The sequence below is a fragment of the Anguilla rostrata genome, chromosome 4 (genome assembly GCF_018555375.3).
Source record: "Anguilla rostrata isolate EN2019 chromosome 4, ASM1855537v3, whole genome shotgun sequence".
In the NCBI taxonomy this organism is placed as follows: Eukaryota; Metazoa; Chordata; class Actinopteri; order Anguilliformes; family Anguillidae; genus Anguilla; species Anguilla rostrata.
Window position 1 is genome coordinate 46,831,390 of NC_057936.1, and position 63,620 is coordinate 46,895,009.

The 63,620-nt window shown below is 38.9% G+C and overlaps 1 protein-coding gene across 1 annotated transcript; it reads right to left on the reverse strand.

Moving 5' to 3' along the window:
- Positions 1 to 34,027: 34,027 nt before the first annotated feature.
- Positions 34,028 to 44,099, reverse strand: htr5ab (5-hydroxytryptamine (serotonin) receptor 5A, genome duplicate b). The gene is made up of 3 exons (XM_064332786.1): positions 43,538 to 44,099; positions 41,549 to 42,324; positions 34,028 to 35,861 (listed from the first exon to the last, which is right to left on the reverse strand). Exons 2-3 carry the CDS (start codon positions 42,245 to 42,247, stop codon positions 35,529 to 35,531), a joined length of 1,032 nt encoding a protein of 343 aa, XP_064188856.1. The 5' UTR covers positions 42,248 to 42,324; positions 43,538 to 44,099; the 3' UTR covers positions 34,028 to 35,528.
- Between the last annotated feature and the right edge of the window lie 19,521 nt (positions 44,100 to 63,620).

The following is a 63,620-nucleotide window of genomic DNA, read 5'->3' on the forward strand; positions in this document are numbered from 1 at the left end:
TCATCCAGGTTCATGAGTGAAATGGTTCAGGTCTAGTCTGAGCTCTCATTGGCCCCCTAGCATTCATTAGGGCATATTACAGCAATACTGTGTGGTGGGAGAGGAACCAGACTTGCGAGATGGCAGATTTGAATCCTAGGCTTGGTGCTCTTGTGCTTTTAGAGTTCAGCTCTTAAACAGAGGTGATCATCTTATTATCACACTGCATGACTTGGGCAATATTTAGAAATAAGCCTTAAGCTTTAGGTCCCTAAAAAAAGCCTCCGAAGCAAATGACTAATGTCGTCACTATGTGATTACACTTCTGTCCAGCGTTAGTGAGTGGATATCTTAGGATAATTCTGGTTCAGTGTGTTGTTTAGCATAGAATAACTCCGTACAGATAACCAGTAAGGTCAGTTACCTGAGTTTGCTCTAAATGATCTGATAAAGCCGTTGTTTTCTGATAGCAGTTTGACTAGCACTTCAGTGGTTTACAGTCTGTAAATCAGACCACCCATTCTACAGTAGCATGTCTGTACATTTTGAGTTAATATTTAACATTTATTGCTAGATTCCGTTCTACTAATCTGTCCTGTTGTGTAACGGAACCAATGGAAAACAAACTTTTCAAAATAAACCTGACCTGGTTTTGAGACCTGGTTTTTCCAGTCTCGACAGGGCTCTTCCTGGTCACCAAAGTACGAGCATTGAGGTATATTAAAACATGAATCTCAGACAATTACCATCGGATTTACACAATGCAGCTCTTTAGCACAACATACAGGAACCCCTTAGAGTCAGGACTGCTGTTAATAAAAGACAATACAAATATCAAGTGAAAAGCTAGGCTAGCACAGGTTAAGAAATGTATCGACATGTTACGCACCTTCATAAGCAGGGGCGTCATAGTGGGAGGAAAAGTGGGACTGACTACCCAGGGCCCGAATGGGGGGAGGGCCCTCGAAAAGCCTGGAATGATGCGTGAGAGACATGGATCAAGAGATGAAGGGGGCCCACAGAGACTGCTTATGTATAGGGCCCAGAATTTTGTGCTACACCCCTGTTCATAAGCATTGAAATAGACAAATGAAAAGCTTTTCATGAGAGATTTTTGTTAGACTGATACACGTTATACATATTTCATAAATAAAATATAAAAACACATAAAACAATGAATGTACACCAGTATACAAATTTAATCGGTCTTCCCCTTCGTCCAACAGTTGAGTGAAGGGCTGCCTATATCTCATTCTTTGGGTTAACAAGGTTTTATTTTGGCACCAACTCAAATTGCCCAGTGAAACGATCCAATCATGCACCCAATCAGATACACTTCAGAGTATGTCAAGGTCTTTTAGCACTGATGCTCATCATTTAAGGTGCCTTTACATGGGAACCCACCGCGAGCCTTTTGAATGTGTTGACATCGTTGAATTAATTGAACGATTAGTCTAATTAACAAAGAGCGGGGAGCCTCTTTGGTAGATTTTGCATGTCCAGAACGAAATAATTCTGGGAAAAATGACATGCCATTTGAGCGTCAAATGAAAGGTGGTGTCTTACATCGCTATAGCGATGAACAGAAGAGTGGCACATAACTTGCATATTTACAGGAAGGAACTGTGCTTCATTGTCACTTGTTAACAGGGCTGCCCAACCCTGTTCCTGGAGATCTACCATCATATAGGGATTCATATCAACTCTAATATAGCATATCTGATTCGAATAATTAGCAGCTCAATGAGATCGCTAGCTGTTGAATGAGGTGTACTTTGTTAAGAACTGGAATGAAAACCTATATGACTGTAGATCTTCAGGAACAGTCTTGCGTAGTCCTGGTATATAACTTCAATTTAAATTATTGAAAATGAATCATATGTCAGGTGAAACAGTAAGTTTGCAATCCCCTTCTATTAGAGATGGACAGAATCACACCACTGCTGGTAAGATGCGATTTATGGCCTGTTTACATTTTCACTATCACACAGAGTGGTTATGACCAAACAGACACTCACGATAATGGAACGGGAAGGAAACGCCTCAGTTCAAAGTTACATTGTCCGTTAATATCTCATATCTCAACTGAAATATATTTTTTGTACTGTAAACCGGTTTTGATGAATTTGCAGAACATTAGGTTAAATTCCTTGCCATGGTCCATCACATACTGCGTGTCATGTCTTGACCATGTGAAGCTCATGATAGATCTATTGCATATTAAACAAGAACAACTTTTTTATGTAAGAAGCAATATGATATCCAAACCTGCAGTGGGCGGGAGAGGATTTTTCAAATTTGAATACATTTTTGAATTTGAATAAATGAAATCTGAACATTAGAAGTTCACGACTCAGTGCTTTGGTAAAACCTTTAAGTTTCATTTTGACTAACTGTTCCCTTCATTTGAATCTTAATCTGGAGTGACTCACCCTCAGCTTTGTTCTACAACTTCCTTTAGTAAGAAACAGAAACCTAAGCACTACATCGCTGTAATCATTTAAGTTTTTTGTTGACAATTTAAACGTTTTATCGTGTTACCAGTATTACTGAAGTCTGAAGTCTTAAACACATGAAAAAGGTTTTCTCTGCTATTGCAAAAACATTCTCTATATGGTTCCCTATTCATTCTTTATTTTATTTTGGAATACAGCATATTCTAGTTGATCTGATATCAATGTAGAAAAGGAATAAGTTAGTTCCTTCCATTTTAGCAACAAAATCATTTTGTACCTAATCAACTTTGTTTACTTTTAATCAACTCTTGTCATTGATTTTAGAGGACTCAATATTACAATTTTGTAGATATTACTGAAGAGACATTAGAATTACTGTACCTTGGCCATTTTACATAAAAAATCATGTCTTCATTTAATGAAGCAATGGCACACATACTGTAAATAATTCCACAAAACAAAGTAAAATATTTTGAACTGAAATTGATCTTAATGAAAACAGACAATTTTTTACTGCAAGAGAAAAAACAGGGGTCCATAGCATAAAGAAAAAAAAAATAGGACTCTGAACAAGGATGACACCAGCCGTGACATCTGAATAGATTGGTTTACCCTGGCTTTTCCCCAGACGAGCTTAGTAAACATCCTGTTTGGTTATCATCCAATGGGCTGCCGTGGAGGAGGGGACGCGCCCTTTGTGTGCTGTGGCCTGACTGCTGAGAGAACGTTCATTCATGGAGCGACCACACTCCCCATAACAAAGGTGATGATTAACCAAACTGGGACAGAGCAGCAGATTTCAGAACAGTATTTTACGCAAAGGCACACACACGTGCGTGCAGGCACACACGCATACACACGTACACACAACACACAGACACATGCAAACAAATACATCTATAAACACGCAAACACACAACACACACACACATGCACACAATACACACACACACAAATATGCACACACACAAACACATGCACACACACACAAACACACACACACACAGAAAAAGAGTGAGAGAGAGCATATTTTCGCGTAAATACTAAGCAACGGTTATTTGTTGATGTGAAGTTCCCAGTTTCAGATCTTGTCTAGATTTTCAGCTCACTTTCTTGACAAATAAGTATCCTAATGAAAACACAGAGGAGTGCGCCCTCGTCTGGCAATGCCTGGAACAACAAATTGTTGACATTCTGCACTTGTACACGTATCACACCTTTGTAGACCGCAATGTGCTTTAAGGTCATGTTTTCTGCCAGACAATAACGCAGCTTAAATGTACTCAGCAATCACTGTGTTCCAGGAAAACATGTGCATGTGCATCCAGATGACTCATTACACAGTTGCATACATAGCCGGCCGGATCTTTGCTAAAGAAATTGAGGTTAAATACATTGTTCAAGGGTATGCCAGAGACTCGTAAACAAATTGGAATGTTCAAGCAACCAGAATATGTCCCTATCTACACCTTACCACACTGTAATGTAAAGGCATTTCACTTGAAAACAGTGTAAAAGATACAATCTGTTCTTTGTTTGATTGATAATCTTTATTTGTTTCGAACACAACCTTTTTTAAGGTAACAGAGAATGACCAAAATTAGTCGATGAATGTCTCATATAATTTCTCTCTTCCCTGATAAATCACAGACACTTGGAAACTTGTATAAATTCCCTTCTCCACCCTGATTCCCATTCCCTTTTTCCCCCATCTTCCCCCACACTAAATTCCCTGTACCCCCTACCCAAAAAAAAAAAAAAAAATTAAAAAAAATTAAAATCTTTGTCAACTTTCTGTTACACATGTTAATTCTAGTGACAAAGGAACACTTATCACTATCAGGGTATAAGGACCCAACCATTTCTCATGAATCACTATGGCATGGGATGTTGGTGATTTAAAATCGAGGCCCTTTTTCATTTGCACTAATTGTAAGTCACTCTGAATGAAACGTCTGCTAAAAAATAAAAAAAAATAAAAAATAAACTCAATGGTTCTCTGTTTGGATATGTGAATAACTAGATTAACAAATTTTAGTGTTTGTGAGTGTTGTGTTTTTCCCTCCATGACAGCGTATTTAGTTACTTACAAAACATTGGATTTTACATTCAAATTAGCACAAAATGTCAAAAAAATGTTTTATCTGTTCCGGGACATAAAAGATGAAGCACATTGGGGTTAGATTGAATTTCGGGTTTAATTTTCAACATTTACATTCTACAATAACACGGCTGTCATCCGTGTCTTCATCAAGGTGCTTCTCAAAAGGAGGAAATCACTTCTCTTATTAAAAGATTATGCCGCAGGCAGAATCCCATTGGCCTATTTCTTGCCAGTTAAGTGTTGTGGCTAATTTAATAAGCTTTTGTGAAAAATTATCATTCAATATCCCCAGAAATTCTGCTGTAACCATTTTAATATTAATATAATGACACACATGTACATGTTGGAATAACAGACGCAAAAAAGGTAACACATAAATTTTTCTTTTAATGGTTTGTGAAAAATATCTTATGTCTTGAATTTTGATTTTGTCTCCTGTTAAATAAAATGAAATAACAGAAATGAGCCTGGCTCAGGCTTAATTTGATGAATTCTTGACATATAGCCCATTATTTCTAATTGAGCTATTCATTTTTGGTTAAATATTGTCCAAGAGGGACATTTTACAAAGCAGGATTAAGAATTTTGCAGAGGAATTAACAAAACATATATTTTGAGATAAAAAAATATCTGCATTTCATACAAAAATCTAATTTCACCCAAGGCAAAATATTGTCCTGCTTCTTGAAGTTCCAGTCTAAGGGGGACTGTGATATTTATTTTTGCCCAATTCGCAGGATGTGCTGGTTGTTGTTCTCACCTTAAAATCAGTTTCAAATTCAGAAAACAAGGTGAGGTGTGTTAGCTGTGCATTTGAACATTTGAGCACTATGTTTCAGGGTTTTGGTCAATTCAATATCATTTCAATTCATAAATTCAATAAATGCTCCATAATGTTCCATGGAGATCTTTCAATTGATAAATAGAATTTTAGTGAATTTCCTGGATAAACTAATGTGAAATGGAATTTATCTCAGCCCTGCTACATCTTACAATGAGACACTGTCCACCCTCTGGTTTACAAGTCCAAGAATAAACATCATATTGTTTTTCTTTTTAACCAGAAGATAAGTTCCCAGAATGTTCTCCTAGTTAAAAATAGTGACATCAAATAGAAATAATGATGAACTGCATAATTAAGAAATTATTTGCATAGTCTTAGCATTGTGGTTTTGGAAACAAATAAGATTATTTGCCATCATATTTTACCAATTTACACAATTCAACCACAAAGAACAAACAGTGCAAATACAGTCGCCAGAAAATTATCCATGGAAAGAGCAGCAGAGAGAGAGGGCTGAACAGGAAATGCCCTGGTGTGGCTGCTCTTTTCCTGCTAACCATGCTAGAACAGAACCTTAGGGTTGCACTGCCAATATATTGCACGGGGTAATCACTACTACACTGTTTCTGAGCTAACCATTCCAATTTTTCACATTATTTTTTTGTTTGCTATATTTTATGGGGAAATATTTAGCAGTTGCACAGAGGTATAAAGAGATCCATAATTCAAGTACTTGGAAAATAAATATTTCTGTAAAAGCTTAAGGAAGCAAAATCAAAATGCTATTGCACTCCTAAATGATTATAATAAATTACTTGGGAACATAATTAATAAACATATTCACTGCACTGGGTACATGTATGGTATTTATGAGGTTAAATTTAAAATTGCACTCAGAATTCCCCTGGCCCTCTGTTGTAGCCATGTCAAGCCATGAAGCCGGTATACTGCAGTCAGCCGTATGAACACCAGGGGGCAGCTGCGTACAAGAAAAAAAGCAAAGCACGGCTACGCCAACAGGTGTGCCTGGCTATACAAACAGCGGCTCAAATGGAATAATAATTATGTGCGAAAAACAATGGCGAGAAGTAAAAATCATGAAAAATGACTTTTATGCTTTTCGGCACAGGAGAGATCGTCTGGAGGTTCTCAGAGAACAGTGCTAATTTCGGTTTGAACGTTTCTATCTGGTGCTGTTTCAACATTTGACCTTTTACCTTTAACTTTTCAATTGTTTGACATGTTCTGAATATGAAAAATTAGCCATGCACTATGTATCACGTGCCACTTTGATTAAAGTGAAAAACATTTTAAAAAATGTTCAGTTTATCCACGAATGTTGGACACAAACTGTATGTTGGACACAAAAACAGGCAAAAAACAAAACCACAGACATACAGACATCTGCACACACACATGTATACACACAAAGATACAACTACTCACACGCACACACACACACACACATGCACAAACACACACAAATGCACACAACATTCACAGACAAATGCTCACATGAACATGATTAATAAACAAACAAAAGTTTCACCTGGGATTCAAAAAACATATTCCCCTTAAATCACAACATTTTTCTCGTGAAACTGCTGAAAGAACTCGGTGTGCAGACGCCCTGTTGCCATGGCATTAGAACAAAACTTGGCCCTCAGCAACAATCCTTGTTTCCATTCACTGCGGAATAACTTCCTGCACTCTGACACTGAAGGCAAAGCTCTGACTGAGCTCTGTAAACATGATGGTCTGAATTCATTCAGTACTTGTCCTTACAAATAAACTTTCAGCTTTGTAAAAGCCAGTCACTGTAAAAGCTAGTTTGATACATAAATGGAATGCCTGAATCAGTGTGTACTGTATGAGAAAAAAGTTTGGAATGCATAATTCAAACCTCCATGCAATTAAATGTAATACCTAATATGATGCAGCGAGAAAATGTTTAACGTTTTTCTTATTTCATCAAAAGTTGTTTTGTCAAAAATATATAATGCTGTGAAAATACAGATTTAAAGTGCTTGTTTAAGAAAAGTGTGATAATTTCACCAATCAACAAAACTATGTCACAAACCTGTGATAAAAAGTAAAAAAATAACACCTGCTGCCAATTATGAGTCACATTTAAGGACAAACGTTGCTTTAATTTAGGTCAATATTTCATGAAATCTACAAAGAATTTACTGTTGAAGAAAATTAATAAGGTGATATTTTGCAGAACACTGCCAAAAACTTTGGGCTGGCTCAAAACTAGGTTGTTTGATTTCCCTCACTGAATCAGATGTGTGCTAGTGTCAAACCCAAGGGCAGTGACTCAGTCTACTATGGGGTTACCTTTGGTGTCTGCTCTATTTGCCTGCCTCAGAGAAAAGAATGATTATGCTCAAGTTCAATGGATTGATACACCACAGCCAACATGAATTAATGTGCAACAGTTCACAACACACTTAAGCAGTATCCAACAACAGAAATGCTAATTGATTCATCCATGTAATAATTACGGGCAATTATTTTCAGAACTTCCTTTCTCTCATAATTGCTGCTTGCTGCAAATTATGTCTTGGGAAAACAATGGCAGAAGAGGGAGCAATTTTGTAAATGTATTCATATCATTAACAACACGGTGACGAAGCTATAAGACGTCACTATGCCCCTGTGCTTAATATGTTGCTTTTCTCATAAGCAAGTTGTGTTGTGAGGAATATGAGTCCCTCTCCTCAGCAGCGAACTGAGTGGGATTCTTTTGAGCACAAACACCTGGAACCCAGAAAACTAATAAATAAAAAATGCTCAAATGTAACTCCACTCATGTTAAACATGGTAGACATTTAGCAAATCGGTTTTTCATCGCCATTACATTTGGCACATTTCTGTTTGCAATATAAGCATATTTAACAATATTGTTCAGGAAACAAATCAAACTCTTGCCCTGTCAAATTGATCCTGGTGACCCTTTGCACAGTCTGGTATTCTTTCAATAAGGATTTGGATGTTGTTACATAAATACATCCTAGGTCACAAAATGCATCCTAGCATTTGGCCTTGTGAGAGCAAAGGGCCCAGATATTTGTAGGAGGGCTGATGCAAGAAAAAAAAAAAAAAAGAATAATACTGAGAAAAACATGAAATTAAAAGAAATTTAATGGAATAAAAAGGTACTGCACAGCATTAAAACAAACAGTTAGTTGTTTAAGGCATATTTTCAGAAATGTTAGTAACATTTCAACCCTCCTATTTTAGAGTTGTGTGGATGGACGAATTCCGTATATTTATAAATGAAAACTCTTGTATTGAAAATGCATGGTGAGCTGTTGAAGAAACAATCAAACCCCCACCAACCAAAAAATAAAAAAATAAAAACATTGTTTCATTACTTCTCAATTTCAAAAACATCTTCAAAAATATCAGAAGGATCCTTGTTCTCTGTGCTGAGCGAATGAGATGGTTTAGTGTCAGACACAGGAGTACCAGGCAGTAGGCTTACAGACCAGGTGAAGTGCGGCAGGGGGCTTTAACTGATCCGACATCTGATACTGTTTATTAACCTGAAAGAAGTCTTCTTTTTGGAGCTTCAAAGTCGTAAATTCCGAACAATTTTTTATGAGCATTTCTGATATTTGATGCACTGCCCGACAGTCAACAAAATAAGTGAGATTTTCTAAAATGACAGACAATCCAGTGAATGGGAATGTGTGTTTTACAGAAAGTGGAAAGGTGTTTTTCCCTTCCACTCTTTTCACAAGGCTCCATTTTCCCTTCTTATGCAGGTTATGTCTCATCATTGTTTTTGCTTTTGCCCTCTAACAAATAACGGGGCCCTTTGCTTTCACAAGGTCAAACGCTCGGCTCTGTATCCCCAGCCTCTTAAATTTAAAAGTTTAAAGAGTACCGGAATGTGAAAAGGGGCACTGAGGCCGTTATGACAGGGCAATAGTTTGATTTGTTTTCTGAATGTAGTATTCAAGGTTTTCAAACCTGTCTTGACAAAATTGTAATGCAGGCAAAGTTAAGGAAAAAACAAACAAAACAACGAAGTCATAAGCAAATGGTGCCAAAAGTGTGTTAACTGATCGAGGCAAACTGAGAAAGAAATCTGTATGAAATATATCTGTACTAAATACAGAGCAATGAAAAAGTATTTCCTGGTTTCCTTCCTGATCTTTCGACAAAATGCAAAACACAACACACATTTTTAAAAATCATTATTTCATTTATTTAATTAAAAAAGTTGTCAAACACCCATATCACACACATGGACAAAGTAATTGCCCACTTAGTTACTCAATCGACCGGTTAACCAAATTTAATTGATAAATAAATCCTGCTGATTGAAATGCAGCCAGGCTTGATTGCAGCTAGCCCTGCTGAATCTAAACCTCACAAATATTTAACCTTACTGTCACAGAGCACAGTAGTGCTCTGTGCTACTTACTGTAGCACAGAGCAAATTTTCTGCAAGCACACTATGTCACGATCAAAGGAAATTCCGGAAGAAATTAGAAAAACGTGGTTGAAATATTACCGATAATGGAACATAGTGGAAAGGGTTGCAAAATGATTTCTAAGGTTCTGGGACTTCATCAAACCACCATTATCTCCAATTGGAGAACCCTCAAAACAGTGGCGAAACTTCCCAGGAGTGGCCGGTCTGCCAAAATTTCTCCAAAGGTGCAGTGACAGCTCATCCAGGAAGTCACAAAAAAATCCCAGATCATCCAAAGAATGGCAGGTCTTTCTGGCCTCATTAAGGCCAAAAGTTTACATACACCTAGGCTAAAGACATTAGGTGATCACCAAGACGAAGACCTAGCCTTTTCGAGGAGTGTTCACTGGTCAGATGAAACAAAAATGGAACTATTTGGCCATAATGACCAGCGCTGGAGGAAAAAGGGTAAGGCTTTCAATCAGAAGAATGCCATTCCAACTGTGAAACATGGGAGTGGCAGCATCATGTTGTGGGGGATTTTTACTGTAAAAGAAGCACTTCAGAAAATAGATGGCATCATAAAGAAGGAGGATTATCTAGAAATACTGAAGCAACACCTCAAGACATCAGCTAGACATTTAAAATGTGGTCACAACTGGGTCTTCTGGCAGGAAAATGACCCTAAGCATACCTCCAAAATGGCTTAAAGATAACAAAGTGAAAGTATTGGAGTGGCCATCACAAAGTTGTGACCCGAATCCCATAGAAAGTCTGTGGACTGAGAAAGTGTGTCCGAGCAAGGAGGTCCACAAACCTGACTGAGTTACACCAGTTCTGTCAGGAGGAATGGACAAAAATTCCGGCAAAGTAATGTGAGAAGCTTGTGGAAGGCTACCCCAAGCGTTTGATTCAAGTTAAGCAATTAAAATGCAATGCCACTAAATACTAACAAAGTGTATGTCAACTTTTTACCCACTGAAAATCTGATATAGTACATAAAAGCTTAAATAAATCTGTCCCTTAGCTATTATTTTGCAATAACCTCTCATGTAAATAAAGATACCCTAATTGACTTAACACAGGAAATGTATGGTAACATGAAATGTGTGGAGTTGTGAAAAATTGAGTTTGAATGTTTTCAGCCTAAGTGTATGTAAACTTTTGGCCTCAACTGTAAGGTCAGTGTTTAGTCAATTAGCAAGTTTGGCACTTTCCGAGTTAAATTGACACACAGACATATTTTAGGCTTTATCTCCAATAAATTGATTTTTGAAATAATTATCCTGGTGGTACTTAAAGGTTCAACCATGGGACAGTGTAACAACCCCCTACACACATACACACCCTCCAGAAAATAAGAAAAAAGTGATTAAATCAATTTCCGTACTATAATAGAAAACTATAATAAAGACTAAATCTTCTTAAAAACTGATTGTTCTTTTTAATCAACATGAATGTTAATAATAATCCTGCAAGCTAAATGTTAAAACATAATTGGAAAATTAATAGATATAGATCTGAGGGGACATTTTTCCAAACCAATTTTACAATTGCTTATTGAGTCTTAATTGTAGACATTTCTTGAGTTTAAGCAACTCATTAATCAAGATCAATTTGCTGAATTGACCATGGGACTTTAATAAAAAATTCATGAAAATGCTAGATCTAACAGCATGTAATGACATTTTAAACATCTTGAAAGCATTAGACCTTTCCAATTAAATTTGCAATATTATGTTTTTTTTTCTCACTATATAAAATTGCCACTATGATACTACACGCCTCATTAATGTTAGTCGGCAAGCTATGCAACATTATTTTTAGCACAACAAATTAAGGCCTACAAATAATTTAAGATATACTTACAATTGTATTGAAAGTGTGGTCCTTTATGATTGACATAGTCATGGGTAATTTGCTGGCAACAAGATTTCTGTTTCTTTCAGCCTTCATCATACACATCATATCAAATATATGACTTTCCCTATGTTTCACTTTCACAATATTTCTCAACGTAAAAATGTGTAAGCAGCTTTCAGCATTGAGTGGTCATGATATAGCCACATTCAGGCATTGGTTTCCATTACCTACAATATTCAACCTGCAGTGTGTAAATTATCAGGTTGCTCTCCAGAACGAAGGAGGGGATGCCATTGTTATGTTCTAAGGCATATTCCTGTTTTGAGAGACTCATTTTTTCCAATACGAACCTGTTTTCATAACACAGTCGGACAGAACGGTCATGGATGACGGTCTCCCGGACCACGGACTTGCAGTAATTGAATGGCAGCTCTCAGGCAGCAGGTGCAGCGATTTGCCACTTTTGATCTTCCCACAGGCCCGGTTTCGCTGGCTGTGCTATCATGTATGTCCAGTGCTTTGATTCTTTTGTCTTCCTATTCCTGTGGCTCTGTCCTCCTCTTGGAGCATTTTTTAAGCACACACGCCATTCATGTGGTCGACAACGTGAAGTCCTGATACGTCAATCAATGCATGTATTTGCTCGGAGCAATAGATTACAGAAGATTAATTTTTTTTTTTAGTTCAGTGATGCTATTATTATAACTCAAGCCGATAATAATTAGGGGGCTTGTTCTGTCAGCTTTTAATATTTTTTAAATTTTGAATTGACAGGAGAGATCATGATCAATGCTTTAATGTTTTCTCTGTCTAACTGATAAGAGCATGCTTTTACTAATTACCCCAAACAGCTCCCTCCTGTCCTCACATTTGATTGAACATTGTAGTTTGTTCTACATCACAGACTTGAATTTATATTTAAATGCATGGATTCTATCATATACATTTGGGCTATTGTATTGTACCCAGGGTGTCTGACCTGCAGGGGAGCCAGAGGAAGCTGAAAGCAATGCCAATGACCAAGATGGTCAGAGCTCAAACGCTACCAGTCTATATGATGCCTGCCAGGGTGCCACACAGATGGAGTCTCACGCAGGAAGGCACACCACTGGGGGGTGATTAGATTAAACTAATTAAGCAGGGAGATGATTAGGAGACCAGACTGGGAATTGGGCCAGGACACCTGGGAGCCCTCTTACTTTTTCAGATAAATGCCCGTGGGATCTTTTGAGGACTTTCACATTTACTGCTTTCAAATGGCCGGCAGCCTTCATTTTACATTTAACACCATTTCACTGATGAAGATGGCATGCCAAAACACCAAAGTCTTTGGCTTCATATCTACTGATAAAACTCTGATCAGGATAACTTTCATCAATCTACTCTCATATTACATTACATTACATTACATTACAGGCATTTAGCAGATGCTCTTATCCAGAGCGACGTACAACAAGTGCATTAGTTCAAGGTGCAGAGGTGCAAAAGAAACACACTAGAGTGCTCCTGTGCTCAGATGGCAGGAGAATCAAAACCAGAGTGTGAAAACCAGGCCCTAGAGAGCGTCCAGTATGGTCTCAACCCTGGTCCTCAGCTCCCCATGTCCACATGATTAAGGCTATTCCACGCATCAACATGAGGAGAGGGGGTGTGGACAGCTCTCTGAGTTCAAAGTATGGTGTTCAGAGGTTAGCACTGAATACTGATCTCACTTAAAGAGGTCTACTCAAACAGAGAAGGTGCGGGTTCCTTGGTGCTTTAGCAGTGTGATTTTTTGCAGGTAGTACATCTCTCACACACATGTATGCATGCAAGTCTGCTATTGGGCATCTGTAAAAGCCAGGTTCTTTACCCGAACGGGCCTTTTTTAATCAGCACTAGGCTAAATTCAAAACAGACTAGTTATTCAGTTAACCAAATTGCAGCAAATCAGAGTAAGTTCAGCGTTAAGTTCTTACTGATTTTACCCGTCTCATGCGCTCATGTAAATACTATTAAGCACCGCTATCCATGACCAGGGGCCTCGTTTATAAAAACGTTCTTGGATTTAAACGTAGACATAATCTTAAAATCATTTCCCAAGTTGTGCTTATGTTGGATTTCTAAAAACAACTGAGACAGAAAAAACGTACGTTGCTTATGTTGGTTTAAAGTGGCATATGTCTTTCTTCAGCACCTATGATGTCAGGATGCGTGAGGGGTTTGGACCCAAACGCAGAGAGGGGAAAAAATACAAAACTCCAAATGATAGGAACAAAATACTTTACTTAAACAAGGGAACAAAAGGGAACAAAAAGCCTCGCAGGGCGACCTTCAACAAACGAAGGAAAACTCCAAACACAGGAACAAGAAAATGCAGAAAATCCAAAAACACCAGGAAACCAGGACATGGGCAGGAACACATGGAGCAGGTACATGAAAAGAGCCTTCGCACAAACAACCAGACATAACCTCAAGGATCCAGCAACTGAGTCAAGGAAGAGGGAAATTTAAATAGAACAGACACTGACGAGACACAGGAGGGCACCATGAACAATCAGGCCACAGAGAGGGAAGGGAAAACGAGACAACCAGCAAACACAAATTGGATAATTGAAAATAATAATACAATTAAACAGGACACAAAACCGAAGTGCCGCCATCTGGCGGCCCAACAAGGAAACACGCAGACAGGAACACAGGACCATGACTCTATGATATAGAAATCTAAATTAACTTCAATTTGGCCTCCAATGGTGTGAGTGTAGCCATGATTGAAAGTATTCTCGTGTGACACACTATCTATAAAGCATCTTGGCATGTCTTTAATAGAACACACCTAGGATTGATCATGATTCATGTGCTCTTCATGCGCAAAATTGATCAATTATATGTTATTAAAGTGAGCACAGGCCTCTTAAGAGATCTGTGTACAGCCCTCAAATGTGCAGTAGAACCAGGCAATGAACTTCTGTCTAGTGTCAACCTTACAAAGAAAAACCATCATATCCATGTCAAAGGGGGATTTTATAAATAACTACATATTTATTGGTTTTCAGCATACGCCATTATTTGAGATACAATTTTATCGTAAGACTCATGTTTTATAAATGAGGCCTCAGGTATCCATTCCAAAGGAAAACATAAATGAACAGGATTTGAAAGCGCAAAAAATAAATGACTGCTAGTGATTCTTTGAGTTCCCTCGTTATCAAGCCTGAGTCAACAAACGCAGTGGCCCCATGGCTTCACACTGAGAAAAAATAGAACCCCAGCAGTGTACCAGCAACAGGGGACTAAGCAATCGCCTGGATAAAATAGGAGAACTTAGAGTACTACACCCTTTACTGTCTACTGTGAATCTGTATGATAAGCCACTGAACTAAAATGATCAGTAATGAAAACATGTGAACATGTGTATTACTTACAAATTATCATTGAGATTAACAGTATATTTAATGACTAGTTAGTAATGAAAATATAGAAAAATAGAAAATAGAAATATGTAAAATATTATGAAGAATTCATAATTCCAGTTAACACTAGTGCAAAGCCCTTAGTGGTCGGCACGCCGGCGTGCCGAGATTACTGAACTCAGACATTCAGTGCTACTGCAGCCAAAGTATGAGTTAAAAACAGAAACGCTTTGTTTTAGTTTCATGAGTACTTAGACGATACAGGACAACTATGCCGAATACGGAGTTTCGCAGCGCCACCATTGAAGCTCTGGTCGTTCATTTAAAAAGCCCCCCCTCCCTGCAGTCTCATCTTCTGCAACTACACCCCCTACCCATGACATAATGGACAATATTGTCTATCTGGGCATTCATAATAAATATTTTTTTCACCACTCAAAAATCGTATTCCATCATAGCAACAAGATAAACTCGACAATAGCCCTAAGATATGCCAATACAGCAGTAAAAGCGCTTCTCACTGAATAACAAAATAAACAAGACACATTTTTCATTCTACAGTCAATATCTGGGACTAATATACGAACTTACCTTTGGTTTTACGCGTAGTCTGAGTCTGAGTGGTCATATATTGTCTTGGACAATCCGTTTGTGAAATATTCGCGCATTCGTGACGCCTGTGTACCTTCCAAAATAGCTGTGCTTAATACCACATGTGCTGTTTACGGCGTTGTCGCCCTTTTTAGTACAGTACAATTCATTTATTCAGTAGGTGAGAGTATAAACTTTCTAACGATGTATAACATCGAAACGTTGTGCGCGATTTTTAGTAATTTCGTAGCCTAAGTCAGAAGCAAATAGAATTGTATCATTGATTTACTGTCTCTGTCTCTATCTACTGAACATAGATAGGATTCCGAGGTCAGACACCCTGGGTGCAATACAATAGCCAAAATGTATATGATAGAATCCATGCATTTAAATATAAATCCAAGTCTGTAATTTAGAACAAATTACAATGTTCAATCAAATGTGAGGACAGGAAGGAGCTGTTTGGGGTAATTAGTAAAAGCATGCTCTTGCCAATTCAGATTTGCTATGTAAATATTACTGCTCAAACTATTTCGGTTATATACGTTATTTTTGAAATTGAGTGTCTTCAAATAGGTTAGTGGTATTTTATAATGAGGATATTTCACTGTATTTCAATGTAATGAAAGCGTTCGTTTGTAGTTTAGTAGTTTTTGTGATGCATGCAACAATGATGACGTGAGCGTTGGAACATTGCCAAAACGTGGTGGACGGTTGAAACGTGTTTCATGTCGTCCCATCCCTATACAAGAAAAATTACGAGAGTAGCCTACAGAGTATAGAAATACATACAAGAGTTAATTATTACACATTTAGGTACTGTACTGCATTATGTTACAATATTTTTGCATTTAAAAAAAAATCTGATATCAATGTTTCATCTTAAACTTTCATAAGGGGCTCATTTATATGCTTTATAATGGATAAAAGGCATTTTATTCATTCATTTATTTGGAGAGATTGCAGATATGTTTCTGGACCCCTAAATAATTTATACCACTGTACTGATGGAAAGCTTGTAATTCCCACTTGAAAATTATGCAACAGTGAGTTTCTTGAATCAAAACAGTTGATTTGTTATGAAATACGTGAATATGTTGTGATTTACAGCAATGCATAATTTAGACATTTTGGGTAGATTTGGAGACGCTGGGTACACTGCCTAGTTTTTGCTTCATAGATCTTTAGTAGTTCTACATATCCACCCTTATATTTTATGAACTTGTGGTCAAGTTTTTGATCCAGGACATGTATAGTTTGACCTGCTGTATATACGGAATCTCTCAGTATTTCATTGCAAACTAAAAAACTAGAACTAAAAAAAGAGAAATTCATTTTTTGACAATTGCATTTGTGGCACTTTATTTCTTCCAAAATTATGAATATAAACTTATCTAAGTTAGTATTATAAATTGTACAAATGTCTTGCTTAATTTAAGCCATTTTTCAAGTCTCTGTGGTGTTCACATCTGGAGTTATAAAGCTCCATTTTAAATAGGGTACCCCCTAAATTGGCAAGGATTGGCCAGATTTGGCATGTGCGCTAAGGGGTTAAAATTCCAGACCTGTGCATTAAACTGCTTACAGGTTGTGCTGTTTTTTTTTATTTTTTATTGTTCTAATAAGTTTTCTATTGACTTAAACAGACTGAAATCGGAAGCATTGGTGATCGGCTCCTTGATTGTTACTTAGTGTTCATTTTGAACGGGTTAGGGTTAGGTTAGGGCAGTGGTGTCAAACTCGTGCCATGGAGGGCCGTGTGTATGCAGGTTTTCATTCCAACCAATTAATGCTGCCTTAATTGAGTCCAATTACTCATTCAGCCATATGCGTTTAACTGCATTGAAGCACAGAATATAAGAAAATTTTTATTTAGACAATGCGGGTCACCATAGACGTCGGGTCACCATTGTGCACAAACCTGCATCCCTAATTCAGCAAATAATTTAACTAATTATATAATCAAGATCTGAGGCTGGAATGAAAACCTGCATACACACGGCCCTCCATGGCACGAGTTTGACACCACTGGGTTAGGGTGTTACGTCCCCAGCCTCTGCTTGCCCGGGTAGTGCAGGTGGAGGTAATACCTAATTGCTTGATTGCCTCCACCTGCCTGTGGCCCAATATAAACCCTGCAGTATGAGGCTGGGGAGATCTTCTTTGGGGCTCCTTTTGTGTGGTTTGTGGATAGTTTGTGGTTTTTGTGAAGAGAGATCTTCTTTGGGCCTTCTTGTGTGTGGTTTGTGCTTTGTGTGTTTGTGTGGAGATCTTTTGTTTTGTGAACTTTGGGTTTTCGTTTGTTGTCGTTTGCGTGTTAGTTTGTGATTTTGTACTAATACATGTCTGGGTTTTTGTTTTAAAATCACTTTCTGGATTGTTTTTGGTGCATTGGCACTTGTTGCGGCCCCTCGAGCCAGCTGTAACATAGGGTTAGGGTTAGGTTAGGGTTATCTTATCTGAGGGAGATGCCTCTGAAGGAATGAAACATTACTTAATCTCCAACCCCACTGCACTGCAGCATGAGACATTCTAAAAACTGTTCTTTTCCTTTTTGCTTTCCCCACTTTTTCTTTTCCTCTAGCGCTCAACTGGACACTGGCCTCGCTTAACGGGTCTCCATGGATTTAATCTTTAACCAGTGAGCCCCTGAAGGAAATGGAAAGATTTATTGTTTTCTCATTATGCAAACTGTGTTAATAAGACTTCAGGCTGATGCCAAAACATTTGTAAATGATGATGCAAGGCATTAAGTTTGTGCTTCTGTGGCTGGGGAACAGTGGAACGGCGGAGACTGTTTTCTGTGTCTCTGCCTCTCGTTTCTGTGGTTACGCAGCTCATTCTCCTTTGTCTGTTGCCGTGTCAGGCATGTACGGAGACAGCAGAAGAATTTTATTTTCCAGCTGCGTACTTCCGGCGTGGTGCAGGGTCATCAAAGCACACTGCTTTTGCAGTCCTTACAAAGGACTCTGCCTGGACTGGTTTTTCTTAACTCGTCTGTGTTTGTGTGAGTGCTTGTGTGTGTGTGTGTGTGTGTGCACGTTTGTGCGTGTGTCTTAAAAGGGTTTGGAGGGCCTGCATAGCATAGAACATGGCTGTGAGACTTCTGATGCCTTCTGTTTTAGAACACAGGTGCTCTTGGACGGTAATGCTTGCACTGCCAGAGTTACAGAGAGTGCTATGACACTCATATCAATAACCATAAATGTTTAAACCAGACACACTGCAACTCAAATTCTCTTTTCTACCATTTTGGTAATTGGCTATTTTTATATATTCTTGCAATGACACTTGCAACCATGCAGGGAACACAGGAGCTAAAGTATGCCTGCTCCTTCAAAGCATGAGCAAGGCATTACTTTGTTGGCTCTACCCGTCACTAAGCACAGTGCACTCTCAGATATAAGGGTAGAGTGGAGTACATGTACCCAGAAGGTACAATAATGTCCTATTTGGAAACAAATTAGTACCTTTTACAAGCAAAAACAGTACTAACTAATTGTGCATTACTGGCTAGGGGTACAGTTAATGTGCATATAGGATACCACCCCAGAGACAAGCATTTATAACCTTTTAGGCAATTGTTCATACCTTTTTTCTAAGAATGTGCTTATTAGAGTTCATGATTATTGGATGACAGAGATGCTGTTAACATGTAGATGCCTGATGTGCAGCTAGGGGGCACTATATTGTGTAAACTGTGGACCTTGATCCAAATAGTGCACTTCACTCCAGCAGGGTATAAGACGCCAATTGTGTTTCATTGCTGTGGAATCAGTCATAGCTGGCAAATGTTGTAGACCAGACTTGATAATAACAATGTACACCAGTTGTTTAGTACTTTTCATCTCTGTATCTTGAACAATTAACAGAAATGAACAATTACTGTAAAGAGTGATTTAAGCTCTTATTGTGTCCAATGATGTTGTCTACCCGTGGCTGGGGGGTCCTGCAGGAGGATACGTCATTGGCCATGGCAACACCCAGGGAGGGAGAGTTTTAAGCGGGAGGGGATCCCCTACTTCATTCCTGCAAACGAGGCTCCATTGGCCAGTTGGGGACCTGTGGCCTTCCTGTGCCAGCTGTTTAAAATGTGCAGCCCTCCAGCACAGTGACTGTGCAGATCAGCTTGTGAAGTGCACAGAGGAAGGAAGCACTGACTTCCTGCATCCCACTTCCTGGGCTCATAAATTAATGCTTACAGCTGCAAGAGAGAACTCATTTACATCTTTTTTTTTTTTTTTTAATTCGAGGATTACAATGGCAAAAAAGTTCATTTTCCATTATTTCCGAGTATGATTACTGATTCGTAATTTTCCCCATACCGTACAATTATGATACTATTTATACATGAACTACGGTACATAGGATGTCTCATACTCATGCTGGAAACATTATTAGCCTAAATAAACAGGAAATTATTTTGAACACCGTTTGAATTTGAAATTCACTGGGCTGCGATGGTGAGAATAGGAAAAGCGGTAGAGAAACCAGAAAACTTGAAAATCGTATTATGAATTTATATGAGATTTGCTTGAGAGAATGGATTATTAAACATGAATGCTCTGCTTTTGTTCTTTTGAATGGCCTGATTCAGCTGGGGAGGCAGATGTGTTTATCGAGAACACATCTGTCTAATGATGCGGTGGATGAAATCCAATTTTTGTATCTCTAACTGTATTTTTCTCCTGGTTCTGGGATGAAAATAAACACACACACACACACGCACACACCAGTATGTTGAGATAATGACTCAATCTTGAACAGTCCACTGTAAACCAAAATATTTGTAAATTCATAAATTATGGCATAATTTGTCTCACTTGTTGATGGACAAGGTGTTTAAATGTTAACTGGGGGAAGGCAGAGATTTGAAGCTCAAAGGATCTGAATTTGAAATGTCATTATGACATTAATCGTAAAGGTATTATCTTGTATCCACAGCAACAGTGCGACCAAAGTGAAATTTCACACCCCAAGGGCTACTGAAGTAGTGAAAACATCCATTTAAATTCAAAATGGCTTTTATTTCTAATGGCAATTTCTGATCTGGAGCCAAGAACAGAATTTGTGAACAGTTATGTTCTGTATGTACTGAAGGCTTTTTATTTAAAATTGAACAGAATAATTCTGTTCTGATAAAGACAGACACCTTGAAAATATTCATTACTTCAGTTTGATGCTACAGTAAAGTTTACTACCTGCGCTGAGTTTGAAATTGTGGAGAGCTAAACAATATTTATAATAAATACCTAAACTAGCTGGTTGCATAAAGCTGCTAACTACAATTTTCAGTAGCCATGCAATTCATTACTTTTTGATTTCTGTTTTGCACAGCATTAAGTCTTGTGCATGAATGTATTTTAATCTAAAATATGAATCAATTTGAAAATCAAACCTACATATGAAAATCATTACCCTCTCAGCATCATTTTACTCTAGGCCATGATTTACTTTTTTATTCAAACAGAAAAATATAAATGGGAAAAAAACTGGAAAACTTCAGTTTTTACTCACTGGTCATGAACTGATGGTATTATCCATTTGTACAACACTAATTAAATTTCAAACCACCAGCTAAGAGACCTTATTAGGCTCTGCTTCCTAAAGTTCATTTTCAGCTGATGAATGTTTAATTTCAGTGTACTGAAATCTAGTCCATAAAGTCAAGCATGATGAATCACCTGAGTGCGTGTTATTGAGATACAGTAAGGTTTCAGAAACTTTCTATGCGCAGAACACCTTTAGTGTGTGACTACATTCTCTGTGACTCAGCCCTTGCTCATGCAATCTACTCAGGTACTCAGGCCCACTTCCACCATGTAGTACAGTGTTTGCTTAGATTATTGTAAATGTCTAAGAAAGGGACATGATGTGTCCTTTTCACACACATTTTACAGCCCGCCTCTTCCCGGCTTTTGACCAATCAGTGGGTCCTCAACTACACAGCGGGGACACTGGTGTATGTCATGCAGCTGGAGTTAACCTGGGTTGTTTTTTTCATATTTATTCAACTTTTGATTGATTTAAATCATCCTTAGATTAGCGAAACCGTAAGTCTTTTTTTCCAAATTCTTATAAGCTATTCCATAGTTACTCATAAATATACATTTTAAACATGGAATTTCGGTAACACCATCATAACAGACATAAGAACAAAAAACAGACTTAACAATGATTTAATCCAATCTTTGATCATCCTCTAAACAATTTTTTGCTGCAATTTTTAGTTTTGTGGCAAATGTGTTTTTAGAAGTTGTGTGCGTGTGTGTATGGATGCGTGTGCACGTGCATGTTTAAAATCCCAATTTAAAAGAAATACTGTGCGGTGTGTAAACATTAATGACTGTCCTTTTCATCACCATCACTTCCCTCATCTGGTTGGAAACACTTTAACCTGTTGGGGCTATAACTGGAACTGGTTTGGTCCTCATTACACCTTTGCACTCATGTGAATGAGGTTTCCTCAGATGTGTACAAATGCACTCCAATTTGTCTGATTCATATCCCAACTGATCGCACAATCCTGCATTTAAATAGGCATTCCAAACCAAGGAGGGCAGGAATACTTTGACGCTATAAGTGCTGTATATTGTACTGCTGAACTGCTGAACTTTGTGTCTTATCACAAAAAGTCATAATAGCGCAAGTCTTCAGGCGTGAAAAAGGCAAAGTCATATATTGCAGAAAGATATCTGGGACATAACAGGGTAAAGTCAGAATGTTACTTGATAGGGAATGATTAAAACAACAGAGGGACTGGAGTTCCTGAAGTTCTTAATGCAGGAGCTCTGGCAGGAGTATACGATTTGATAACATTGCTGGTGTGCCATTCCTTTCATCAGGACTAAGACTAGAAATTAGTATTTTATGCGGGCCATGGCTGGAGGGAGATGAGGGGAGGTGTGGCATGCATGTTTGGGAAGACAATGGGCCTCATTCACCGATATCTTCCTAAGTTTTTTCTTAAATTTGTTCTTGAGAAAGGTCCTCAGAAAAGTCTACGTCAGATTCATGACGTGTTCTTAAACCGCAGAATTGTTCGCACTTGTGTTCTTATAATGCTGAATCCAGTTCTCTTCCTTAGTTGAAAGCGCGTGCCAGTTGTTCCTAATTAGCATAGGTAAACGCCATGCCAATCGCCATAAAAGGGCATGAGACTACAGGGCGCACAAAAATTGAAAAGAAAAGTTGAGAGAGAAGTCAAGAATGCCCAAACAAAAATCTGAAGACGGTGGAGCAACGGACTCCAAACATAAGAACAACTTCTGAAGTAGTTCTGAAGTGGAGGTACTGCTGCAGGAAGTGGACAACAAATGACCTGTACACACAAATAAGATGCATGGGATGCTATTACTTGTTCAGTGAATGCTGTATCCGGAGAAGGGCGCACAACTGATTAAGCAAAAAAAAAAAGGGTTGATGTCAAATCTGAAAAAAAAATCTTTTTAAAAAGCTGGTGGGAGTGGGAGCAAGGAATTACGTGTTATGCATTCAAACGACAAAGCGCTTCTCGTCACATTAATACCTCTAATGAAATCAACTGACAGTAAACTGCATTGGAGAAATTAGCTGTTTCAACCCGTCGCTACACAAAACACTGCACAAAAAATGTATTGCCAGTCATTTCGGTGTCACCCCCCTCTGATGGTGTCACCCCCCCTAGTGACGCCTCTGAATAAGTGTCCTCTTAACATGGCCATGTGTTTAAAAAGTGTTACCTAAGTGCTTAGTTTGTATTCAAAATTTAAACATCTGCTTTTGCAGTATAGACCAAAAATTGCATAATTGAAACCCCCAAAAATAAAAGGTCACTACAATGGTTTGATTTTTATCATTTATTTACAGATGAACTCCTGCTGAGGCAACTATCCTCTGAGGCGGAACCTGGCACCTTAATGCTAATGCACCTTAAAATAATGAAAATAATAATTAAAAAATATTATAAATGATAAAAATATTATTGTAATTTGAATTCTATAATTCTGTAGAATTGAAGAAAATGCAATTACCAATTGTTTTGCACAAACATGTCAGCACTCAAATGTGCGTAAGTGTGCTCTTGAGTGTGCGTAGATTCTGATACCTGAGAACAAATCCCAAATAAGAAAACATTGGTGAATGTCAGAATCTTCGTGAAAACTGCATAAGTGGGTTTTAAGAAGAAAATTCTTCTTAAGAACCGTTGATGAATGAGGCCCAATGTTAGGCAAGAGGTGTTAAGGTTGTTGATAGGATAAACAATACGTTTCCCCTCCAGTCCGGAATTTGTAGCGTGCTGGTGATATGACCGAGTTGACTTACAGCCTGTTGCCACTCTGGTCCAAAACAGAACAAAACTAATCCTCCTTCTAGGCCTACTCCTTCCAAAATTGTCTGTCAGGATTTACAAGGCTGTGTCTGTCTCTGTCTCTCTTTGCTGGCCCACAAAGTCTTTTAATCCACATGAACACTGCAGAGGCCATCCGGTTACAACTGCTGCATTTTCACCTGGAGCACCTGATTGGAAGACAGGCAGAGAGCTCAACTGGGCTTAAGCTGTGAGGAAAAAAGTCCAGCGAAACTCAGAAGAGAAACCAACAAGCAATTTTCCTGTAGGATATGCCCCCACCCCCAAAACCCAGTGAACAGAAACACATCTCATTTCTATGTGCTGAGACCTTACCACTCATAATCCTATGAAAAGGGATCTGAAAAACCGGTTGAGTGTCATTAACGCTAATTCTGTTTCTAGCCAATTGTTGTATATTTCATTAACCTTTACCATAACCTTTAGGTTAATGTGACTGATAGATGGCTATGACTCCGAGAAGACTGCCTACCAGGAGTAATTTACCTAAATAAAATATGTGGTATATGAATAAGGGCTTGAAATACTTGAGATGCTTTCTCTTTAGATGTAAATTACAGTTTTAAATTGCAATGCAAATCGCCTTCCTTTCCATGTTGATGATGCAAAATGGCAGCTATGCATTATCAAGGTGGCTCCTCCAAATCAGTTGCGGCTGAGGTCAGTTTTTCCCCTTCACTGTGAAGTGCTTTGTGGTCACAAAATGGAATGTACAATTTAAAATGTAATCCGTTCCATTTTCCATGAGCATTATACTGTAGTTCTCAACAAAAGATACAAAAATATTTTCTACTCACTTTGTGTTTCACATCTGGTGACAACTTTTTAACAGAACACTAGAATTACAAATATTACATTAAAATAACATTGAAATATATAGAGTGTAGTTCTGAATGACAGTGGAAAAGGATTTCCATTAGCTTCTCAAATGCCCATATTTGTGAGAAAGAACTCATGAATCAACTATTAACCTCATACTTAAATATAAATCCATGCTAAATTTTGTTGTGGTCAATTCCACAGGGGAGGAAAGGAAAGGTATATTCTGTGCTGATGAGTTTGTTTATTTTCACCTATGCGTGTCATTGCTATCTTCATTTTTGTTTCCTTTCTTTATAGTGCTTTCTGTCCATTTCTGTCATACCATTACCTTTGTGAACCACTCAGTTACTTACGATGCAAAGATTGTTTTGTTTCCCTTTTGTTTTCTCTCAGCTTAATTGTTCTTTGTAAAAGCCTGCATGTTTCAGCTTCCCCCCAATTCCCTTATGCAGGAGTGTGCTGCGCTCGATGTTGGCTTTCAATTAACTCATCCTCAGAAGACCCCAAACACCAGTCCCTTGGTAAAAGTAAATGGGAACTGTGTAAAAACCGGACCCTAAGCCTGAAGCACAAGGGTTTTCATGAGCTTTGCTGTATTTGAGTCCTGAATTTCCTCCTACCCCCTGGCCCAGATCTGCCTCGCTTTTTCCCAGAAGTTAGTTCCAGCTGTGAGCTGGAACTCCAGTGGGTGCTTTTCCCAGTCAGAAGTACCCGAGGCAGAGCTATTTCAGCACAACGGGCAGATTTGACTAGTGGCACTTGCAACAGCTTAGCAGTCGTCAGTGGGGAGTCCTGTGCCAACTTGGTGGACTTTGGTCACTTTCAAACTCTCAAGACTAATCTCTCCAAGATTAATGTCTTTGAAATGGCTTGGATTTTACCTGCAGCCTCGTTTCTTGGAAACTGGAAAATTCTGATCTAAACCCCTCATTCCTTGTTTAAACCAATGAGTGAGAGGGTTTTTTTTTTTGACTGACATTTCACTTTGCTGCTGCTAGGAGTGGAACTTGGAGTGAATTAGCTAATAACTGTGGACATATTAAATGTAATTGGTAATGGCTGATGTAACATTAAATAATTGTTACAATTTTGTTAAAATGTCATATGTAACATTTAGTATCACATTCAGAGCAAACACAGACAGCTTGTGCTGCAGGACTGTTCCAGAATAAATGCCAGGAAATAGGAAGTTCATAACTCTGCTCATTTCCTAGTAGCTGTGACATTAATGTCTGAATTTCTTTATGACATTTGCACTTGTTTTTTCTTTTCTCCCCTGCTGCCATTTAAAATGTAAACGAGAATCTGGAAGTCTAAAATTGGAAAAATCACAGAAGCAAATATGTGAGCATTTACTGGCACATCGTTGCTTCAGAATGATGAAAGTGGCCATCACAGACTGATCGCTGATTTTTTTCCAGATGCCTCTATCATTGACCAGATGGACAGGTGAATGATGGAGCTGGTGAGTAATCCACACACATCCATACAATGCTGGTACTATTAAATGAGATAAATGGAGGCTGGGGCGGTTGGTATTGAGATTAATGGTCATGTGTTGTTTAGACTATAGAGTGGTTTGTAATTGAGAGGAAGGTTTATTGTTGCCCGTTTACCTGATCTATTGCACTTTACTACCTCATTATTAGTAAATCTATCAGCACGTGTGGTCTATCCAGTCCACCAAGCACATTTGTTTTGTGCGTGATATTTTGCATTTTAATGTTTAGTCCCTTTGAGATGTTTGTATCCTGTCAGGCCATGGGTTACTCTCGGTTTCTGCAGTGTTCTCAGTGATAATAATATAGCTGCAGAGATGGCTTTAGTGTTTTTCTCTATATATTTACCCTAGCAAGCTAGCATAATTGTCTGTGTGCTTCCTGCAGAGCTAACAGAGACTACCAGTGCAAGGGTAAAGTTTCTGGTTGACTTACTGTACAACCGTTAAATACTTTGACAATATGGCAGTTCATTCATGCCATTAAAGCTTTTTTAATAGAATTAAATAAATTCAGAGGTCAGATGGTGCTACTGAATTGAACTGACCAACCAATTATATAAAAGAAAACACATGTAAAAAAATGTCACATGTGAACTAGAAATTTTAGCATCTTCGCTTGGCTATTACACATTTTCACATCTCGCTCACTTTTTCAAAAGTGAAAACAAAACATGTGACTTTAAATAGAGTACGGTACCTTTTCCTAATCTCATCTCATAAATTAGATTATTTCATGTGTGTACTCTTCAGATGTTGGATGCTCAGATGTGATTTTTAAACACATTTGATGTTTGAACTCAAATGTGATTTATTTCGTAAGAGTCAACTGTCCCCTGCCAACAAAGAGAAGGCTACCTGTACAATCAAAGAGAAAATGTACTTTCTCTTTTCTCCTATACTTTCCCTTGTCTACATTCCTATCAAAAGAAGCATTTAAAATGTATACCGCTAGTTCCGCAATAGGGGATGAATAACATAATTACGAAAACAAAGTTATTTACCTTAGATAAACTAGGATCGTGTGCCCCCCACCCCCCCAGCGGTTGTGGCCCTAAACAACCGCATAGATCGTTTATGCCACGGGCCGGCCCTGTTTCCGTAGTTTGGATCCTTGTACTTTTCTGTAACCTTGTGACATTTTATATATTCAAAAAGCCAAAAAGGTTTGTGATTTCTTGGCATTTTTTAAAATTCTTCCATTATTCTTGTTGGAGCTAAATCAGTGATGTATTGTGCTTTGGTCTAGCTCACATTACTATAGTACCAAAAATTCCCTTATTGCTTCTTGTAGTAATAGACAGTCAAGAAGTTCACTTTATTTAGCTGAAATCAAATCTTTTATGACATTCAGGTTCCAGTGTGTACAATTCCTCTGCGCAATTTTATTTATTCATTTTTTAAACTAACCCCCCAATCAGAGTTCAGTGATTTATAAAGGGCATAACATGATTCCCCAAAGAAGCAAATTAGATTCAGACTCATTATACTCTCATCATAGATATTGTATCTGAACATGCCAAATGTTTTTTTTTTAATGCTCTGGCTTTCCCGCAGACTGACTCACTCTTTCGTAAGAGCACCTGACATGCACCCCAGCTGGGAACTGCTGACAGAACCTGTGCCTGGCTGTCCAGAAATGCATGCATGAGACTGGTCGGCCGTGATGGTACTGTGCCTTACAGAACTGAATATGGTCGGTGGGGGGGGGGGGGGGGGGGCAGAAACTAGAAACTCAGTAAAGCTCCTTCTGTTTCAGCATGTACATTTCTGATTGTGTTTGTGTGTGGGCGTGTGCATGCGTCAGTTTGTTGAGCAAATAGCTAAAGCAGAGGGCTGTGGAATATGAAATTGTGGTTGGTATTGCTTAGATCTGCATAGTTCATGAAACTGTGCAAATTTGGTAATTAAATGTTTCTCCCATGAGAGTTTCAAGAGTTTCAAGTTGTGTTAGTCTCTCTAATAAACAAGCTCATTATAGTCTTCCAGTATAAATGCTGCCCGGTATAAATATAAGTTAGGGAAGGCAGGCTACAGCATGTCTTTGAGCATTTATTATAAAATACTGCCAGATAGTTCATTGCATGTGAATCTGAAAATGAGATCTGCATTTGTGGGCAAAGATTTACAATGCTGGTTTATGATGTTGTTTTTTGTTGTTGTTTGTGTAACTTTTTAGAGAATGGTACTTGTGGTTCCTCCACAATGCATCATAACTGCACATATGCATGCACACACACACACACTCTCTCTCTCTCTCTTTCTCTCTTTCATACACACACACACAAGCACACACAGCCTCACACTCACAGGCACATGTGCGCACATATACACACCCACACACACAAGAGCACACACACACACACACACACTCTCTCTCTCTCTCTCTCTCACTCTCTCTCTTTCTCTCTTTCATACACACACACAAGCACACACAGCCTCACACACAGGCACATGTGCGCACATATACACACCCACACACACATGTGCACACACACACACACACACGTACACACACTCACTCTCTCTCTCTATCTCTCATGCACACACACACACACACACACACACACTTGATCTCTCTCTCTCACATACAGATATGCACACACACAGGCACGCGTGCGCGAGCGCACACACACACACACACACACATATACACACTCATTTTTACAGATCACCAGAGAAGCTGTACACAACCATTTGCGTGTTATTTTTTTGTGCTGAACTTAAACTCTGCTTCACGCTCTGTCTGGTTGCTAAGCCTGCCAGAAGAACGACAGGTGTTCTTACCAAGATGAGCTGTACCCTTTTTAGATGTGTTTATTTTCTCCCTGCTGAACATTTCTTTCTCATTCATTAATCATGCTTTCAATAGTTGAGCTTCTCCCAGACATCTAAAAATAAAAATAGAGCAATACACTGAACTTTATATAATACCAGTTCATCATTGTAGTTTATTTTTAATGCTAACCAGTGTGCATGATACCAATGAAGTACATTGAAATTACTTATTGTAACAGTAGCCTGAAGTAGTCAAAAAACAACAAAAAAAAATGGTATGCTGTGTTACAATTATTTAAATGTACACATGATAGTATAGTTTCTGTCTGTGTTCATTGTATGAACAACCCTGCTCCAAATCCAGGAACTACATAACCCTTTCACCTGGCTTATAAGATTTGGATGCCATAGACATATCAAAATATCTAACCTAGAGTCGGAAATGAACATGTTCCCTGGTGTATTTCCACACAAAAAGCGCTCTCTCACATGTCAGCGCCATACTGTCTTGTAGTAGCTAACAAACTGCATTTTAACTGATCCAAAACTGATTGCATTTTCTGTGGGGCAGTGGTGTGGGAATTACAATTTCATGAGGGCACAATTTTCTTTCTTTCTTTCTTTAAGCAAATTATTGCAATTCTAGTCAAAGAGGAAGGTGACACTGCTGTTCTGAGAGCATTCGCGTTGGAGGATTGTGACCTTCCTCCCAATTTATGCAGTGTACTGGAATTATTTCATTTCATGAAACAGATTAATTCATATGAATTATTCATTAGCAATCAAAAACTTCCTTGCCGCGACCAATTTCTCACCTGAAAGTACATCAGCCTATTAGATTTGATGCCATCTTTTCTCTCCCCTTTGAAGAACCCATGCACACATGCATGGATACCTGCACATGCTCATTTGGGTATATACATTCAGAAAAATGGGAAACAAACAGCATAACAATAACTAGTTCTCTCCTTGAGTTTGTACAATGACTCAGAATTGTGAGTGCATCTGGGGATGGTAGTGGTAGCATATAATTGGCATTAGGATTTCCCAGGGAAGTAGTGTGCCACTCTACAGGGTAGCCCCAGTCTAATTTCTCCACAGCAACCTCCTCTGGAGAATCAAACATCTGAGCCAGCTGCCCAGCCCAACAGGTTGTCTGACCTCATCTTTTGGATGCAATATTGCAGTGGCGGGACTACCCTATTTGGTGAAGTTTCATTTTTAATGAATTAATCAGAAACTGCAGTTTTTATTAATAGGTTACCTGAGCTCGAGCAGGCTTATGTTTAAACAGAGCTTAATCTCAAAGAGGGACACTGTGATAAAATATCTTTACAATCACCTACACATCTTTGGACGTGTTTGTTTTTATTACGAATTAAAGGCATAAGAATTTGTCATAATTTACAGTGTTTTTGTTCTATGTGCAATGCAATGCAATCCAAACAAACACTGACCAAATAATAAAATATAACATGATATAATAAAATGCTTCATGCTTTTCCCCCTATCTGTTTTTATTCAGTGCTTTGTGTAAGTGCAGGTCGAAAGCTCATCCTATTGCGGTGATGTTTTATGTTTGGTCCTCCAGGCTCTATGCTCTTTAAATGTCTCTCCATGTTTTGCTGTATATAAGCAATGTGATCAGATGAATTGCCAGCATTAAATGTCCCCATTTATCTTCTCATGCTTTCATGCTTCAAGGGAATTCAAACTAAAAAGCTTCTCTATAACTGGAATAATTAATTCAACAATTAAAACCAAAAGGCGCGCATCAGACATCAAAGGCCACGGTAGAAATGTCTTTTGGCCGACTGCAAGTTATCAAACAGCAGCTGTGGAAGCTGCATGTGGTAATGACACTGAGAAAGCTTATCTGGAACAAATACATTGTTACTGCTAAAAAATTAAAATGAAATAAAAAGAAACTGTCAAAAGCATTGAGCTTCAGCCAGTCAAAGTTAGGAACTCAACACCATGCATCAGGTTCTCCATCTTAACGTACTGGCTGGATCAGTGTACTGTAAGTGTATTGGTTCTATCCAGATCTTGTATGCTGCTTGTGTTTTACGCAGTTGTCAGTTGTGTTTTCTGTGCACTCCTAGCTTAACCTACTGTGATGGTGTGGAAAAATCTATCAGCAACTTCAGAGAGGCCATAGCATTATCCCTGAGAAAATAAAATCATACAAATTTGGCTGCAGAACCATGACTGTGGTAAACGACATAGTATCACTTTAAAATTACAAAGCGTGTGCAGCAGACAGCTGAGAAAGAACAAAAAATGAAACGCTTTTTGAAAGCTAAAATGAAAGTTTTACCACACTATTACAGAAACTGTTGAAATATGACTTCAAAATGTACATGACCGTACAGCCTGTCTGTGAGGCTCCACAAGGTCACCGATTGTAGTGGAAGGGTGTGTGATGGCCTTGGATTAACTGGTCTCCCTCTGCATTGAAAACACAGGACTGGTTCATGTGGAGGAAAGCTGAATGAAATATTTATCATTCATAAAAGAACTCCCGCCTGAAAATCTGAGAGTCAGGGTATCCATAGTTACTGTGGTGGCAACATCTGCATATATCCTTGCTAAATAAATCAGTGCATTATTTTAGATGCAGTCTCAGATTTTACTGGATATTCAACATGCAGGGCAGGGAAATAGACGTGCAATTTATGTGAAAGGTATCTCAGGTCAGACCTACTCACAAAAAAAATAAAATAATAAAATATGGTAAAAAAAGTTGCTGCTTTTAATCATTTAGCTTTAAACTTGCCAGTATTTAAAACATTCAGGGGTTATCCGTTTGGAAGAAATTGCGATGAGTGACTGCTCTGTTTTTTCAGCTTGCTGCTGGCTCGGCAGGAGGGGACGCGTAACGGGAACTGCGCCATGCCACTTGGTATTTTATGGCACAGCAGGCACGCTGCATGCCATTTTAAATGCTACGGGGATCGAGCCTCAGATCTTGACCAGCATAAAGGCAGAGATTGACAGCAAATGGGCAACATCAGTTTGCCTGGCCTGCAGACCTAATGTATTTATGATTTAGCTCTGATTTGCTGAGGTTTACCGTGCCTTGGTTTATGCGCCCATAAAGTGTATTTATGAGCTGTTGAGCGTGCGAAATATACGATGCACCCTCCTGGCAGTTTTCAAGCGCAGCTCTGTGAGTTAGGGACATATATTGTAGGTGCAGCATGAACGGTGGTTGGGCTGAAGTGCATTTGTGCCTGCAGTAATGAAAAGCAGTGTGTATGCAAAAGTAAAAGGACCCAAAAATGAGAGAGGATAAAGAAGTAAGGAGAGAGTGAGAGAGAAAGAGAGAGAGAGAGAGAGAGAGAGAGAGAGAGGGAGAGAAAAAAAGAGAGAGAAAAGGGAAGAGGATTATTTATATTCTTTTTTTCCTTTCTCTGTCATTTATTTTATTAAGTTCAGATGTCATGCAAATAAAGCACATATGAATTTTAGACAGCCCTAAACAAATCAAACTTGACTGCTATCATGTCCTGAAATGTGACTACACATGGGCTGAATATCCCTTGTATCAGAAATGCAAGACATTACTGTTGTACACATCCTTATTGACCAGAGCCAGGCCATTTTATAGTAAAGGTTGTTATTAAAAGTCATCGGACAGCCTGTGCTGTTCACGGTAGAATTGAGACAGAGGTATATTTCCTCCTAAAAATATGATTATTTTGTTTATAGATTACATTATATGTCAATACATAATACAGTTACGTAGTACATTAGTCTTCCCCCAATCCAAAGCAAATGGGACGTCATTCATAGTGCATACAGTATGTGAGTAGTAGGCTGTCTGGCAAGTAAATAAGGCTTTGGTGATGTCTTTGAGCATTCAAGCAGCGCTATGTGAAAAACCCAACTGAGGCTATATCCCCAGAGAACCCAATGATCTGCGCATGCTCTTTGTGTGTGTAATGGCCTAACGGAGCCTGTCATCCTGTCCTCAAGGTTATCACCGCCCAGTGGCTTCATGGCAGCTCGCTATACCAGATGAATTAGATTCATAGCCTTGCCCTCCATAAGGCTGAAGATTTGCATACACCGCCACACAACAAACAACGGACATTTAAACCACGGACATCGCCTGGCGTGAGCTCGTCCGCTGGAAGTTGAGCCGGAGGAGAAAGGGCTGAACTGCACACCGTCGGCAGAGCGGGCGGGTCCTGAGACAGCACCGAGACCGCGCTGTACGCGCGGTCGAGCGGGAGCTGAAGAGGCCGGTCGCCAAAAGCCGGGTCCTGGGCCAGCTGGGCGAAACGGGGGGGGGCACAGGTGACGGTGGCGGAAGCTGAGGTGAACAATCCCCTTGCGGGTGGAGATTTAACAGCTTCACGGCTGAATATTAATATTCGCTCGGGAAAAAGCTGACACCATCATGATTACTTCAAAAAGGCCCTTGAGGAGTTCTCAGCAGGACTTGTAGATATGGAAAACACTCTGTGCAGAAATGGTAATTGAAACGACCTGAAAATTAACAGCAAGAGAGAAATTTTTTTTTTTTTTGGAAAGCTCAGATAAGTCAGGCGTAAATAGGTTTGCTCTAAAATGAGGGAAAGAAGTTACTTCCTCAAAGCAATTTCATGTTTTTCTTTCTTTCTTTACGTAGCTGGGGAGAAAACCACTGCGAAGGAACCATATGCTATGTACCGCGATTTTCCTTAATCAGGCTCTCGGATTATTTTGCCAGCATGTGCATGTGCGATGAATAACTTTGCAGTTAATCAATGTGTAGCTGTACACATTCTGTGTATGTGCAAACAGCACTGTTAGCAGGTGTTCAGTGAAAAGTCCAGCTTTTCTATGATTTTTAAAGATCTTTCCTATGCCCTCCCTGAAAAAAAAAAAAAAAAACCTTTTCTGAATCAAATGCAGGGGAAAAAGGACATAAAACACTGGAAATTTTGAAAAAATCAGATTTGCTTTTATTTTTTATTTAATTCCTCTGGATGCTTCTTTCCTCTCCTGCATGCATGCTTTCTGTCTCTAGCTTAAACATTCACTCATAGTCATCAATCAACCGCCAAGAACAGACCAGATGGCAACGTTTTCTGAGGTACTAAGTCGATGAGTGTCCCAAAACACTACAACTGAGCCAAAAGATTTCCAGACGTGTCCTTCTGTCACTTATATTTTTATATAAGTGACAGAACCACTTATATCTTAAGTGGTTCGGCTTGTGCATTTAAAAGCAAGGGTTTGGCTTGTGCATTTAAAATGTCAAGACAGAGGTGGGAAGTGTGTCTGAGAGATCAATTTAATTCCCTAATTAGAAAAAAAGAACATCACTAACATCAAAAACTTGGGGATATTAATGAGGAATGTAATTAATTTAAAAGATACTATGTATGTAAAAAACTAAAATAAAAATAAATAAAAGTCTTGAATAAACATGATTTCATTAGATTCTGTACAACTAGTAGCCAATAATAGTTGTGAAGCTTTCCTTTGGTTGAAATATGGAAATTCTAATGCCTGTGAGTAGCCAGCATTACATATGGAATGGCTTGTCAGTCTGCAGCCCGTCATCAACGGGATGCAGCCGCTCACAAAGACAGATGGATTGCTTACCTTACTATGGGAGAGGAGAGTGACATCTTAAAGGGACAGGTAGTCCTCATTTGAGAGAGAGAGCGAGAGAGGTAGAGGGAGGGAGAGAGAACTTTGATATTCATATTTGATAGCACTCAGTAGAACCAGAGCTGCACTGATATTAGAAAGTCTGCCTCTGTCTGGGAGATGCTATTCTGAAGAGACAGCACTGCTCCTTTCTAGACTTAGCGTGGTAACTGACTGAGAAGTGCAGGTTTTTGTGGAGGACATGTACTGTAAGTGAATAATGATTGCCCTAAGGCAGACTGAGAGAGAGAGAGAGAGAGAGAGAGAGAGAGAGAGAGATTATCACAGGCATTTGTGTTTTTAATCTATTCTATTTTAGAATCTATTTTTAAAAACAGGTTTGATGGTTCATTTAACAAACAGCATGCTTCGTATTGAGCGCAACATTCACTCAGTGAAAAGTTCAACACGCAATCACACAATGATCAAAAAGCTGAAAAAGATCTTTCCCACCACAGCAGCAGAACTCCTCCCTTTCCCTCTTTGAAAACATATCAGCACCTTACAATTTATCCTTTGGGTTTTGCGACACTCACTACTGTATATTTTTCCCATACAATCCATAGAAACAAACCAAGTGTAAATTAGAAACAAACTATACTGCACACCATTATTTACAGTGCAGACAGTCCATTGCTGAAATCAGTTAATTTTTCATTTACAATCTACATACAATTCTTCAGGCCTGTCTGTATCGGTTTCCCAGTTTTATAAGGACCACATTTACAAAGGTGGTGTGAGAAAAGAAGAGGGCTACAGGTCCCTTTTGACCCATGCAGGATGCCGTATCTACAGTGTCCCTGAAACGTCCGTCGCTCATCTCCAGCACCTCAGCGCTGACGAGAGAACAAGTTCCTGAAGGCATTGTTGTAGTTCTTGTTGAAGGCGGTGTATATAAGCGGGTTGAAGAAGGAGTTGGAGTAGCCCAGCCACAGGAAGATGCTCTTCCATATGGGGGGGATGTCGCAGGAGCAGAGGGGATTGATGAGCTCGGTGATGAAGAAGGGGATCCAGCACAGGACGAAGACCCCGATGAGGATCCCCACCATCAGCGCCGCCTTCTTCTCCTTCTGCTCCCTCCACGTGTCTCCGTCCGTCTGGAACGTGACGGTGGCGTGGCGCACCGTGAACACGATCTGGGGCTGGTGAGCCGCCTCCTTCACCTGCCGGGATGAGGAAGAGAGGGCCGCCATTAAAGTCCATTAAGAGCAATGGCAAATCCCGGAAACCTGGATGTACTGACTTGTGAACAAAAACACATAACCACACAAATACACACACGCACACAAATGCACACACATACACACACATTCACACATACATAATATACACTCACAAGTGCAAACACAACTGCACATATTTGTAAAAAAAATGCACTTTCTTTTTTTTATTTTACTATCGTGGTCCTATAGTTGATTCCTTTTTATAACTTTGCTGCAGGCAGTAGGTCACAGGAGTTTATATCCAGCATATGCCTCCCTTCAGCCAATCACCAGCAGCTGTTTTTCAGGTAGCGAGTAGGAGGGACATCCTCTACCTTCCTAGGAATTTGCCATCAGTCTGGGGGTGATCCATATTTTAAGTGTGCCTGCTGATATAACAGAAGTATAATAATGCATGGCACCTCTGCTACGGAACGGAAACTGCATCAGTGCCACGGAAAACTCAAGAGCACGCAGAATTAGACAGAGCTGATCACACATTTAAACCACCATTTCAAATGACAGGGACCTCATTTAAAAGAGACGGCTGTCAGACACGGCCCATAAAATCACAATGAGAGCGATCGCAGGACTACAAATAGATCAATATCACGAGTCAGATTTAAAACTCTGAAAATGAAATGTCACACTCAAAGCGCAGGACCGGGAGGGTAGAGGATAATGGCTTCAGTCTGCTTGGACATGTACACTGCTGCCCCGCATGGCCCAGTCGCAAAAGCAAATCACACGAGGGTGTGCTCAGAATAAGTCTAATCTCCGGAGCGCCGCGACATTCCCCCGCCTCCGAATTTATGCAAGCCGCGCTGAAGGGTCTGCTCTCTAAGGCACGAGAGGCAGACCCCCAGTTAAATTCTGATTGCACAGCCGTCCTATCTGCCTGGCCCATTGTTTTGCATCCCGGGGGAATATATTTCCATCTCCACGGCGTCCGATGTGTTGGATTTATGGGAGACTATTTTCTCTGGCTTGCTCGCAGTGGGACGGCAGCAGGCAGTAAAGGTGAAGCAGAGTGTTTTCACCGTGTCATTGATGTGTGTCCCGCGCGCCTGGCTCAGCCACTGTAGTAACGGGGCGTATGAAATGCAGCATTCTCGGGCCCATCACATTTCCTGCGCTGTATTTCCTAACAGCTTAAATCATTTCAGCATAAGCAGTAAATAAGACCACATATATTGCGTCCAAGCCAGTTAGAGTCAATTGATTAAAGGCAACTGTCAAGGACTTCTGGGACTTTGCCCTAATACATCATCCCAGCAAACTCTAAATGCAGAATCTGCTGTCTGCAACCATAATGTAATTACTCCTCATTGAAGCACGAGTAACTTCATTTTCTACACCACAGACCTCGTACTCTATCGATCCGCTCATCTAATGCTAATGTGAACAATGTCAACTTCACAATGTCCTTCAAGGATCCTTTACTGGTAGGGATCCTGGATTAGTGTGTACATCAAGAAAGTGACGTTCGGTCCATATCCAGCAACTTGCCAATTCTGCATTCTGCACATTTGAAGTATGAGCTGGGTTCAGTGTACTGAACTGAACCCACTAAAACCTATTTAATCCTGAGTCAATTATATTATTGATGACCAGGTCCTTCAGATCTTTACTGCCCATGGATCAGTTGGCCAACTGCATTGTAGTGACTGCAGGCTATGGATCCATGTCATTATTACAGCAGACAGACTGGATATTTATTGGATATAATAAGTATCATTCAAAGTAATCTACCATTCCATTATGAGGTGCTATCAAGTTACAGTGGACAATAATTTAATTAATTTTAAATTAAATAATATGCCCAATACTAATATCAACACAAATGTTTTTTTTAAATTACCCGTTCATGGTTTAAGATGCCAATTAACCAGTGGCCATTTCAAGAACAAAAAAGCATCCAGCGGTGTGACTAACAAATACCAATGATCCCTGTACCAGCTGCTTGGAAGACAGAGAAAGATATTAAGCAAACACATAAAATCAATCAGGTTGAAGGCCACACAATAAAGGAGGGATGAGGCTGTTAAAACAGGGAATATAAGCCTGAAGCGTTCAAGCATACTTACAGACATTTAAGAATAGATAGAACATTCTGTGGAATCTTGAATTTCAGCATAGATGCACTGACCAAAGTCAGTGAGCTTCATCATACAGTGAACTGACTGCCAGCAAAGTCAAATTTCAAATATTTTAAGATTGATTTTTACAGATACTCATCACAAAACACATCGAAAACAATGAGTACATCTGTTAGAGTTCTATTGGAGATCAGCACTCTTCTTCCCTGGTCAGTGTCGTATTATAGCAATTCCCTCGCCTCAGTTTCTGTGTCTTGTTGACAAAGGCCAGCTACATTGAAAACATTTCATTTTTAACTGGCAGTAGAACTGGTAATACTCTAAAGTGTTTTCTCAGATCCGCATACTTATATTTTTATTTCACTAAAAAGGCAAGTCAGGCAGGTCATGTTTTGTTGCTGATGTGTCCTTTAGAAAGGCAACAAAAATGGCATTAAATGAAGCAGAGATACAGTTGATATTTTTTATCAGTTTACTGAAATGTATCCATATAGATGTATGTAGGGAATCAACTCTCTTATGAGGAAATACATTATCGTTCACTGAACAAGGAAGGATGACGTTGCATTAGCTACTGTAACTGGGTAATACAATGAAATAAATCACCCCACCATGTTGTATTAATAACTATTGGATTGTGACTTTCTCACTTTTGGTTCATTATTAGATGTAATGCCTACATTTAGGTTAGCTACATTTCAGCTTAGTTTTAACATATTGCGTTCACTAATAATCTCAACGACTGGCTATACTGCTAGGAACCAAGGTTGTTGGTGAGCTAACATGACCATACTGAAAGTCATGCAATGTCTGATTGCAACATTGTAATGGCAACGTTTGGCCCGACCTTTTACCAAAAATGCCCATTTGCGATGGATTGGTAGCCTGGGCTACCGTTAATGTCGAACCCTGTAATGTAATGCGAATGTATGATGTGATATGACCAAGTTGACAGGTAGGCGCTACATGAAGCAAGATTGTACAACCAGTAACCTTTAAAAGCAAGCAATGAAAGGATTTGCTCACGATTACTACCTATGGTGGTTCTTAGCTAACCAGCTAGCAAATAGGCTACGCATAGAAAGCCACCTTTATTGCTATAATGACTGATTTCACAAACAATTTGATGATAAAAAACTATCCATTCAATAACAGACTAATCATTCACTGAGGCTGCTATGTCAGTGGAGTCTGAGACTTGATTAAGTCTCGTGACTAATGCCATTCTGAGCCACTTCTGAGCTGTTTATATTTTGTTCTCCGTATTACAGGACGTTCAACTATTAAAGGACTATGTGGTACACCGTTTTTGTGTGATAGCCTATCTGTTTGCGCTGCGCTTGTACTTGCTCGCCATATGAGCTTGGTCTCCGTGACAAAGTGCATCATCTAGATACAGATACGCATCATCCAGTCACGGCGGTTTTAGAAAATAATTGGGTCATTGGGGCCCCAAAACTGGCTCCGCAGCCCCTGTCCTAATTAGGCTACCCAAGCCTGAACATCCTGCAATTCAGACATACCAGATAAGCTGCAACTCCAGCGTAGACTCTGGCCAAATATAAAATCATACACTACACTATTTAAATGCATCTTATATTTGACAGTTACATTTATTATTTATACTTTTTTGTGCTTTCTCAAAGAAGGTATTTTTCTGTATCAATTCTAAAACAAGAAATATGAAACCACTGACCGTTTGAAAAACATAAATACTGTGGAATGTGCAAAATGAATTTAGCTAGACCTTTTCATTACCAATAGGGGGCAGGGGGAGGGGCTGCGAGGAGATGACATTTACTAAATCAATCATGGCCAATGGCATGGATGCTTTTGTTGTTTCCATGACAGAACCTGTGATACAGAAGACATGCAATACAGAAGAATGATGCATATCAAGGACAATGATCATGGTTAAGCTTATACATGAGTGTATAATACACACACACACACACGCACACACACAGACATGTTACTGTACGTTGTAGAGGACTGCCACTTAAGATTTCTATACATATACATACAAGTAACTATAGTCCTAACACAGGTGTAAATACACAGACGATACAACAAGGCAAAATGATTTCACCCAAGCTTTAGGGTGAAATTTAATCTGTTGTGATTGAAAATCCTTGAAAAATATGATTGAGTGATTGATTGATTGATTTGTAGTAAGTTCAAATTGATGATGAATATATACACATACATAGAATAAAATGTAGCTAGAATAGTAGCAACTGTGAAGACACATTTTAAACATTATTTTAAGCCAGGAGTGAATGGCTGTGCATATGATTTACCTCATAAGTTGAGGAAAAACTGTAGAAATGCATTTTGTGCATCCACTGCACAGAACTGTGTCACTCCAGGTCTTAGCTGGTATACAGCTAAGGATCTAATTGTAAAGCAGGAGAGATGCTATCTTCAGTATGAATTAAACTTGTATTTTATATTCAGCTCTTCAAGTGAAGGACCTGTAGAAATTCAATGCTAACCTAAAAGCAGAAATTCAGAATAATGCTTAGAATTGTAATGCACCAGTTGTCAGGTTCCCCTCCAGAGAAATTGAGCCAAGGTATGGCCATATGATTAACCTACACATGGGACAATGATCCAATATGTTTCTGCACCTTTCAATTTTTCTGTCAAGATGCAAGACTCAATGATGTTATTAACTTTGGTGGCCTTTAAAAAATGAATTGAGAATGTGGTGCAGTAGCATTTGTACCAATCAGTGTGCAAGTCTTACAATGGCTTAGGGGAGGTCAAACTCACTAAAGCACCTTCTTACAGACTAACTACTGCCCTCTCAAGCTGAGATTCAGTTTTGCATCTTCCAATCTTTTCTGCATGAAACTCAATCTATGGTTCACCACGCTGGGTTTCATTTTAGAGTGGATTCACAGATCAAGAGGAAAGTGTCCTGAAAGGGAAAACTTCTGTTGCATGTGTACAGCAAAGCTTCCCTGAGAATAACTACTAAATATCAATGTGAGTAGCTATTATAATTACCCAATGACTGTGGGTGGATAAAAATGACTTCCTCTTTAGAAACCGTTTAGAAAACTTTACAAATAATTGTATAATTTATAACCACACTATTCCTGCTAATGTGTGAAATTAATTAGTACAATTCTGAACATACTTGTCTTCACAAATAGTCAAAATCCATATAATGTTAAAATTAACAATGAAATATATCTACTTGTATGATGCTGATGCTAGCTAGGAAGAATGGCCTGGTGCTCAGAAAATGCAGGTAAATTTAGTTCAAGAAAGAGTAAAGATGAGGTAAAATATGCTACTGAAAAAAACTTACATTGGAAATGTAAATATTAATCATAAAAATGATGCCACTGAGTGGGGTTCCATATATGCGTAACATTCAGACTTACATTCAGCAATATAGGCAAACAATTGCACATACTTGTGTCAGTAAACTGGTATACTTACATTGCAATATGTTGCCTTTTCCTTTGACATATTTCATAAGGTGAAGGTTCTCCTATGAACATCAGTTACACTCACAAAACATTCACAATGCAGTACCTCAATAACTTCAGCCATGGGTGTGATGGTGTTTGTCTTCCGGGATCCGATACGGAACTTGGCGGCCTTGTAGATCTTCCAGTAGACAAACAGCACGACGCACAGAGGCAGATAGAAGGCGCCAAACGTGGAGAAGATGGTGTAGGAGGGCTCCTGGCTGACCTGGCACTCCATGTGCTCCTCTGAGTACGTCTCACCCCAGCCGAAGAGCGGGGACAGGGAGATGACCGAGGACAGGAGCCAGGTCAGGACGATCATCACATTAGAGATCCTCTTTCGTGTCTTGAGCGTGTACTCCAGGTGCCTGGTGATGGACCAGTAGCGGTCCAGGGCGATGGCGGTGACGTTCCAGATGCTGGCGGTGCAGCAGAGAACATCGAAGGAGATCCACACCTGGCAGAGCACGCGGCCCAGCTTCCACCGCCTGCCGTTCAGCTCGTGCACCAGGCTGAGGGGCATCACCAACGCCGCCACCATCACGTCTGAGATGGCCATGGATGCCACCAGGTTGTGAGGCACGCGGTGGAATGTTCTCACTCTGAGAATAGTCACCAGCACCAGCACGTTCCACACAAATGTGGCGATGACCAGCATGGCAAGCAGAGTCAATGTCAGCACACTGAACACCGAGAAGGGCCTGTAGAAGTTGCCAGAACCTGAGCTGTGATTGGCCGAGACAGTCAAGTTTGGATACGCCATTCTGGCGATCTGTCTTTGGTTATCAAGCACAGAGAGCTAGGTAATGACACAGGTAACCGTCGTCTGCTGGATGTACCCTAAAATGCAAAAGAAAATAGTCAACTTTGGCTACATGTTTCACCTAATGGCAGTGAACATAGCAATTTAGCAAATTGTAGTAAATACATTTAATTGACAAATCCACTTCCAAAAAGAGAAAAAAACAGCCTTCCACTCAAAAACATTGTACAGACTGGCTTATTACAGTGGAGTAACTGTATGCCACCATGGAAATCAGTCCATCTTTTTAAAGTCTCCACACAATTTGAAATGTATCAATGCATCTGATTTAAATAGAAAACGGCTTAAATATATCACTGGAGCCTCAAAGTAAAAGGATAGCAAAGTGAAATAAATTCTGGTAGGAAATTATACCTGAGTGAATGCAATTTTCTCCTACGTGCTGTCAAGAACAGACAATGTTTCTGCAAAAGTAGGATTACTCCTGACTGAATCGTCCCTAACCTTTTGGATGTTCCAACTGAAAAAGCAGCAAAAAAAGGATATGTAAGATTTTTACGTTAAACTGTGGCGGTGAACTCAGCATGTCCGCTGTAGGGGGAGTTCTAATGCTTAAAGGCATTGTTTAGTTTAATTTCATGTAGCAGTGCTTAACTTGAGTGATAACAGTTTACTAACTACTTCCTTTAAAAACAGTATTGCACTTTAGTACATTCTCCGGTATGACATTTCATACATTCTGAAGCCTCATTCTAATAAAGGTCCTCGATGAGTCAATTTAGAAAGTGACTTACACTTTGCACATATTCCTTTGTGTTCATATTCCTGATTCAGTCTTAAGGATTTCCATCAACTGTATGTTTGTATCAGAAAGACATATATGAAGGCCCAAATTCCAGGTTAATCGATTAGATTGTGTCACTGTAGCCAAAAACCAAAATGGCTGGAATGGAAAATTTTGGATTTGGCCCTTTATATACTGCATGAAGGTATACAAATTTAAACCCATCCATTACCTAACCCACTTTTTCCTGGTCAGGGTCACAGGAGGTGCTGGAGCCTATCCCACCATGCATTGGGCGAGAGGCAGGAATACAACCCGGATAGGTCACCAGTTCATCGCAGGACACACACAGCATTCACTCACACTCATACCTAGGGGCAACTTAGATCCTCAAATTAATCTAACCTGCATGCCTTTGGACTGTGGGACCGAAGTTCTCACAGACACAACGAGGATATGCAAACACCACACAATCCCCAGCCCGGATTTCAAACACAGGACCTTACCTGGGAGCCACGACGGTGACCTTGGGTGTGAGGAGTTGAAAATATGGGATAATTATTTCATGATAACCCTTTCGCACAAGCCCCTAGTGACCAGGATACCAGTGTCCTGAGATTTTTCAACTCAGATATTCAGTGCTCCTGCAAACAAACCATGAGTGGAATAAACAAATTCTGTGTTCTAGCTTTAACGGAAGATGACAACTACAACTATGCCGAATACGTTTTCTAAGTGTGGCACAAGTTTCTAAGTGCCACCACTGTTGCCTAGGTCGTCCATTTAACAAGCACCCCTTCCCTGCAACTCTCATCTGCATCTATCTCATCTGCAACTATACCCCCCAAGCATGGCACACTGAACAAAAACGTCTATCTGGGAGTTCATAGAAATATTCTTTCACCATCAAAAACTTTCATTCTGTCAAGCAACAAGTCAAAACCAACAATAGCCCTGAAGGTATGCCAATACAATGGTGAAAAACACTGCTCATCAAATAGCAAAATAAAGTAGTGAAATTCTAGTCGAAATTATGCCACATCATTCTACTCTCAATATCAGCTACTAAATATTATTATGAAGCATTAGTGTCTGAAAGGGCATGGAAAGTACTTATTCAAATTTACTGCATGCTGATATTGTGAGGTGGTGGCACCTCTCACTCTAATTTCTGTGGGTTAATTGACCCTGACGAGGGGCAGGTGTGTGAGCGCTATGGTGAGGTGATGGCACCTCACAGGCATTTGCTCTGAGCTAATTGTCCCTGATGAGGGTCAGGTGTGGGAGGCCTATATCTAGCCCCTGATTTCTGGGGTTCAGCGCAGACTCATTGTTTGTCAAGCTCTTGGTGTGTAGGGGTGTAAGAATCGGCAGAAGTTACCGTATTGATCCTATCTGCCAGATTTGATCACCATTTAGTTTCTTCTCGAGCTGATTATCTCTTCACGCTGTGGAGGACATTTTGCCCTCGTCTCTTTAGTTTTCCTTTTGTTTTCTACCCGCCAGGCTGCGAGTATCCTTTTTCTTTTGTAAGTGACTCCACTCTGTTTTTCTAGTGGGGTTTTTCTTTCTGGGTAGCTACGCTGCGGCGGTGTTTCATTTCTTTTAGTTTTCTGAGCCCGCTGACAGAAGTTTCAGTGAGTGGAGGGAGCGATTACTTAGCTCTTTATTATTTGGTATTTCCCCTTCCCTTTCTATCGCTCGGCGATTTTGTGGTTACCCCTCAGGGTTAACTTTTAGATCCCCTCGGTCCGCAATTGCATCCCACCCTCCTCAACCGTGACAGATATGTGCTAGATGAATATAAAATTTCCTGTTGACTGTTTACAAATAGCAACATTTTGAAACACACGACAGAGAAATGTCATCCCTGGGCATGCAATGAAAGATTACATACTGTTGAATACAGAAAAAAGTGGTGTTTTATTGAAGTACAGGAGTGTATGATTACATATTTAGTTGTGTGTACCAAAGTGTGTTATAATGCTTTTGCATTATGTCATTTGATCCCATTATAAAATTTATAACGACGCTCTGGTGAAAAAATATTTAAATGCTTTCCTATGGACAAAAAACTTTTATTCATTTTCAGACAGGTTGTGGATTGATTTTTAGACCTCTAGATATACAACTCATATACTGATGAAAAGACAGTAAATCCCACTTGAGTGCTACAATTCAGACATTTTGGATAGATTTGAAGACATTAGTAGCTCCCAGTTTTTGCACACTTGTGGTCATGGTTTTATGATCCAGGGAATGTACAGTTTTCCCTGTTTTACACTTGAGACTCTCAGTATTTCATCGCAAATTTATTTATTTTTTTGCATTTTTGCCTAGATTTATTTGTATTTGTGACACTTAATTTGAACATACATTTGTTAGCATTGTAGTATATGGTTAGTATTACAAATGGTGCACGTGTCTTAATTTAAGCCATTTTCCATGTATCTGTGATGCTCACGTCTGGTGTTACAATATAAAGCCTTAAATAGAACATGGTCTAAATGGGTGAAAATTGGCCAGATTTGGCATCTGTGCTAAGGGGATAACCTCTCTTAACATTATCCTCCTGGACTAGAATATGTTTTTTCTTCTAAGTGAAACATTTGAATTTTGAGCACTGATACATAGAGGAGCATGCATCTGAAGCCAATCAAGGCCAATGCCACTGCATGCCTCACAGGACAAACTCTCCCACAACTGGACAAAGCCTTTGTCAGGGAAGGACGATTTTGGGCAGCAGGGTGCAAATAAAATTGCAGCTAATTAAAATCAGCAGGTTCTCTGACCAATGGGGTGCCCACAATCTGCTCGCATGCCCTGCATGGCTTACAGTAAGTAGTCCTAGAGCCATTTAGCATTTTAGCCGGTGGATGACAGTGACAGTAAGTGGTGTCCAACACATTCCATGTGTCCTCCCACAATTACGAAACGGCATTGCAGCCAACCCCGCCCCTCCCCCCCGCCTCCCAAAAAAAAAAAAAAAACGTGGAGTTAATGAGGACCATTTATCACTAGCACTGACACCCTCCCCCCTGCCTCCTGAACAAATAAAGGAGCACTCGCCACTGGAGAGTACCCAGATGTACAGAAATGATCACAGACAGAAATGAATGAATGGACAGAACTAGGGGGCTTGTTCAATCTGCTACAAACAGTTTAGTGGTTGGTCAGTTGCATGAATAAACATGGGGCAGTTATTGATTCTTAATTGGTTACAATCCATTCATTACATTATGCCAAAATAAGGCGGTTCTATGGCAGATCCTTATTCTGTTGTTGCTGAAGCCTGGACGAGTCTGTTTCTCCAACAACAGTTGGCAGTACTGAAATCACAAGGCCCAGATATTTATATCTGTCACCATATGTTGTTAACATCAGGCAAAAACCAAATTACATTCATTTTGCTCAGTTAAGCAAAACCAGTAATAAAACTGATACAAAACTCTTTGATGGCACTCCACCATACAGAAATATAGTACAGTGACATTTATCTACATTTAATATGTCTAAAGTACCATTCCCATATACATACACACACACATTTTTAAACACATTTTAACTTTCCAAATCCAAGCATTTTAGTTTTGTTTCACATGCATTTACAAAATCAAACCATAATTCAGTGTACATATCATTGCAGATTGAATTCACATAGGTAAACTAATAAATCATGGAGGAGAGCTTATAAACAAATTATTATTTTCTAAGCTTGATATTGCTTCATCAGCCAGCAATAAGGACATTTGTGACCTACAGTAGTCTTCTGTCACATAAAACTCAAAGGTACATCCCTATATCTATAAATACATTAAAATGTAATCAAGTAGCCTGCAATATCACATCAAATTGACTGCTACCACAACCTTTGGCAAGAATCTGTGTGTTCACATGCGCAAACTATGGTAAACTATAGGCCAGTCTGTGGTTGTCAAGAAAAATAATGAATATTTGCATTTAAACATGCTTTCATGTTAGGGACAAATGTGTATCGATTCCAGGTCAACATTCTTGAAGAACAATTTAGTTTTAAGATAATACACAAGACATACTGTTCAAATGTACTAAAGCAACATAAAGTGCAGATTAATGCATGTAGTATTTTCTAAATCATCAAACGAATGTTTCCATTGTATTTACCATAAAACCTAAATAATGCAAAACATGCATGTTCCCCATTTCTGAACTAGTGCAAAATGTAAAACAGTATTTTCCCATATACGGTGAGCTCCATAATGTTTGGGACAAAGACATACGTTTTCATGATTTGTCTCAACGCTCCACAATTTTTGTTTTGTAATCAAACAATTCACATGTAGTTATAGTAAAACCACCTGTAAAATGCCCATTCTCATCTTTTATTTAAGGGTAATTTCATACACTTTTGTTTCACAATGTAGAAATTACTGTGCTTTTTTATAATTTTCCCCCAATTTCAGGACACCATAATGTTTGGGACATATTAGCACTATGTCAGAAGATCAGGTGAATGACTTGGCCAGTCAATAATTTTCCAGATTTTAGCTTTGAAAAAACTCCTTTATTACTTTAGCACTATGTTTGGGATCACTGCCCTACTGTAGGATTCAGTTCAATGAGGCATCCTACTTGATCAGATAAGATGCTTAGAATTAATTCAGATCAGAATTAATTCTGCTGCTGCTATCATCAGTTATATAATCAATGGAGACAAGTGAGCCAGCACCTGTATCAGCCATACATGCCCAAACAATAACACCCCCACAGTCATGTTTCACAGATGAGGGGGGCAGTTCTCTTTAGCCTCCATACTTTGCTCTTGCCATCACTCTGATACAAGTGATATACAAGATCTACAGTTCTGTTCAAGAAGCCTTCTGTAGACAGTAGTCACTGCCACATCCACATGCCTCCTAAAGAATGTTTCTGATCTGTTGGACAGGTATTTTGGGGTTTTTCCTCATTATGGTGAGAATTCTTTGATCGTCAACTATAGAGGTCTTCTACCAGGACCTTTGTGATTACTGAGCTCACCAGTACTATGTTTCTTAATGATGTTCCAAACAGTTGATGTTGACTAGCCTTTTAGGTTTGAACTATGCCTCTGACTGTTTTTTTCTTATTTCTCAGCCTCATAATGGCTTCCTTGACTTTCATTGTCCTCATGTCCTCAACAGACTCCAAAGGCAATCAAAAGCCTAGAATCAAGAATAGATAACGAAAGCTCTCTTATACCTGCACTTAGGAAGCAACTTGAACACACCAGGCTAAACAGAAACACCTATGAAGCCATTTGTCCAAAACATTGTGGTGCCCTGAAATTGGGGACTATGTATAAAAAGTGTAGTAATTTAGAATTTGTAAAAACCAAAGTGTATTTGGTTTAATAAGCTGAGAATCTGCACTTTAACCCTATGTGCATTGTTTGGTTACAAATGTCAAATTGTGAAGTACTGAGCCAAGTTAAGGAAAAAAATGCTGCTGTCCCAATTATTATGGAGCTCACTGTACATGGGAAATACCCTTTTACATTTAGCACTAGTTCAGAAGTGGGGAACGTGCATTTTTAGCATACTGAGAGCTAAACAGATAATGGGCCAACTTCATATTGTGTGATGCGATGGTCTGGAGACTGAGCACATGCGTTAAATCGGACATTCCAATCACAAGGGCACTGAACTGCTCCCATAGCATTAGATTGTATCATACATAAATAATTTAAACAATTGTAATGTTGCTGTTCCTCTCAAATGATCCAAAGTGCACTCTATACTGCAGTATTACTGCTGTTTTCATTAGATTCTGATTTAAATCTTTCTACAGATCCAGGAAAAATGTATGTTCTACATTCATTGTGTGCATTCTTATTTCTATTTTAAAAAGTAATATTGCAACAATTGAGAAAAGTGCACAAACACGACAGAAGAATAATAAACACAAAAGTTCCCCAAATTGATTTTATGTTCTACTTTTTATAGTTTTTCCTACTGAGATGCAAGACATGCAGAACTATTTTATCAGCTGCTGAAATATTTTAAAGAAGCATTTTGTAAAACACTCATATGCAGTGATGGAAATGTTGCAATATAAAGGGCAATTAATGTGTAGTACACACCTGCCTTTAATCCTTAAGAACAAATAACAAAAAATCAAGGTATCACAATTTTTGTCCCAAACATTATGGAGCGCACTATAAAATAAACAGCTTACACTATGTGAAAGTAGATATAACTACCATAAGTTGGATTTCTTTGTTTCAAAACTCAGAAGTGAGATCTGTTGTATCAGTAGCTCCCAAAATCAGTCCTGGGGATCCACTGTGCTGGTTTTTGTCATTTACTTTGTCTCGGAACTCTTCACTTTCCACAAATAGTTTAATTTCCGTCACTAGATGTCCACTTTTTCACCAGTTTGCACCAAAATGATTTCAATGTGTAACAGAATCATTTAAAACTGTAACTTCATTCTTCAAGAATCCTTACTAATATAGCAGGTCATACGGAAATGAAAGCATTATTAAATCTGACTGAATATCCTGGGATGTGAATGTTCTTTAACGTGCATGGCTATTTCTGACTTAATTGGCCTTAATATGGCTAACTGGCATTACAATTGTTTAATAAATAAAGCAGATTGTGAAAATGTACTACTCCGTGTGAAAATGATGAAGGACAGACCACTGTTTTCACTAAAAATACTGATCCTGGGACATATTTTGGATTTCAAAATGCTGCTTAAGACAGCAAAATGGCTTGAACTTGCTGGACACAGTGATATGTGGCTGGGATATGACAGACAACACAGTCCTGCAGCTAGTATAGAAAGGCTTAGAATTTATAATTCACCAAAAATTAAATAAAATTACACAAAGAATATAATATTAAATTAATGACATATGGGGACCATGAACAATATGTAATAGAATTTCTGTACTTTTAAAGCAGGTTTCATTTTTGTGTCTCATTGATAGAAAGTTATTCTGGGTATTTATTTTACATCCATCCGTGCCAAATGCAGTGAATGCTTTTGTAAGACAGGGATGTTGGTAATGCCCCTGTATATAAAGCAGACAATATACTAGAACCACTGGCCAAAAATAACCACATCTTCTGAAGATCCATTGAGTGGATTTGCACACCTAAATTAATCAGAGTTATATATTCTACTGACTCATAGTGAAAGTAATCTTTGTTAATGCTCTTTTATCTCTGCATTTGACCATTGCCACGACACACTGATGATGATGTTTTGAAGGTTTGTTTTCAGGTTGGCTATATTCTGTGGTAGATGCTCTACTGATTGTATGCACCTGTTTTTTCTCCTTTTTTCTGATTCCATCAGAGATGTATAGGGTCTCACTAGTCTGACAGCAGCCAAAAAAGATCCAAGCTCTGTGTTGGCATGTTCCCTTCTCCTCTTCCTGACACCAGCGGAGAATCGTCTTTCCAGAAACAATTCACAGTGTGAATGGCAGCAGGGGGGCAAGGTGATGAGGATGCTTCAGCGCAGCTGAGTTAATTAGCTGCGTTAATTCAAAAGAACAACTGCACGATCCTACTGTCCTAAGTCCTGTCAAAGACTACAGGTAATGGCAGCTACTATACTGGGCGTTCTGACACAGGGTTCCCCGCAGCAGTGGCTTCCTTTTGAGCCCCAGGCCTATTCAATGAGTCAGTACCTTTGCTATCACCAGCCCCCTTTTAAAACATGACCTGATATGTTCAAATGTGTGAATAACATGTTTTTTTAACATAAATGACAAGGCAACTGCGTGTACACTCTAGCCAGCACACAGCATATAAACAGGTGCAGTGGAAAGTGCATTATGTTTTCTTTCATTCACATTTCGAGACTCACCCAAACCCATGCCACTACACACCAGGGGGTCAGCTCTGCTCCATATTAAGTGTTATAAAAAAATAAAAGCACAAATAAGCGTGTATGCTGTATACACACGCTCCACTTGTTCCACTGTTGATAAAGCAGCTTTTCATCAGCTGCATCTAATAAAAAAACAAGAGGCCGCTGTGCGAGGAATCAAGGGATGCAGAAGAGTGTACACAACTTGTTCACATGAAAACAAACCACAAATTGACCAAGGCCAGGCACATAATGTCACTCACAAATGTGACCTGCAGGATGTATGACACAATGCATGCTGCTAGCCTGCTAGGCCTGGGCTTTACACACAAACAACTCAAAGTGGAGAGAATTAGTAGCTTGAAGCGTAGAGAGACCAGAGATGCGGTTTTGCCAGATGTCAGACTGCTTGTCAAGCAGCATTGTACAGCATGTTTTGTGTACTCACGTACCTGCAGTACCTCATGCTTTGGACTAGAGCAATTGCATTAGACTCCACTGTTTCTCACAAGAGAGAGGTCATCCCTCACCCCCCCCCACCCAGGCCATTTCTCCAAGGTGCTAGGACAAATGAAAAAAAGCGGGTGAAGCTCGTATGCACCCAGGCTTCATCAGTATATTGTTAGCCTGCGTTATCAGAGAACATCAGCTGGCACAGGCTAAAGTATCCTCATGATCTCTCAGCTACAAGCACCTCTCACCTGCTGTCAGTCCTGCTGTGCACGCGACCTCATTTCCTCTTTCCTTGTAATAACACCATGTATAGCACCATGAAATTGACTGCACACGTAATCAGAGCAACGAACTAAAAAAACATCCAATTCCCTTGCCGAAATCACTTACAAATCTGAAGAGACTGCCCAATGTAAGCTGACAGGAATTTTTTTTCTTCATTCAACGAGAAGACAGGTATCTAACTAAAGAGGCACCTGACACACAGAGTGTAATATTCAATTCAAGAACTGTAATTAGACAGCAAGCCCATCACCTTTGCTTTTAGCTCCCAGTTTAAATTAAACAAGTGAAGTTAAACTTGTAGTACTTGTGCTAAAGGTGTAAACAGATCCTCAGTGTACCCTCTTCGGGGAAACACTGTTGTTACCATTATTTGTGTACTCTGACAGCCTGCTACATCTATTCCCCTCATCTCATTAAATTTAAAAGGTTTTCTGTAAAATATACAAAAAAGGAAACAAAACTGCACATGAGCATAAACTGGCCATTGGATAAATGCACATGGAATTCTACAGCTAGCTTTCTTGTGTTTTCATTTAGTATTTGAATGAAATAATGCATTGAATGATCTCTATGAAAATAAACGTATCCAGCTAAGGAAATGTAAGATATTACAGGTCAGAGACCGATGATGAGGTGATTAAAACTCGCAAAACCGGGCATACACCCGTTTAAAAATCAATGACACCGGCATACACCAACACCATGCAGACAATGGCTGGCTACAGTTAACATTTACATTCTTTCGTTTAACAATTTTTGCACAGGTAGTCAACTTTCATGTATTTACATTAAATATGACTGGTACTGTTACCCCTGCACGCGACCACAAGGATATCAAAACGAAGCGCGTATTCAAGTTGATGAATTAAGCATCTGAACAGAATTCCTTTTCGCTCTACGAGTTTCGTTATCACCCATCTATGAAAACTACAGAAGCCAAACAAACCGACACAAATGTTACGTATGTAATCTGTTAGAGTTGAATTAACACTGTAAGAGTTTAATTAAACGCTGGACATTTTACCGTACAGTAGCTGGTTGCAAGTGTAGGCTACTGCACGCATCCGCGCTTTCCATGAATGTCAGTTCATTTCCATTCATTTCACGAACGACACGTATTCTGTCTGCTTCATATTTAATCAATGCCATAGCGATGGAAAAGAGAAAGTGCCTTAGGATACGAAGAAACCGTTCCAGGATAAAGTAGACGCGTACAGGCTACATTATGTAAACACAGTATCTTGGTGTCCACAGCATGGAGGGAGAGCCTCCGAGAAGTCTTCGTTATTTGTTGGAGGGCTGCACTGGCAACTTTGCCATATTATTTCAATATGAAATTGCCGTAGCCTAATATTAGAACATGAATTAAAACTACAATGTGCCACCGAAATAAACTATTTTACTGGAATCCACAAGTCTTAGAAACGCTAGCAAAACGCACGCTCTGACATGCCATTCTCTTACCCATGAAGAAAAGTGAACACACCGAACCGCACCACATTGACACCATAATAAACACAATTTCTACATTTCCAAATAAAAAAAGAAAAAAAGCAATATGCGCGACTTATTTAATTACGACTTAATATAAGATTTGTATATGATTCCCACGGAGCCTACTATTGTAGATACGTGTTCTCCATCTATCTCGGTATTCTTCAGATGGAATAGCCACCTATAAGAAAGCTGATCTGTCTGTTTTCCATTTTAATGGACTTGTTGCCTACTTCTGTCACTATCCAGTTAGTTTACCTACCGAAGAATCCTCGAAAAGAGTCCAGCGATGAAGCAACTCTATTTTGTATCAATTTAGATTGTACCGGCAAGTTTAGCGTCCATCTAATAAATCCTAAGAAGTAGTACTGACGTATTTTGAAAGATAATTCTTGTAGTTTTTGCTTGCAATATACACCATGACAGTAGCAGTTTGCTTAGCAATAACTTACCCTCAACAATTAATAGAAGAAACACCACAACAATCAAAAAAGTGACGCCCCATCCCGTTCCATTATTTTGCTTTTCGTTCGTGCGCTTTCCGTTATTCGTCACTGCTGTGGCGGCACTGTAAAATGCATGAAAATCTATTCGCAATTGTAGGTACACTGACTTTGGAACAAACCAAAACGAGGAAAAGGGGGAAATGCTCACTGTTTACTGTCTTCCTTGTGCCGCATTTTGGGGGAAAAAAGAAGAAAAAATCAACAGAGTTCTCTCCTGTTAAATGTAGTCTGCAATGAATGAAAAATGAGAGAATAGCCTGCTTCCATATAGTTAAGCTGTATTCCTTTTTTGCGATACGGCTGGGCATTTTCTCTTCAAAACGAACATTTGCAACAGTAATAAATGTGTTTGGTACTGTGCATAAAGGTTTACATTGCTTTCCTTTGTAATTGTGTCAAGAGTAGCCTAGAAGTGTACATCCAGGCATTGCATCAATGGACAGCTCTATTGTAGCCACAATTAATTAATTAATTTGTTTGTTTGTTTGTCTTAAACCTTAAATCACAATGTTTCTCCATCACACAGGTCCAGTTGTAATTTATGGTTAATTCCAGCTGTGGATGGGTCCCCATGGGAAACCCAGCAACCATCAAGGAAATTACCCATCTCTCCTATTAAATTCATCTCAATGAAATTCAATGTATCACATACAATTCCTGGAAATAGGTTAGTTCTGGAACATACTTTAATGGAAAGATCTTCAAGGTGTGGACACATAATTCCTCTATCATGTCAAATAGATATGTCAAAACTGTAAAAAAAAACCCCAAAAAAACAGCTGTTGCTTTACAGTAGGTTAATGTACCATTGCCATCCTCTCATCTCCTGGCCCTGGTTGCCTATATCACTTGAAAAAATCTATATTAAAAGCAAAATGTTGATGCTAAGCTTTGGAAACGCAAATAAATGGGCCTCTGTACCTTCTTTATGATATGCCACTTTTATATCCCTGATAATAACACTGATGTGATGTCTGGATAAGCATGTTTGCCAAATGATTGGAATGTAATATAAACAAAATATTTTAACATAATCAGGTTCAGTCAAATGACAATGCGCATTGGCCTTAATTTTAAAAATTATCCCCTATGTATGAATGAAATGAACAAAAATGTGTAAAATTACAAATCTGTAATTTATTTTCAGTATATAAAGTGAATGGAACAAAGTAAGTGGATCAGGTCCAGGAATGATGCAGCTTGCGACAGCTTGATGAGCATAATTTACAATGTTTCATCATGTAATTACCGCCAAATGGATAAAGTTCATGCACTTTGACATGATTAATGCACACTGAGAATACATTTCTCGAATGGGAATCAACAGAGCCATATCTTATGTGTCTGGTCAGCAGTACTAGGCATGCTGGGCCGAGGAGCGCAAGGGCAATGGCATCCCTTGCCGCTGTCTCAAGGTCAGTCATTCTTTAGTGTCTGTGGACTCTTTAGTGATTCACAGCTTCCCCACTATGTCAGAACTTTGAGTGCGGGTGAACGCAGCACTTTGTAATAAAAGAAAGCAACCAATGCATTTGGAGTTTGGACTAATTTCTTAAAAATGTACATGCGCAAGGCCTTGATGCCAGACATGTTCTCTGGATTTTATAGGTGATGTAGTATTGATTCATAGTGGGGCTACTGATGGCTCTTTCTCTCATTCATTTTCTCTCCTCTCACATTGCTCACACTGACATCAATGGCACTTTGTCTAACACAAGGCGAGACCATTACTGCCACTCACCACTCTCCACATCTACATAAGTCTTCAAAATCACTGAGAAGAATCACTTGATCGGCAACCATGGAAAATGGTTCCTCTAACACTGCATTTTGGAGGATATTTTCTTTTGGGGCTAATTTAGCCTCCTGTAATTGAAACTACATTCATTAAAAATGAATAATAAAGACAGTTATGAATAATACAGTATATTCTACAGATCAATAATGTAGAGTGTATTGATCCTGTCTGAGGCTCATGGAGGATTACCCTGAGGTCTCTACACAGGAAATCACACTTTGATCTGAAGAAACAAAATTATCAGAAATTAGAAACAATAAACCATAGCATTTGTGTTTTTGCTTCATTTCTTAGGCTACACATTCATATATGTATATATATATAGTCATTTAGCAGACCCTCTCATCCACAGTGACTTACATTCTTTTCATACAATCCATTTAAACAGCTTGACATTTAGTGAAGCAATTCAGGTTAAGTGCCTTGCTCAAGGGTACAATGGCACTGCCCAAAAGGAAACCAACTTATAACCTTGAAGTTGCAAGCACAGTTTCTTAACCATTATGCTGCACTGTGCCACTATACAGGTATTGTAATGCAAAATCAAATGACTGTATAAAAAAAAAAAGAATAAAAGTATATTGAGCAATGATGTCATAGAGCTAGGGCTCACCTGAGACTGTCAACAGACACATTTTTCCAAAAGTACCAAACTTGTACACTTCTTATTGTTTAGACCCATTTTTCACCATTCCAATGCACAAAATTCACCACAGATATAAAATCCCTGTAAAAAGAGCTAAATGAATTCCTTTGAGTAACAACAACAAGCAAAAACATATAATTGTCTGAAATATTCTTTTTGACAAATGAAGCATAATTATTTCAAATGTTATAGTAGAGTACTTAAATTACAGCAATTCTAATTATGTATTGGAATGGATTTTGCTATCAATATTGTAAAATAAAATAAAAGGTTATTCAAAGTCAGTGCAAAGAAAATGTTTGCAATAACTTGCAAAATTTCACTGCAAATGAATGTTCGAAATAAGGCACCATTGTGCTTTTTGCATCAAATTTCTTCATAGAAAATTTTCATCTACATCACAATGCTTGCACTCATTAGGAAACTCGTTTGGAATGGCTAGTTCATCTCATCTCATCCATAGTTTCACAAAAATTCTCAGTATTTAATCAACTTTTAAAAATGTTTATACAAGTCTAATCTGGACTAAATGTACTCTGTTGAAGTGTTCTGCTAGAGTTGATTTTACATTTAACATTTTGCTGTGTTGGGTGAGTATGATTTGCTGGCAAGGAGTGCAGTACTATATTTCTTATAACTCCAGGCCAAAGTACCACCTATATATGGTTTAGCTAATAGCCTGAGTGATTCACAAAACAGCTTGAATGCTCAAGGTATATATTCTCCCTGACAATGGCAACTGTAATTCCATCATTTGGATGTAGGAGGCGGTATTGCAGCAAATATGCTGAATTATATAGCTCTGCCACCACATTTTGAGTTTTATATCATTTGAAAACCCAGCAAACTGACTCCAGCATAGTCAGTAATATTCTGAGCAGGGTGTTGATGCTCGACCATAAACATTTCCATGCCCCTACCAGGTACTAACGTGTTCAAATTCTAGTTTCATTATCAACTTCAATGGTTGCAATAAAGAACAACAGAATATTATGCCTGCAGGGATCATTTTTCCTTGTGACATTAACAAACTAGATACAGAAATGACAAGCAAAGTACAGGGAACAGCCATAAATAATTCACAGTGCTGCTAGGAGCAGTAGCCTGGCTTTTCATCAGAGAGTTCGCCGACAAACACAAAACTCAAACAGCCAAGGGGGTTAATTTCCACTTGTACATGCAGTTAACTTTCACAACAATGTACAGTGCTATGAATAAGTATTGTCCTTCCTTATTTCCCCTATTATTGCATATTTGTCACACTGAATGGTTTCAGATCTGTAGGGAAAATGTAATATTAGACAAAGAAAAAACTGAGTAAACATAAAACACATTTTAAAATTAAAATTATTTATTGAAAAAAGTTATCAAACACCCACATCACCCATTTGAAAAAGTAATTGTTCCCTTAGTTACTCAAACAAATTAACTGGATTGAATGGATAATCAGATTCAGCCGATTGAACACAGCCAGGCTTGATTACAGCCAGCCCTTTTAAATCCAAACCTCACTCATATTGAACCTTACCATCAGAGCAAAGTAGTCACCACAAAGCACACTATGTCACTGTGGTGTGGGGATGGCTGGTTTAAGCAGCCACACCTGTCCTGGGTCAAGCTAATTAGACCTGGCTAGTTATCTAATTGGTTAGGAATTGGATAATTGGCCAGGCTGATTGGACCCAGGAACAGGGGTGGCTGCACCTGTGCGTAGTGAGGCAATCAGTGCGCACAGGTTAAATCTGCCATCCCCACCCACACAAGGGGAGCCTCTGTCATGATTTTCATGTTTTACATCTGCTCATTTGGCTGTACCATCTTGCCACCCTTGTAAATAAATCTGGACTGCTTGAACATCATCCCCCTGTGTCTCTGTGCTGGAGGGCCCCGTGGAAAGCCACTTCGGTGGCCTGTGGCAGGCTTTTTTGCCACAGTCACGATCAAAGGAAGTTCCAGAACAGATGAGAAAAAAGTTGTCGAACGATATCAGTATGGAAAGGGTTACAAACCCAATCCAAGGCTCCGGGGCTCACTGGAGAACACTGGTGAATCTTCTGCCAAAATATCTTCAAAGGTGCAATGACAACTCATCCAGAAAGTCACAAAGAATCCCAGAAGAGCATCCAAAAAACTGCAGGACTCTCTATCCACAGCTAAGGTCAGTGTTCATGACTCCACAACAAAAAAGAGACAGGGAAAAAATGGTATTCATGGGAGCATAGCAAGGTGAAAACTATTGCTAACCACGAGAAACATCAATGCTCAACTCACATTTGCACATTTGGATGATCCCCAACCCTGCTGGGATAATGTTCTATGGACAGATGAGTCAAAAGTGGTACTTTGTGGACAATATGCGTCCTATCAGCAGTCAAACATTGTGGTGGCAGTGTGATGGTGCGGGAGTGCTTTACTGGCTCAGGATCTGGACAACTTGGCATTGTTGAAGGAACCATGAATTCTGCTCTGTACCAAAATTCTTCAGGAGAATGTCTGGTCATCTGTCCCTGAGCTGAAGCTGACATGTAATTGGATTATGCAACAAGACAATGATCCAATATACAAAAGCATGTCTACATCTGAATGGCTGAAAATAATCCAAATTAAAGTTTTGGAGTGGCCTAGTCAAAGTCCTGACTAAAACCAAATACATGTTGTGGAAGGACCTGAAATGAGCAGTTTGTACTCAAAATTTACCAATTTCTCTGGATTAAAACAGTTCTGCAAAAAAGATTGGGTTAAAATTCCTCCACAGTGATGTGAAAGACTGATATCAAATTATTGGAAGCGTTTGGTTGTAGTTATTCCCACTAAAGGAGGTGCAACCAATTAAGTTTAAGGGAGAAACCATGTGCATGCACACACACACACATACACCTACACATGCACACATACACAAAACTGTGTATGTTATATGAACATATAAACTTAAGTATATGCATATTTGTAAACTTTTACTTAAAAAAAACAATAAAAATATTTTGATTCTGAATTATTATTCAATGATATTGTTTTGCCATTCATTTTATGAAACAATCCCTCATGACCATTCTAGTAACATTTATTTGGATGATTGCTGCGTAAGCACTACATAACCTCATTGGTCAAGGTTTGCACAGGGAGCTATGATGAATTGGAACTTCCTGGATGGCAAACCTGACAAAAACACAGAAGAATACATTTCTACATTAATGCCCAACAATGAAAGAATATGTTTAACATAACACATTTGTCACACTGTATCTGCCAAAGCAAATACACTCACAAGCAAATTGTTTTTTCATAAGGTAAAGTATGTGAATTTTTTTTAGTGACAGTTTCCATTAGTTTTCAGTTTCTACTATCAGTCTCTTGTGCTCAAGTCCATTTGTTCACATATAAATTACCAGTTGTGTCACTTTAGAGTACAGGTGCTTTTGTGAAATTTCAAGATGTATTTCTGGCAAACAACAAAAGTTTATTCCCTGGGCAGTGGGCATAAGTTGCATTTCTGTTATCATAGCTATATTACCACACTTCTTTCAACTAAATTTATGTGGTAACGCCTAAATTCCCAAAGCTGAATATCAATTGTTATTCTCTTGTGTTGGAGAAAGGAATGTAGATTTCAATTCATAATGCATAAGAGCATAATGCAGAAAAATGTACTCTATGAGAAAAAGACCAAGATAATGCTGGTTATTTGAATAATAGTCTCAAAATTTTCTTTTTACCTTAGAACGCTGCTGTGCAATTTTAAGGGTATTGAGTGTAATTTTCTACTTCATGCACAAATTTAGACTTTGATTGTTATGACTTTAAAGTCTGTGATTTCTGGGAGAGAAGCCATGGCAAACAGGATTGTTGTATTGCAGCAGCATTGTACTCATCAGCCTGATCTCTTAATTTCAAATGACACTCATTTGCTTGCATAACAAGTCATCAATTTGCAAAAAAAAAAAAAAGAAAAAAAAAGAAAAGGAAAATTATCCATGTCTGGATTCAATCAAAATTTGCCCTTAGATTTGACTAAGAATAAATGCAAATGTTTTTGTTCTGCACAAACACAGTCAGGAAAATTAATATTGGTGAAGGCAAATCTATGATTATCAAGAAGAAAGAGCAGATTTATTGACAAATGTTGACTTATTGCATTCAGATTTTCTTCTCTCACGTACTTTGCCCAAGCTAATTAGATTCTTTTTGTTTAGCTGAAGGAATGAGTTATTATTCTGAGAATTCAGGCATAATGACAGGGTAGAGTCTGGTACTATTCTAGAAGTATGTCCTTAAAATTCAGTTTTGAAAAGGTTGCCTGAAGCGCACAACCAATTGGACATGTCCAAAGCGATGTACAATAAGTGCATATTGACTGAACACTTGCAGTCACTTGCAACACTTTTTTCATAATTTATAATCCCCATTTGCATTTTCCAGGGCATCCCAAAATTGCAACATCAAATTGATATTTATATGGGTGCAGTTTAAATTGCAAATTAAATAAAGTTCTCTTTCCGCTCACATGAAGCACTATCTGTCCATCCAGATTGCTTTGCCAAGATTTTACATGTTTTCTAGATATCCACTGCAGGTCACCCTGATGCAACAGACCTCAACAGGGACAATGATTGTGGCATTTGAAAAACTCAACAGCAACGTACCTTTCCAAATATAATATCAGTTACCCATGAACATCAGACCTTGCTGTGCACAGTTTCATCAAAAACTACCTTCCACCAAAATGCGCCAACTGTGTATATCCTCACAAAGTCTCAACCAAAGCATGCCAGTATTCTGGGGTGCAATGTCAACACTGTTCAAAGCAATACACAAAACAATAAATAAATACATAAATAAATAAATAAGTTTGAATTTGAGTACAATTACGGAGTCAACAAAGCTGAGTATACAGTAACATAAGCACAACCGTGCCGCCTAAAGATGTCCCTATTTTTGAAGGGGGGGGGGGGGTTACTTTGCCTCTGAGACTTCCTCACATTAAATAGCAATAGGACATTCTTCACACAGTTGCCGAATTATCATTTAATGGAGCAAACCATATTACATTATCTGAAAACCTCTGTATTTGCTGTGGCTTATAGTACTGGTATAAGAGTAAATGAAAGACTTCGCAATGCCACAAATATATCTTATGGATGCCTGGGATTAAAATACACATGGTGAGAGGTTACTATTGTATCACGACAAGCAGCAGAATACATGCAGTGAATCTGCTTTCTTTTTTTTTTGTTATTCTAAGCTCCGAAGGATGGTGAAATCTGAAAAGCATTTGAATCTCATCTCCTAAAGGAAAAGGCTCTGATAATGAGGACCGCTGATGTTGTTCATGGTGACAGAGTTGCCAGGGGGCAGACAAACACCACAAAAACCCATAGAGCTGTGTTGAAAAATGTTCTGTATTAATCGTACGTAGTCTTCGTGCTTCCTGTCTGCATAGGTAGGGGTCTATTTCCAGAAATAAGTAAGGTCACAATCAGTTCTCCTATGGAGCACTGGTTCAATTGTTCAATTTATATATACACTCACCGGCCACTTCATTAGGTCTGCCTGTTCAACTGCAAACTGCACCCGTTAACGCAAATATATAATCAGCCAATCACGTGGCAGCAACTCAATGCATTTACGCATGTAGACATGGTCAAGACGATCTGCTGAAGTTCAAACCAAGCATCAGAATGGGGAAGAAAGGTGATTTAAGTGACTTTGAATGTGGCATGGTTGTTGGTGCCAGATGGGCTGGTTTGACTATTTCAGAAACTACTGATCTACTGGGATTGAGAATGGTCCAAAAAAGAGAAAATATCCAACGAGCGGCAGTTCTCTGGGCGAAAATGCCTTGTTGATGGCAAAGGTCAGAGGAGAATGGCCAGACTGGTTCGAGCTGATAGAAAGGCAGCAGTAACTCAAATAACTACTTGTTACAACCGAGGTATGCAGAAGAGCATCTCTGAACGCACACCACGTCAAACCTTGAAGCGGATGGGTTACAGCAACAGAAGACCACACCGGGTGCCACTCCTGTCACCTAATGAAGTGGCCGGTGAGTGTATATATATATATATTTCTCAGACAAATAACAGGTAATCACTTTTATCATTTTTTTCATAATTACAGTATTAAAATGCATGTGACACGTGCTAGTCAAATAATTCAAGTACAATGTAATTCAACTTGTACTACTTATCATAATACTGTTATCAAATAGGATAAAAAATTATAATTTAGTAGAACCTCAGAGAGAGAAAAAAACTTTTTGGAATGGGGATATTTTGGAAGTCTGAAATGTTTGTAGCTTTGAAAGTTGTCAAAATGCAAAAGTTTTAATTGGAATAATATCTTGGAATGGTTATTGGTTATTATAGTGTTAATCTTTTAAACAAACTCATTTTGTTGCTATACATAATTAACTACAATGAATAACCTAGAATGCAAAATCTAAAAGCTGGGTATTGCCAGAACATAATTTGTTCAAACATCGCTTGCTGAAAGTGACAACATAATCTAATTTAACTGACTAATTGAAAACTTCTAGCAATAAATGCTAACCCTCTTGCTTTCTCCAAAACTAAACAAAACCATACACAGGAAGGCAGGCTAGGCTGCCATTGCTTTCCTTTCATTGTGCTGTGCCTTGTGAAACTTGCTCCCAACCCCGCACACACTCTAGAAGGACAGGTATATATATTTTTAATAAATGGAAAGTATTCCATGTTTACGTTTATTGCTCACTTTCTACATCAGTGATAGGAATAATGATATTTTACGTATTGCATAATAAGGAGCTTGGAAATTGCTAATGCCACTTTTAGGTTCATACCCTGTTCTCATATAGCAGTAGTATATGTCTTTGTTGTTTGGTTGATCTATCAGTCCACAAGGGTTATTAGTAATCAATTTAAGTCAATATTTACACCAAATAGTAAAATAATGCCACTCATTAGAAGATCTGGGGCTTACTTGCATAACAGGCTGATTAAGAGAACGGCATTACTGTGATGAAAAAAATAAGTGACAAAATCATTACAATTGTCTATTATAGTATGATATAAAAAGACTAGCTGTCAATTCTATTGTTGATCACTGGCCATACTATAGCTCAGAGAGGTAAGGCAGTAAGTTGTAAGTTGGCATGGTTTCCCTTTTCAGATAGTGCAATAGTCTAGCCTGCCTGTACCAGCTGCGTGTGAAGTGTACAGCTCCAACAGCACTGACTGCATGATCAGCACACGCCTAAATTAGCACACATGCTACATGTGCTAATCGGTGCACTCCTAAATTAGCACACATGCTACATGTGTTAATCAGCACACTCTTAAATTAACAGATGTTGTCGCAACTGTTCTCCAAACAGAGAGAAACAGACCAGTTTTTTTGGTATAAATATATGGTTCAAAATAACAAAAATATTCATAAAAATTGTCCAACCATATTTTTGCATTTCTGTTTGCGCATGTAATCAAGTATGAACTTTTGAAATAGTTAATGCTGGCTTTCGGATAGCGAGAGGTAAAGTAGATGCAGTCACCTCTTCTGCCATGATGTTTTATTCCTGTTTAAGATGTTGC

Coding starts and splice junctions, on each gene's coding strand:
- htr5ab (XM_064332786.1), bottom strand. CDS start 42,247: ATGGCGTATCCAAACTTGACTGTCTCGGCCAATCACAGCTCAGGTTCT. Junction 35,862..41,548: donor CCATGGCTGAAGTTATTGAG/GTACTGCATTGT, acceptor TCATCCCGGCAG/GTGAAGGAGGCGGCTCACCA.